The sequence below is a fragment of the Leucoraja erinacea genome, chromosome 1, assembly GCF_028641065.1.
Source record: "Leucoraja erinacea ecotype New England chromosome 1, Leri_hhj_1, whole genome shotgun sequence".
In the NCBI taxonomy this organism is placed as follows: Eukaryota; Metazoa; Chordata; class Chondrichthyes; order Rajiformes; family Rajidae; genus Leucoraja; species Leucoraja erinaceus.
This window is the reverse complement of record NC_073377.1, coordinates 135739218-135811306: the sequence shown is the minus strand read 5'-3', so window position 1 is coordinate 135811306 and position 72089 is coordinate 135739218. Positions and strand designations below refer to the sequence as shown.

The window sequence follows — 72089 nt, the reverse complement described above, 5'->3', positions numbered from 1 at the left end:
AACAGGTGAAGGCAAAAGTGAAAGGTGAGTGCAGAATCTGGTGTTACAGTGACCGAGAACATGCAGATAAAAACAAGGTTCAAAAATCATCACCAGATAAATTAGGAGATTGGAAAGTCATCCTTAACTTATGATAGGTCCGCCCAAGAGTCAGATAACAGAGAGGAAAAAGGTTCTCTGGTTCAAAGCCCAGAGGAGTGTTCGCTTCGGTTTGGAATTGCTTTTCGTGGTTTATGTTCATTTATGATTTTACAACCCTAGTTGACAGTTATTAAAATGAGGCCTGCGTTAAATAACTTGAATTGCAATAAGTTGCCTTGTGTGTGCAGATTCTGATGATGCAGATAGTCTCTTGGTCCATCACAGGTGGACGGCACGTGCCGCAGCTGTAGGGTGGCGCGGTGGCGTAGCGGTAGAGTTGCTGCCTCACAGCGCGAGACCCGGGTTCGATCCCGACTATGGGTGCTGTCCGTACGGAGTTTGCACGTTCTCCCTGTGACCCACGTGGGTTTTCTCCGAGATCTTCGGTTTCCTCCCACATTCCAAAGACCTTCAGGTTTTCAGGTTAATTGGCTTGGTATAAATGTAAATTGTCCCTAGTATGTGTCGGATAGTGTTAATGTGCAGAGATCACTGGTCGGCAAGGACTCGGTGGGCCGAAGGGCCTGTTTCCACACTATATCTCTAAACAAAACTGATAGTGATCTCCCCACCATCGAAGGTCCATCACGGGTAAAGACCTTCCCACCATCGAAGCAATCTACAGGAGGCGCTGCCTCAAAAAGGCAGCCAGCATCATCAGAGACCTACACTACCCTGGCCATGCTCTCATCTCGCTGCTACCATCGGGAAGAAGGTACAGGAGCCTGAAAACCGTGACCTCCAGGTTCAAAAACATCTTCCCAGCAGCTATCAGATTCTTGAACACTTCACAACACTAACCACACCAGAGATACTCCAAACTTTGCATGACTATGATTGCTCAGCGTGCTGGGTTAGTGGAATTAACATGGCATAGTTTACTTGCAATAACTTTTGATGATGTTTAGAGATACAGCAAACAGGCACTTTGGCCCACTGAGTCCACGCTGACCATCGATAACCTGTTCACACCATTTCTATGTTATTTCACTATTTCTATGTTGTCTCATCCACTCCCTGCACACATGGGGAAATTTACATAAGCCAATTAAACTATAAACCTGCACATCTTTGGAGTGTGGGAGGAAACCGGAGCACCCGGAGAATACCCCTGCAGTCACTGGGGGAACGTGCAAACTCCGTTCAGACAGCACCCCAGATCTGGATTGAACCTGTGTCTCTGCCGATGAAGCAGCAGCTCTTCCTGCTGCACCGCTGAAAAGATTTGTCTTGCATGCTATCCAGGCAAATCTTTACCACACACGAGTATAGTATTAGTGCAAAGAGAAAACAAACAGAGTGCAGAATATAGTCTTACGGCTTCTGAGAAAGTGCAAAACATAAGTGCAAGGGTGATGGGTGAGGAGACATGGTTGGTAGTTCACTGTTCTTTACAGTTTAACTTTTCCAAGTAAAGGTAGGATCGCTGTAATAAGCTGTGCTCAGAATGGAAAAAGGCCCTGGGGTAATCAGGATTTAATTACAGGTGTGATTAGAACATAAAAAGGCACATGAGATAGCTTTGGCACATTAGGTAAAGGAGAATCCAAAGAGATTCTATAAGTATATTGAGGGCAAAGAGTTACTAAAGAGAGAATTGGGCCACAAAGTTCAGAAATCCAGTGTGGAGCCACAGGAGATGTGCGAGGCATTAAATAAATAGTTCTCATCTGTAGTTGCCATGGAGAAAGAATGGATGCAAGGGATTACAGGCATCTTATTAATGATATCTCAAAGAGGCCCACATTACAGAAGAGGTGCCCAAAGTCTTAAAACACATGAACATACATAAATTACTGGGACCTGATCAAAGGTATCCTAACATAGGGCAGGAAGCTCAGGAAGAAATAACCAGACCTCTTGTGTCATCGATAGCCATGGGTGTTGCTGGAAGACTGGAGTGTGGCTAATGTTGTGCTTTTATTTGAGGCAGGCTGCATGGAAAACACTGAGAACTGAAAAGGACACAGACGGCTGGAGTAACTCAGTGGGTCAGGCAGCATCTCTGGAGAACATGGACACAGTGCTGGAGTAACTCAGCGGGTCAGGCAGCATCTCTGGAGAACATGGACACAGAGTGCCTTCATCCCACCAAGTCCATGCCAACCAGCGATCCCCATACATTAGCACTATCCTACACACTAGGAACAATATACTATTTTTACTGAAGCCAATTAACGTTCAAACCGGCATGTCACTGGAATGTGGGAGGAAACCTGGAGAAAACCCATGCGGTTACAATGAGAACGAACAAACTCTGTAGAGACAGCACTCATAGTCATGATCGAACCCGAATCTCCGGCACTGTGAGGCATCAACTACCACAGTGCCGCCGTGCTGCCATCAGGAGAACGTGGACAGGTGACCTTTCAGGTCAGGACCCCTCTTCAGATGAATTACAGACCAGTGAGCGATCCAGGGCGATCTAGCCAATTTCATTCAAAATTGACATTGAGGAGAGGAGAGGAGAGTGGGTGGTGGTGGGTGTTTTTTGGACTGGAGGCCTGAGACAAAGTGATGTCCTACAGGGAATAGTGGTGGGTCATTATTGACATTAATGAATTATATGTGAATTAGAGATGTTGGTAAATAATGTTAGTAAGTTTGCAGATGCATGAAAAATCAACACCAGTGGATTCAATATTTGAAGCAGCATTTGGTTTTAATTTCATTGATTCATTCAATAATGTGTGAAATGATTGATTTAATTTAAAGGCAGATGTGGCGGGATGGAGAGCGAGCTCACTTGGTTTACACACTCCGTGTGCACCTCAAGAGCTGTGCTCTCCCACCACATCGTCCGTGATCGTTGCATCAGCACCAATGTTTGCCTTCACCCGCTTGCCCACCAGGTTGAAGATGTGGCTGGGGTCCACACCATTGGGCACTGCCACCTTCACGGTCATCATGTCCAGTGTCAGCATCGTTCCTGCTGCAATGGGCACCTTGGCAACAACAGACTTGCCCAGCTGCAAGAGAACAAGGAGGTAACTCAGAGCTGACACGGTGCCTCTGACCCACCTTCACAGGTCACAGCAAGATCTGCAACAACCTATAGGGCCTGAGTTACAGGGAGAGGTGGGGTAGCCTCGAACTTTATTCTCGGAGCGCAGGGGGATGAGGAGCGATCTTATAGAGGTGTACAAAATCATGATTGGGGTAGAGTGCATGAACAGAGTCTTGTATTAGAAGGACACCGAGTGCTGAGTAACTCAGCGGGTCAGGCAGCATCTCTGGAGAACATGGACACAGAGTGCTGGAGTAATTCAGCGGCTCAGGCAGCATCCCTGGAGAACATGGATTGGTGAGATTCAGTTGGAATACGTTCCCCCCTCCCCCCCCATAGTTGGACAATCAAGACGAGAGGGCATAGGTTCAGGGCAAGTAGGGAAAGTTTTAATAGGAACCTGTGGGGCAACTTTCTCCACATCAAGGGTGGTGGGTGTATGGAACGAGCTGCCAGAGGAGGTATTTGAAGCAGGGGCTATAACAACATTTAAAAGGCAGTTGTTCTCCAGGTGCATGGATTGGATAATTTAGAGAGATATGGGCCAAAAGCAAGCAAATGGAACTAGCTTAGATGGAGCATCCCGGTCAGCACGGATGAATGGGCTGAAGGGCCAGTTTCCGTGCTGTATGATTATATGAATCTATAAATTCTTCCTCAGAGCAGATTAGACATTAGCCAGGTGTGAGGGCTGCACACAAGGACTTTAGGGATGTTGGACTGATGATGCAGCAACACTGCTATAGCTGGGAGGGGAAGGTTGCTGGAACAGTGAGAGCTGGAGGGGAGGGATGGGAAGGTTGCTGGAACACTGTGAGAGCTGGGAAAGGAGGGGGAGGTTGCCGTAACACTGCGAGAGGTGGTAGGGGAGGCTGGTTGCTGGGCGGTACGTACCTTGTTGTGACAGGCCACCTCGCAGGGCAGCATTTGTTTGAGGGGAGAGCCCAGGGCCCTCTCCACAGTGCGGATGCAGCGGACCAGCTCTCTCAGCTCGGCCGGCTCCAGAGACGCCTGGTGGTCACTGCCCTTCCAGCTCTTGTCCAGGGTCACGTGACGCTCCAGCACCTTGGCTCCGAGGGCCACTGCTGCAATGCTGATCGCTATTCCAGTCTCATGCCCTGAGTATCCAATGGGAATGTCCGGGAACTCCTTCTGATATTCCTGATGGGGGTCAAAGCATAGAGCATAGAACAGTACAGCACAGGAACCTTGATTAGCCTAAAACCTTGATTAGTACAGGTGTCAGAGATTATGGGGAGAAGGTAGGAGAATGGGATTAAGAGAGATAGATCAGTCAATGACGATGGGCCAAATGGCCTAATTCTGTTCCTATCACTGATGACCTTATGACAACCTCAGAACATGGCACCAAGTTACACTTACCTCGTCTGCCTGCACGTAATCCATATACCTCCAACGCCTGCATATTCATAAGCACCACTATGATATATGCCTCCACCACCAACCCCCGGCACTGCATTCCACTGTGTAAAACATTTGCCCTGCACGTCTCCTTTAAACTTTCCACTTCTGACCTGAAAGCTGTGCCATCTAGTCTGAAATTTGCATGCTGGAATAAAAGGTTCAGACTGTCTATCCTATCTAAATCACATTTGTCAGAGAACCCTCTCCCTGCCCCATAAACACACAACTTCAGGTTGCATCGTGGTGCTTTAAAAACAGAGGAGCTGAGGAATGAAGAGGAGGGCCTGGATGTCAGTGGAGACACTGAGATGACGTTTCCTGTGCAGCGGGACAACTGACCAGAGGACAGGGGTGAACCACGAGGTGGTGGTGTTCCAAGGTCACTGTCTGACTGGAGCTGGTGGACAGGAGGAAGAAGGGTAATTAGTTTGGGAAATTTCGGATGAATGAGGGACAAACATTGAAACATAGCAAATAGGTGCAGGAGCAGGCCATTCGGCCCTTCGAGCCGGCACCGCCATTCAAATTGATCATGGCTGATCATCCAAAATCAGTACTGCGTTCCTGCCTTCTCCCCAAGTGACAAAGTGAGTGGAGTTGTGCATTGTGGGATCAGTGTGTGGTGGCAGGAGGAAGGAGGAAGAGCGGCCGGAGGCAGGAGAGGAAGCCTAGCTTGTCTACGTTGCTCTAACGTGAGGTGCCGTGGGCATTGTACTGACGGTGAGGACTCGCAGGTGGACATCTTCAGGCTCCAAGGGGTAGGCACTGGTACACTGCAGCAAGCAGAAGTTGGGGTTGATGGGCTTCACCGTGTGGTACACTTTCCTCATTGTCTCCATGCTCTGCATGCCACTAGAAATTACCATCGGCCGCCCTGGGGACACAAAGACACCAAAGTCAGTGGGAACAGTAACAGCAGGAGGATAGAAGCTTCAGTGGGTTGTCACACACACACAGTGACAGTGGGTAGTCACACAGTGACAGTGGGTAGTCACACACACGCACACAATGAAAGTGGGTACAGCCACACACACACACACACACACACACAGTGACAGTGGGTACACACACACACAGTGACAGTGGGTACAGCCCCACACACACACACACACGCACACAATGAAAGTGGGTACAGCCACACACACACACACACACACACACACACAGTGGGTACAGACACACACACACACACACACACACACAGTGACAGTGGGTAGTCACACACACGCACACAATGAAAGTGGGTACAGACACACACACACACACACACACACACACACACACACACACACACAGTGACACACACACACACAGACACACACACACACACACACACACACAGTGACACACTGCACACAAACACACACAGTGGACACTGACACCCACACAGAGACAAAGTGGGTACAGACACACACACACACACACACACACATTGACAGTGGGTACAGACACACACAGTGACAGTGGGTACACACACACACAGTGACAGTGGGTACAGACACACACAGTGACAGTGGGTACACACACACACACACAGTGACAGTGGGTACACACACAGTGACAGTGGGTACACACACACACACACACACACAGTGACAGTGGGTATATACACACACACACACACACACACACACACACACACACACACACACACACACACACACACACACACACACACACACACACGTAAAACCCTGTCAGTGGGAACAGGGCAAAGATAGCATCAGCAGAACAGTCCCCCGGAGAAGGGCAGGGAATTTTGAAACCGCACTCACCTTTCTTGGCAGCCTTCTCCAGATACGGAAAGTTATTGGTGTCTCCAGAACCAACTTTGAAGAAAGGCACATTAAGTTCGTGGAGAAATTCTACCGCCATCTGAAAGACAAAAGAATATTACTGGCTTTGCCTGCGATCACCCAGAACTGCCCCGTCTCTGCATTCCAGGGCACCTTCCCTTCCCTCCTGCTCATTGCTTGCTTACTCCCACAGGCCCGGCCTCGACTAATTTCTGTCAGCACCTCGAAGAAGACAGTAATCGTTAACACTGAACTCTTCGGGACAAGGACAGAGCACTCTATCTCGAGGGCAGTCGTCCATTCAACATCTACCTGGTCACGTCTCGGAGTCAAGACCCTGCACCTTTGGTGTCTGCCCATTCCCACCCGGTCTAAGCTCATTCCCAAAAGAGACACTGGCCACTGTATCTCGGCAAAGCTCCGGAGCCTGTAGAAATCAGGCCCCTGAGCAACACCAATACCAGGCAGTGTAGCCACTCACCTGCGTGTGGATTTATACTTTCAGACTGCAGTCATCACGGTAACTGAAAGCACACTTGAGGGGCGGCACAGCCGCTACCACACAGCACCAGAAATCCGGGTTCGATCCTGACCTCAATTGATGTCTGTGTGCAGTTTGCACGTTCTCCCTGTGACCGCGTGTTTTCTCCGGGTGCTCCGGATTCCTCCCACACCCCAAAGGTTAATTGGCCCTCGGTAAATTACCCCTAGTGTGTAGGGAGTGGATGAGAAAGTGGCATAACATAGAACTAGTGGGTGATCGGTGTGGAATCAGTGGGCCAATGGGTCTGTTTCATGCTGTATCTCTGAACATACATAGTCTCTCGGACAGGGTTTCAATGTAGCGAAGCAGTGCAGGACCCAGCAGGTACTGAGTGAATTTGACTGCAGCATCCAGTCCTGGCTGCACAGACAGCACAACCATTAAAGGTGTCCTCTCCACAAACAGGGGGCTCTTCTTTGCAAGCAATTGCAGGAGGTATACAACAACCTAGGGTGGCATGAAACGTTCAAGTGGGCAGGAGCAAGAGAAATCCCAAAGCTTTAGGTACATTACCAGCAAGACTAGCCAGGGAAAGAGTGGGAGCCACTAGAGCCCAGGAAGGCAACGTGTGTAGCCAGGGGATGGGGACAAGGAAGGCAGCAAATGTCAGGAATGGCAGCAGAGATAAATAAGCCTGGTGATCGCAGGACTCGGAGTGCATCGTCAGTAATACGGCCGGAGGAACTAGAGGGGTAGGCTTAATCTACACTTGGAAAGGTGGGGATTAAATCAAAGATAGTCCGTGTGGAGGAAAGAACTCCACATGTTGGTTTAAATCGAAGGTAGACACACAATGGTGGCGTAACTCAGCAGGACAGGCAGCATCTCTGGAGTTCGGGTCGAGACCCTTCTTCAGATTGTGTGGGGTTGTATGTTGGCCTGCATTGCGAGAGGATTTGAGTTTAGGAGCAAGAAGGTCATACTTCAGTTGTAGGGCCTTGGTGAGACTGCACCAGGAGTATAGTGTGCAATTTCGGTCTCCTAATTTGAGGAAGGTCATTCTTGCTATTGAGGGAGTGCAGCATAGGTTCACCAGGTTAATTCCTGGCATGGCGGGATGGACATATGATGAAAGAATGGTTACTGGAATTTAGATGGATGAGGGGGGATCTTATAGAAACATATAAAATTCTTTAAAGATTGGACAGGCTGGATGCAGGAAAATTTGTCGCGATGTTGGGGGAGCCTAGAACCAGGGGTCACAATTTAAGAAGAATGGGTAGGCCATTTAGGACTGAGATGAGGAAAAACCTTTTCACCCAGAGAGTTGACTGACCTACCAAATAGTCAATTAATCACATATCACAGAATCAGGCCATTCGGCTCAACTATACCACTCCAACAAAGATGCCCACCATTTGTCCATGCTTGGCCCTCTGAACCTTTTGTATCCATGTACCTGTCCAAATCTGCGAAATTTTGATATTGTACCTACCCGAACTACTAATATACACCCACCAGTATTTGATTGATTGAAAGATACAGCGTGGAAAAAAGCCCTTTGGCCCACCATTAATTCCGACCATCTATGTTAACCCACTTTCTCATCCACTCCCTACACACTTGGGCCAATTAACCTATAAACTCGCCGTCCTTGGGATGTAGTAAGAAACCGGGCCACCCAGAGGAAATCCACGCAGGTCACAGGGGGAACTTATAAACTTTGTATAAACAGCACCTGAGGTCAGGATGGAACCAGGATCTCCGGCACTGTGAGGCAGCGGCTCTACCAGCTGCACCACTGTGCTGTCCTTCTATTTTGATGTTGGTTTTACAGCATCTGCACCTTTAATGTCGTCATAAATCAGTCACAAAGTGGTGAGCAGTAACCTACAAATAAACCCACCTCATCCATGCCAGATGCTGTGAAGAAGATGCCAACTTCCTCTGCAAACTTTGCCAGCTCACGGTACTGTTGGTGACTAAACTCCAGGAAGCGTTTGTGCTCTCCGTATGTGGCTCCCCACGAGTGCTGCGATGTGTACGGCTTCTGCAGAGCTGCCTTGTTGAACTTGTGCTCCAGCTCACTCTTCTGGAACTTGGCACAGTCGGCCCCGCATTCCTAGAGCCAACAGCAAGACTGATCAGACAACTAACCTCCCAGACCTGCATCATGTGGGATTACACAACATTCAGGACATTCCAAAGCCCCCCAGTACAACGACTGTCGTAACGGTGAAGCATAATTTCATCAGCCAGGTAGTAACACTGGCACAATTACCGACAACTGCCTGTTCTTCAAAATAGTCCCAGCGATTGATTGAAAGATACAGCATGGAACAGACCCTTCGGCCCAGCAAGTCCAGCCGACCATCAATCACCCGCTCACACTAGCTCCGTGTTATCCCATATTAACCAGATTTCTTACATCAGACACATCCATATACGACTTAATGTTCGCGGCCTCAGAGCAGGACAGAACCAATTGTGAAGGGAAATTCGATAAAATGCACACCTCCAACAGTGAGGCACACAATGTTTGACGAGGCCACAATTATTGCAGTGGCAGGAAGTCAGGATAATGGACCATACAGGCAGCACCTAAACTAAAACTAATTAAACATCTGTGGAAAGATAATACTTCAGATCCAGGTCTCTTAACGAGAACGGTTTTAGATTAATTTAGAGATATAGCATGGAACAGGCCCTTCGGTCCATCGTGTCCATGCCAACCTCTGACCATCTATTGACACTAGTTCTATGTTATCCCACTTTGTTCATCCACTCCCTACACACACATTTTTGGGTTGTGGGAGGAAACTTGTGCACCCGGAGAAAACCCACACTGTCACAGGGCAAATGTGCAAACTCCACAGACAGCACAGGGAAAGAAAAAAAAAACAGGGTAGTTTCAGGAGAGAATAATGGAGATGGATTGAACTAAGGGAGATGGATTGAACCCCAGCTGCCTCCACTTTTACTGTGCTGAAAATCAATTACCCTGCTGTGCTGGTGTGGACCCCGGGGTTGTTGAACAGCAACAATGGGTGGGCCATGTAGGTGGCTCAGTCACCAGGAAGGAATGTTAGTGTGTCTGTGTGAGGGGAGGGGTGAACGGACACACCCGCTAATACCTGCCTTTGCAGTAGTTCTGCTTGTGACCAAACTGGAATCAGTGATTGCAGCCGCAGGAGATGCAATGCCTGTCCCTGTACCCACCACCCGTGCAACTGCTATCCCCCCCCCCCATCCCTCTCTCTGCCTCCCCTCCCCCCGCTGCCCACCTTGGCCATGCGGATCATGCGCTTGGCGGTGTCCAGGTCGCCCTGGTGGTTCTGCCCGATCTCGGCGATGATGAAGCAGGGGTGCTGCCCGCCCACCGAGCGGCCCGGGCACAGCTCGAACTGCAGCGACATGGCGGCGGCGAGAGCGGGGATGAGGGAGATGGCGGGGCCGAGCGCTGAGGCAGCGGGGATGAGGGGGCTGGTGGAGGGAGCGGCGGCGGCGGAGAGAAGCAAAGATCTTAGAGCAGAGCAAGATAGGCCACTCCTGCGAAATACAATGGGCTGACGTGTAGTAGCTACGGAGGGGATCCTGGGCATTTTTCCCCGCCCATTTTAGTAACCGGAGCCTACCTGACCGCCCCGACCCGACCCGACTCGCAGTGTAATCTGTCAGTTCATACTTCTTGTCAAGAATAAAATTTGACTCTGGTAATTGTCTTTCTTAATGTTTTTTAAATCATTTATTTTTAAATGGCTCACAAACAGTGTTTGAGTTGATTTTGTAGTAACCGGAACCGACCCGACTCGCAGGGTAATTAACATTGCGGGGGAAGTTTTTGTGTGTGATATAGGGTTAGATTCATAATTCTGTTAGTTCATAATTCTGTTAATTCTTGTTAAAGAATAAAATGTTTATAAACACACATACATGAATGTGATATAAATGTATATAATCATATAACACACACAACTCTGCTCTAAGATCTTTGGCGAGAAGGAGGGAGGGAGCGGGGCCGAGCGCTGAGGGAACTGATAGAGGGGGAGGGAGCGGGGTCGCGCCTGCGCCGTCGCCCCGCCCTCCCTAGCAACCAAAGATCCTATAGCAACAGGGCCGCATCTACTTCCGCATCCGGTTCCGGCTGCTGTTGCTTGGAGACGGAGCAAAGATCATAGAGCGGAGCAAGATGCTCCACTCCGACGTAAACCAACCAAAGATCATATAGCACAGAGAGATATAGGTCATTTGGAAGAGTGGGTTGAAACATGACAGATGGGTTTAATGTTGATAAGTGTGAGATGATACATCTTGGCAGGACAAATCAAAATTGGACGTACATGGTAAATGATTGTGAATTGAGGAATGAAGTTGAACAGAGGGATCTAGGAATAACTGTGCACAGTTCCCTGAAAGTGGAATCTCATGTAGATAGGATGGTAAAGAAAGATTTTGGTGTGTTGGCCTTTATAAATTAGAGCATTGTGTATGGAAGTTGGGTTGTAATGTTAAATTGTACAAGGTATTGGTGAGGTCAATTGTGGAGTATGGTGTATAATTTTGGTAGGCATAATTATAGGAAAAAGGTCAACAAATTATAGAGAGTGCAGAGGAGATCAATTAGAATGTTGACTGCGTTTCAGCAACTAAGATACAGAGAAAGGTTGAACAAGTTAGGTCTTTATTATTTGGGAAAGATAGAAGGAATACCCTCCATAGAGGGTAGTGATGTTTTCTTAAGGAACTATTTACTGGCAGTATCTCGTTCCATTACAGAATTAAAAACCAAGGGGTGCTGGCACAGAGTCCCAATCTCGACTTTCCAATCCATTCTGTGAAAGCGGGGGACTGGGATCTTGTAAAATCGTGGAAGGAAGAAAAGTTGCAACCCCGTTGACCACGGAAACAGCTGTGCAGCCAAAAGAAAAAGGGTGGACACACGCAGTGCGAATAAAGGGACCGGTGGAACCTCCGGCTGAGGAGGAGTGGACAGTAAGACAAGGAAAGAAACCACTGACTCTGATCTTTGAGAAAGAGCGATTGAAATAAGAAATAAAATGCAGTGCTTGGCACTTGTGCTAATGATGGTAATCACTGTAAGTAAATGTGGACTGGATCAACTACCTATACTACAATCAACAACGCTTTATAAATTACACTTGAGATGCAGTTGAAGGATTAGCGGAACAACTGACAGCTACCATGGCCTGGCAAAATCGCATGGACTTGGACATGCTAATGACTGAGAAGGGAGGGGTGTGTGTAATGTTTGGGGAACAATGTTGCACCTTCATCCCCAACAACACTGCTCCGGATGGGTCAGTGTCAAGAGCCCTAGCAGGTCTCACCTCCCTGTCTATCGAACTGGCCTTCAGAACACAGTATGACCAGCGAGAGGAGGAGGATAAGGAGGCGAAGAGTCTGCTGCTAGCACTAGAGAAGGAAGAAATAGTATAAATCAAAAATTGCGTAGCAAAAGAAAATGGGTGGATTGTGAGGAAAGGGTTAATAGGGATAATAGATTTAGACTAGGACTAAAAAAATATAGCTGAGGAAGAAATAGTGAGCTGTCAGCACTAAAACCAGACTGCGCTAGGATAGATAGTAACAATAAAAGAACAGGCAGAGACTTTCAAGGTTGAGAAATTAACAGATAAAAACTTCAGCAGAAGCCTTTAAGGGAACTAGAGGAAAGGGGAAAATGCTCTGTATCACGCATGCGTAATGAGAAACATGAATATGAAGACAACACCCACTATGACAAGATGCCTCATTTAAATGCACATGCGATGGATGATGTGAGAGGTAACTTTGATGTCGAGAGGTGTTCCAAGACGTTCTTGTGGGAATGTAAACCTTAGTGCTCTGATTGGAAGGAGCCCGAAGGGGAGGAAAAGGGTGTGACAATTGTAAACTGAAATGAATAAAAGTGAAGAGCATCTCCATCCTCGTCGTGTCTCTAGGGGGCGATAGAGAGAGACACCCAATTCTGCAGAATTGAAACTTGGAAAATAAAGAACTTCGTTGTCTGACTTTGCCTCCTTTTTAGTCAATATTTCCTGACTGCTGACCTTTTCCAGCTGCAAATTCCAGCCAGTTCACAGAAAAGGAAACAAAGCAAAACAGAGAGTGTGAACACTGTCACGGACTCTGCCCATTACAAAAGCAAAGTACATTTTTCTCTTGAGGTTAAGTTTATTTTAGTTTAGGATAGAGATACAGGGCGGAAGCAGGTCTTTCAGCCCAGCAAGTCCGTGCCGTCCAGCGATTCCCGCACACTAACACTATCCTACACACGCTAGAGACAATTTACAATTAACCTACAAACCTGTACATCTTTGGAGTGTGGGAGGAAACTGGAGCTCCCGGGGAAAATGTACAATGTACAATGTACTGCCTGAGATCAGCACTGTGATGAATGTTTCGTTTATTTTATTGTCACGTAAACCGAGGTACAGTGAGAAGTTTTTGTTTGTTCCGTGCTTCAGTCAGCAAAAAGACAATCCATGATTAGAATCAGGCCGTCCACAGTGCACAGATACAAGATGTATAGTTTAGTTTAGTTTATTGTCACGGAAACAAGCGATATGTGAATAGGCAGGCACAGGTTACTGATTGTGGTTAATCAGCCATGATCACAATGAATGGCGGTGCTGGCTCGAAAGGCTGAATGGCCTCCTCCTGCACCTATTTTCTATATTTCTATGTAAATTAACTTGCAATGCGGCTTTCCGTACACTGCATGGTTCATTCTTTTTGCCACTGTTTCTCAGATCCCCGGTGAGTGCTTTTTGCTCCTTCACTGAAACTTTTTCCATTAAGAGCTGACTAATCTTCAACATTTCACTTCTGGCACTCAGGCCAAACCCACGAGTTACTCACGAGTCACTACGGTAAACTCGCGGGCTACTACGGTATTACAGCGAGTTTAAAAGTTTCAAATTTTTCCTTCAAGAGTAAATTGGACGTGGAAATCTTTCAACATGATGAAAACTTTTCACGAGTTAACAAGTTTCCCGAGTACCTGCCGTTAGCGTTACGAGTCGCTAAGTTACGTCCACGAGTTCCGACGTTCCCGCTACTTTAATTCTACGTGATTACCATGAGTTTGATTTGTTTTTAACTCGGGATCACTTGTGGATGGACTCGTACCGTGAGACAGGTAGTTTTAGTAAGTCATGAGGGCTATTTTAACACCTGTTAACACTCATGATTTAGTTCTAATGCTACTCTAGACTAGAAAGCAGGCACAACAAAGTCATTAAAAGGTTAGTTAACTTTAGAATTAACAATTTGTTTTCATTGTTTTCATTTTCTTGAAGCTAGTACATAGTTTTTTACAAAATAATGTACATTTTGAAATATATCTAATTCTTCTTGAATGCGGCCTTATTAGATGACAGCTAACTTAATGCGGCATTCCAACATGAAAAGGTTCCCCACCCCGGGGCGAGGGGTTTTTTGAAAGGCCACAGAGACATCAAAGGGTCGCCACTGACTGGCGGCTTTGTGCCCAGGTGGTGGTGGTGTGCAGAGTTATAGATGGGCATGGCTCTGTCACGCTATCTGTATGGTCCTGACTCCATTGACTCCAGTGTATTTAACACCAGCCTACAGACCACTGCAAAAACAAGTCAGAGCAGAGAGAAAACATACCAGGGTCTGGCCAGAGGGAGCAGCCTCACCATTGCAGGATTGCTTCCTGCACACTGACTGGGATGTGTTCAGGACAGCAGCATCCTATGATTACCTCATCAACATCGAGGAGTACGCAGGGATTGTAACCAGCTACATTGATAAGTGCACCGAGGATGTTACTGTCATTAAAACCTTCACTGCACATGGAAATGAAAAGCCATGGATGACAGCAGAGGTGCGCTCGCTGCTGAGGGCCCATGATGCAGCTTATGGAGCCGGAGACACAGCTGCTCTTCGATCCACCAGGACTGCACTGGAAAAAGGGATCAAGGCAGCGAAACATGCCTAAGCAGAAAAAAATCCAGGGACACCTCTGTGACACAGGAGACACCAGGAGGATGTGGAAGGGAATCCAAACACTGACGGGGTACAAGGCAAGGCAACAGGTAACTGACACTTGACTCCATTGACTGGTGGTGTACAGTGTTTTGGTGGCCCAGGGCTCGTCCACACTGGCTGCATGGCCTCCTGTGGTGGTCAGGCTGAGGGACGGGTCAGTCTCAGTTGTTGCTAACATGGAAACGTGGTGTATAATGTGTAATGGGATTTGATCAAGACCTTGTGCTGAGCTGATGATGTTATTCAATGTTCAGCTGTAAACTGAACTTTCCTCATATTATTTCTAAAGTCTCACACTGGGAAAAACCAGAAAGATGTGGTGAAATATGACCAGTTTTGATCACCTTTTCCAGCCAGTGGCAAAGCAGGAAGAAGTATTTCAAGACATCTCTCAGCTGGTGCAGGTAAGTCTGGTGTACACATCACTGCTCCAGTCATCCTGTGTGTATTCCCCTGCTACTCCTGTCAAAGGCTTCAGTCTAATATTGCTCAGTGTCAGTAGACACCCTTCCACAGCGTAAGAAGGAACAGCAGATTGATGCTGGTTTAAACCCAAGATAGACACAAAATGCTGCAGTAACTCAGCGAGTCAGGTAGCATCTCTGGAGAGAAGTTGGTGATGTTTCAGGTCGAGACCCTTCTTCAGATCTTCCAAAGAAGGGTCTCGACCTGAAACGTCGCCCGTTCCTTCTCCCGAGAGATGTTGCCTGACCCACTGCAACGTTTAGTGTCACCTGTTCACAGTAGGTGGAAATGACAGTAACATAGGCATACCGTGGTTTATGAGCCCGTCCCATCCTTGGTGAGGTGGGTGAGTAGTGGATGCTGTCTTGTCACCACTGCGTTGGAATGGTTGACATGGGCATCCAAGAGGTTGTGGGCATTATGAATGGATGGACTCTCCGGTCATGATGCTGCCTGCCTTTCACTCCCAGTCTGCATACAACGTTTGCATCTTTGTCTCCGGTCAAACAGGCAGTGGCAAGACCTACACCATGGAGGACCAGACGAGCTGACGTGTGAAACCAAGAGGATAATTCCATGCGCAGTCGATCAGATCTTCGTCACTGCGCGTAAACTTGGAGACCACGGGATGGGTGGTGAATATCTGCAGTGTGGCCGGCAGGCAGGCAGGCAGGCAGAAGTCTAGACACTAAACACTTCACAACTGTGGGAGACGTCCAGATCTCCCTCAACCCACTGTTCCTGTGTAAACAGATATCTCCATCTCTGTATCGACACCCTGGTGGCCCTGATCTTGGTATCTGGCTGAGTGCAAGCATGGCAGTGCACTCTCACTGCTGTCAGGCCTGCAGTGGCCTGGTGCAGCTGCCACATGATGTCTCTGTCTTCCCCTCTGCCTTAGACACAGCCGTTCCACTGGTAGCTCGTTCCAGGCACCACCGCCTGGCTCCACACACAAGCTGCACCTCACACAGAGCCCTGTGGCAGCCCCTTCTATTTGCTCTGGGTCGTGTTGCAGCCCCTAGCTCTGGCTGCTTCCCATGCGAGCTGCACCAGAGCTATTTCTCGTTGTCTGGTGATGAGTTAAATGTTTCTGGCCTTGTCTGGTTGCTCTGCCGTTTCCCAAAGCTCATTCTGCTTTGGTTTCAGTACAAGTTCACAGCCAGTTTTCTGGAGATCTACAATGAGACCATCCGTGACCTGTTGGTGACCAAATCACAGACTGCGGTCAAGTATGAGATCAAGCAACGGAGTAACAAGAGTGCACGTGACCAACCTGGACCAACCCGGAGTACATCAGTGTCGGCACAGTGGAGGAGGTATGTACCCACCCCCAGTAACGTTACTCCCTACCCTGCCCACAGGTCCGTGGGAACAAGCCCACACACTCTAAGTGTCACTGAGTGGATGTTGTTGCTTGCTCCTGGCAGCAGGTCACTACAAACCATTCATCTTTCCACTGTTCCTTATTCCCCTCCCCCTCACTGACTACAGTGTGGTACTGTCACCAGTTAGCCTGGCGGGGTGGTCGAGGGCAGTACTGGCTCCTGTTTCACCCACACCCGTGTCTGGTGCCCCCAACTTGCACAGTGGGATGACCCACTGGGGACGGACAGGACAGATGGGATGGTGCAGTAAGTGATTGGATCTCTGGCCTTTGTCCACCATCTGCCTGTCTGAAACTCCCCCCCCCCCCCCCCCCATGCTTGTATCCAGCCGCCATGCTTTATCGTGGGAGGCTTGCCTTAGCTACTGAGTGTGCACTTACCCGTGCTCGCGTTTACACGTGCATGTTTACCAGAGTGTGCATTTACCCATGTGTGTGTTTACACGTGTGTGCAGGCTGTACCGTGTTCACTGTGCTGGAGTGTGGAGTTACACACTGCTGGACTGCACTGCACACTGTGCCAGTGTGTGGGTGAGGTGTCTAACGGGACTCTGTGGGCAGGGGATGGTTGTGTCAACGGATCTGTGTGTGGGAGCAGGGCTGGGCAGGCTGCTCCATGCGGACTGCCGAGATGCTCACCATGTTCCTGGCCCTGTGAGGGGGGGGGGGGGGGGGGGGGCTGTGTGTGACGGACCCCTGTGAGGGGGAACCCTGTGTGTGACTGACCCCTCGCTCTCTTCCAGGAAGCGCATGTCCCATTCAAAGATGTGAGTAGTCCTCTCATCCTCTGCTGTAACTTATGCCCTGGGTCGCTGCCTCGTTTGTAACTGACACGTCTGTCCTGCAGGTTGATGTTTGTTGCTGGAGCAGGATTTTAATGAATCTCTATTCACTTTGCGGTTTGCGAAGCAGGTAAGCAGAGTGTGACAATGTGTGGGTGCAGGGGGCGGCAGTGAGCTGTACCAGGTACCCGACATATTAGCTGGGACATCCCGTTTGTTTGGCTAATTGTATGTTAGACAGCCCCCCCCCCCCCCCCATCCTCGTCCCCCGTCCCGTATTTGACTGCTACTACTCAGGTGGAGGGGACTGTTGGGTCGGATCGCCGCTTCCGGCACCGCCTCACCCGTCCCAACGTAGTGCAGCCCATGGAGTGCAGCAGCAGCATGTCGCCCGTGGCTCGGTCGGTCGGCAGCCTGTCCAGCTGTCTGACCTTCGGGCCTTCGCTTACCGCCAACACCACCACCCCTCCTTCTCATGGCCAATCATCGGTTCATGCGTTGGACGGGGCATCGGACTTTGCGCGCGACATCACGTGGTCCCCCCGGGCCCATCGTGGGCCGACCGCCAGCACTGACGCGGGCAACAGCTCTCCACTCTCTCCACTGGGGCTGAGATATCAGCCACTTTACTGCAGACTGAGCCTGCTGGTACACATCTGACCATCGTCGGGATTGACCTGGGTCTATGGTGCCGTAAGGCAACAACTTTACCGCTGCACCACTGTGTCGCTCTAACCTAGAATATAGATCATCTTTCAGAGTGCTTGTTAGTTGTTACTCCACATAAAATGTACTCACTCACACCCAAGTATATTTCCCCATTTGCAATAATCATTTTCAAACATACACATTTTATGTAGGAATTGAGCTGTTTTATGGCTCGTTCAAATATGAAATGTTTCTTTATCTGAACAGTTACAATTGCAGACACACACTTCATCTTCTCTTTGGGACCATAGTGTCTGACTACATCTCAGCACAGCCACATGTTCAATCACTGTTGCACAACTGTGGTTCTATCATTATGTTTCTGCTCTCAGCTGTTATTTTTGTTTTGCAGTCTCCTTTTTTTCAGAATCTCATGTGTAATATGTATCATTGCTGTATCATTTGTTTGTGTGTGTGGTCTGTGTCTATGTGTGTGGGATGCTGCTGCTGCTGCTGCTGCTGCAAGATTGTCACTGTACCTCACTCTACACTTGTACACATGACAATAAACTCAACTTGACCATTACACTACCAATGATTGTGGTTACAACTCGTCAGCATTATACAGAGCCCACACACAGAGACACCACATAGGTCCCACCCCCCACAATATTATGACAGCATTATACAGAGACCACACACACCACACAGGTCCCATGCCCCACAAACATTCCCCAAACATAAACCATCTGAAGAAGGGTTTCGGCACAAAACGTTGCCTATTTCCTTCGCTCTATAGATGCTGCCTCACCCACTGAGTTTCTCCAGCATTTTTGTCTACCTTCGATTTTCCAGCATCTGCCATTCCTTCTTAAACATAAACCATTTCACCTTGGGGGCGGGGAGCAATATGGAAAGTATTTGGCATGGTGTTAGAAACAAGGAACTGCAGATGCTGGTTTACAAAATAAGACACAAAGTGCTGGAGTAACTCAGCCGGTCAGGCAGCATCAGTGGAGAGAAATGGATGTTTTGTGTTAATTCTGAAATACAAAGGACATTTATTGTCCTTTGTCCTGGATATGGCCTGTCCATTCCCTCCACAGAGGCTGCCCGACCAACTGGGCTCCTTTGTGTTCGTAGAGCTGAGATATCAGGCTATTGTTACTATTTCTGTCAGAACCTGCTACATGATAAAATCCCAAAGACACCAACTGCAATCTCCAGCAGTTTGTGTTTGGCTCCAGAACGCAATCCTGTTTCACACAGACACAAAAGGTTATGTGGACACTATTCTGAAGGCATTAGCTGACTATAAAATCAACTGTGGGGTTTAAACGTTGATGAGTGGCTGATCTCTCTGGGAGCAGCAACGAGTGTTGGGTCACACGAGTGTTGGGTCACACTGATGCACGCACATGTCCTTTCCACAAGGCCGAGAGCGCCGTGGATCCCGTTTATAAATCCATTCTTCCCGTAAACGCACCGAGCCTGCGCAAAGTGTGGGCACACCATCTAAATGTGACATTTAGGGTATATATATATAGGTTTTATATATAGAAGTGACCTAGTCATAAACATAGATGGTTTGATAAGTTTGCTGATAACACCAACATTGGAGGAGTTGCAGACAGTGAGGAAGGCTGTCAGAAGATACAGTGGGATATAGGTCAGCTGTAGAAATAGCAGATGGAGTTTAACCAGAGCAAGTGTGAGGTGTTGCACTTTGGGAGATTGAATATAAGAAGAGAGCATAGAGTTAATGGCAAGAACCTTAACAGCATTAAAGTGCAGAGGGATCTTGGAGTCCAAGTTCATAGCTCACTGATGGTGGAAGCTCACCGATAAAGAAAGCAGTCACAAAAAGCTGGAGTAACTCAGCAGGACAGGCAGCATCTCTGGAGAACATGGATAGGTGACTTTTCACAGAGTGCTGGAGTAACTCAGCGGGTCAGGCAGCATCTGTGGAGACATTGATAGGTGACGTTTCGGGTTGGGACTTCTTCAGACTGAAAGTTGAGGAGGTGGGGGAATCAGGGCCGACAACAGATGACCAAGCAAGGGTAGAGCCCATAAGGGCACATTGGTGGCCTGGGAAGGTGAGATAATGACCAGGATACTGGGTGGTTTGCCTATGATTGTGATGTAACCGGGCACAGTTCCAACTTTTTTTTAAATTCACTGATGATACCAACGATGAGAACATACAGGGCAAGATTAGCAAGTTTGCTGATGATACAAAAGTGATCGGTTTTACAGATAGTGAAGATGGTTGTGAACGATTGCAGCAGGATCTGGATCGATTGGCCAGGTAGGCGGAGGAATGGTTGATGGAATTTAATACAAAGAAGTGTGAGGTGTTTCATTTTGGGACGTCGAACATGGGCAGGACCTACACAGTAAATGGTAGGCCTCTGGGCAGTGTTGTAGAGCAGAGGGATCTAGGAGAGCTGTAGAGATCTAGTAATGTTGTAGAACATAGGGATCATGCACCTGTACATGGTTCCTTGAAGGTGGAGTCACAGGTGGTCAAAAAGGCTTTTGGCACTTTGGCCTTCATCAGTCAGAGTATTGAGTATAGAAGTTGGGGGGTCATGTTGCAGTTGTATAAAGCATTGGTGAGACCGCATTTAGAATATTGTGCTCAGTTCTGCAGTTATAGGAAAGATATTGTCAAACTTGAAAGGGTTCAGAAAAGATTTATGAGGATGTTGCCAGGACTAGAGGGTGTGAGCTATAGGGAGAGGTTGAGTAGGTTGGGTCACTATTCCATGGAGCGCAGGAGGATGAGGAGAGATCTTATTGAGGCATACAAAATCATGAGAGGAATAGATCGGGTAGATGCACAGAGTCTTTTACCCAGAGTGGGGGAATCGAGGACCAGAGGACATTGGTTCAAGGTGGAGGGGAAAAGATTTAATAGGAATCCGAGGGGCAACTTTTTCACAGAGGGTGGTGGGTGTATGGAACAAGCTGCCAGAGAGAGAAGGTTTGAGGTTGGGACTATCCCATCGTTTAAGAAACAGTTGGATAGGTACATGGATAGGACAGGTTTGGAAGGTTACGAACCAAGCGCAGGCAAGTGGGACTAGTGTAGCTGGGACCTAGAAGATTGAGGAAATTTGGCATGTCAAGAAATACTCTCTTGAATGTCTACAGTAGAGAGCACTCTGACTGTTTGCATCACAGCCTGGTTCAGCAACACAAATGCTCAAGAACAGAGGAGATTACAGAGTGTGGTGGACACTGCCCGGTCCTGACCTCCCCACCATCAAAGGTCCATCACACGTACTGACGTCCCCATCATCGAAGGGATCAACAGGAGGCACTTCCTCAAAAAGGCAGCCAGCATCATCAGAGACCCACACCACCCTGGCCACGCTCTCATCTCGCTGCTACCATCAGGAAGAAGGTACAGGAGCCTGAAAACCGTGACGACCAGGTTCAAGAACAACTTCTTCCCAATCATCATCAGGCTATTGAACACTGCAAAATCCAACTAAATGGTGAATTATCTAGGTTGTACGAGGGACAACTATATTGGGTTTCTTATTTAATGAACATTTTAAAATGTGTTTATTATCTATGTTACTAAAAGTCTGTTCTTGACCGGTTTTGGCGATCTGTGCTGCGATTTCTGAGAGAACGCCGCCACCTACGGCCGTCATTTTGGCCACCTCGCTCAGAGCCACCCTCTGCCGCCTGTGTGCCGAGGATTTTTCCAGTCGGTGAAAAATGACAGAGATATTAATGATTTTACAAAATTCCCCCATTCTCTCTGCTGCCCCCGCTGGCGGCAGGAGGGGATGGACTATAAAACCATAAAGTCAGAGGTTCACGTTTCTCTGAGCTGTGAATAACACTGAACACACGTCTACACAACTGTGAGTAAGTACCCTTAATGTGGTTTGAAAATGAAAATATGGTTAAAGTAAAAAAGCACTGCCTGCAAATGGTTGTTTGGGGGGTTTGGGTTGAAATAAAAAGGCACTCTCTCTTCCCCCCTCTCCTCTCCCCCCCCATAAGGCCTCTCCTCTCCTCCCCCCCCCCTCTGTCTCCTCTCCCCCCCTCCTCTCCTCAAGATCTCCCCTCTCCTCTCCCCCCCTCTCCTCTCCCCCTCTCCTCTCCTCTCCACAGCTCTCCTCTCCCCTCTCTTTTCCTCCCCCTCTCGCAACCTCCCCCTCCTCCCCTCCATCGTCTCCCCCACCATCCCTCCCCTAAACCCCCCTCCCCTCCCACACCCCACCTACCATGGTTTTCTACCCCTTCCCTCCACCCCCCTCCTTCCCTCCCTGCTCCCCACCTCTCCCCCACCCCTCACCCTCACCCCCTCAGACACCCCCTCACTCCCCCCCCACTCTCCTCCTCCCTCTCCCCTCTCTCCCCTCTCTTCCCCCCCGAGGATGAGGGAGATCTCCCTCTCTCCCCCCTCTCCTCTCCCCCCCTCCCCTCTCCCCCCTCTCCTCTCACCCAATCCCCCCTCTCTCTTTCTCCCCCCTCTTTTTCTCCCCCTTCCCTCTCCCATCCCCCCCACCGTCCATGCCCCTAAACCCTCTCCCCTCCACACACCCCTACCCCCTTCCCTCCACACTCCCTGCTCCCCACCTCTCCCCCTCCCCCTCCCCCTCCCCTCTTCATCCCCCCCCCCAAAAATGCCCCCCACCCCCTCCCTCTCCCCCCTCACTCTCCCCTCTCTCTCTCTCTACTCCACCCCCCCACCTTTCCCCTCTCACCCCCACCCTCCCTCTTCTCCTCACCACCCCCCTCTCCCTCTTGCCCCTCTCTCTGTGTCTCTGCCCCTTCTCTCTCTGCCCTCACTCTTTACCCCCCCCCCTCTCTAGATGTGACTGCAAGTTGGGGGCTATGCGTCAGTAGATAGGGTGGTTATGGGGTAAAAGTAGCAAATTAATAATATTAATATAATATCAAGTTTAATATAGTTTGTGTGTGTGACGCTGTATGCCGCCCCCCCGCCCTCACAACCGCACGTTGGGGGAAATTTGCCCCTCTGTTCTTTTAAAGGGACTTCACCCAGTAATTTCATAACGTTTACTCAGAGATTTTACGATCAGATAAAGTTTTTGACCTGACGTCCACGGCCAACACCACAGCTCTGGTCAAGAGAGCCCAGCAGCGACTTCACCCTCTCCGAAGACTATGTAAAGCAGGCCTCCCCACCACACACCTACGGACTTTTTATAGGGGGACTGTCGAGAGCACACTGACATACGGCATCACTTCCTGGTTCGGGAGCTGCAAGGCGTACGAACGGCACCAACTGGACAGGATAGTGAAGACCGCAAGCAGGATTATTGGTGCTCCACTCCCCTTCCTGCTGGACATATACAAGAAGAGATGTATCAACAGAGCCATCTCCATCATCAAAGACCCTTACCACCCATCGCATGACATTTTCTCCATCCTCCCATCTGGGAAGAGGTACAGGAGCATTAGCTGCAAAACCAGCAGGATGCTCCTCAGCTTCTTCCCACAGGCTATAAGACTGTTAAACGGACTTTGCCCCCTGCCAAGTATCGCGCACAAACCCCCACACTGCAGCAGAGCCACTGTTGTGCCGCTGCCGGTCGGAACGGCTGTTGAATGTTTAGTAGAGTGTTAAATTTGTTCATGACATGTATTTTTTAATTTTAATTCCTATTTATTTTTTAATGCAAACTGAATGGACACTGGTTGAGCAACGTTTTTTTGTTTCCTCTGGGTATGCGAATACTCAGGAAATGACAATAAAGATTTACAATTACAAGTTTGAAGGTTCAGCCCTGGTTAAGCTGTTAACAAGATATTGTAGCAGAGTAAAGGAACTACTACCTGGATCAAGCTGTTACCACAGTTATCCAACAGGATGTGTGCCACAACTAGGTATCCTCTCTCCCACACACTAAACCCCGGCCCATATGCTCTTTCAGCTGGGTGCAAAATGCTCACTGCATTATTTGTAGGGCAGCAGTCAGACAGATTATCTGGCCATTTATTACTTGGCCCTCTGTGGAACATGTCTGCCTGCATTTGGCTGCAGTACAACAGTGACTACATTTCATAAGTGTTTCATTGGCTGTGAACAGCGGAGCATGGAGTCACCGCATTGTGGCCGGGGAGGGAATCAGCTCGCCTATGAGCGGCCTCCATCACCAGACAGCGGAACCAACTGCCATCTCAGCGCCTTCTGCCGTCCCGCTCACCTCTGGCCGCACTCTCCGTCTGAACAGTGAGGGGACCAGCTCAAGAGCAAAGATCATAGAGCGGTGCAGGTCAGCGGGTGATGGATAATATCACAATGGGCGGTGGAGCTTACTCCTGTATCAGCACGAACAAGGGATCAATTGAGGTTACTCGCACTGACATATGGAGTAAGCTCCATCGCCCGCTGTCCTGTTATCCATCGCCCGCTGACCCGCTCTTGAGCTGGATGATCCCTGGCCGACCCCCTCCTTCTCAACGCTCCTGCCCTCCCCACAACTTTACCCCTGGACCGACTACCCATACGCTCTGAAAGAAACTCCCCCCCCAGCAGCGCTGTCTTTTTACAGCGGCTTTCCACTTTAGAGCCGCAAGGTAATATCTTGCCCAAACTCAGTTGTATCTTTCTATCTCAATAAATATCACAAAATATGCCATTGTTTCAGCCACATTATGACAAAATATAGAACGTAGGTTATTTGTTATCAGTCACCCCCATCCCAGAAACAACAGTACTTAAAGAAAAACATTTGTTTTACTAATTTACGAGCATGTACCATAGGTTGATCCATATCCAACAAAGTGTTGTGATAATTGCATAAAAGGTATTATTGTCTAAGAAAGTAAGTGTGGAATGATAATCCATCTCAGTACTCATTTAGGCAAGTCCCAAGCTATAGATAGATACTTTTGCCCCCCTCCCCGCTGCCTTACCACCACACAAGAAGCACAACTTGAAGCGTTTGCATTTGGAGAATGTCGATACGGACCAGGAATGAAAATTAATAGCTATGAATCGATTAACAACGAGCTACAAGGTTAGATGGAAACACCTGTCAGAGGGCTAAGAAACAATCCTGAGTTGACAGCGTATTGTTTTAAGTGAGCATTTTGCAGCGACCTCACCTTATATTCTGGGAAAATATTCTTTCCACAGAAATCTCCTATTTCACTTTGAAATTATCAAATTATCAAATTCATTTATAACCGTTTGTAACATCAGTAACACCTTAATGTTCGTGCATTTAGTACTGGGTATGCTTGAAACAATTTAATGTAATGTACTGTATCTTTTTTAAAAAACTACATCAACCAGGTGTGAAAATTACACTGAACCGAACGATGATTGAAAATGCGTGGGAAACGACTAATACTGCTGCAAAATTTTTAAGTCGAAAGTTGTATATTATTTGAAAGTGGGAAATTGAAGATAGGGACAGAGATGCTACACAGAGATTGTAAACTCTTTGGTGAACTCGCACAGTGGGACAGGGCTTGAGGCAGCATCTATGGAGCGAAGGAAATAGCCGGGTCTGAAGAAGGGTTTCGGCAAGGCATTATTGACTTACTTTTGATGAAATTCAGCGAGCAAACGCGATAATTCCCAATATTTTGGATCTTTAAATCTCCACGGCAAATGTCTGCTAAGCACTTCCGCTGTTTTTCCACCTTCAGTTCCCTCTTGTAATTACCCTACTTTCTATCTTTTTTTTTGCCTGACAATTTAGGTCGCTGTGCTTCACAGTCACCCCGACTAGCACAGAAAATTTCAGCTACAAAATCGGCCGTTTTCCATGTTTTTAACGGGTGTGAAAGTGCGTGTTTCCCCATTCACTAACATGTACCGGAAGTGACATATGTCCTCCAGTTAAATTTTTCGGTCACGTGAGGGGGGATCTACGCTCATTTGACCTTTGGTGAAATCACCCTATAAGCTTCACAAGCTTAAGGTTAGGGTTTAGCGGGGCCTCGAGCAGGGCCGCATTTACTTATAAGGGGAGAGGACAAGGGAGGAGAGGAGAGGAGAGGGGAGGAGGTGGGACAAGAGGTGTTGAAAGGTGAGGAGAGTGGAGGAGAGGAGGGGAGAGGAGGGCGTGGGAGGGAGGCAATAGACAATAGGTGCAGGAATAGGACATTTTGCCCTTTGTGCCAGCACCGACCATTCAATGTGATCATGGTTGATCATCCACAATCAGTGTCCCGTTCCTGCCTTCTCCCCTTATCCCCTGACTCCGCTATCTTTAAGAGCCCTATCTAGTTCTCTCTTGAAAGTATCCAGAGAACCGGCCTCCACCACCCTCTGAGGCAGAGAATTCCACAGACTCACAACACTCTGTGAGAAAAAGTGTTTCCTCGTCTCCGTTCTAAATAGCTTACCCCTTATTCTTAAACTTTGGCCCCTGGTTCTGGACTCCCCCCAACATTGGGAACATGTTTCCTGCCTCTAGCGTGTCCAAACCCTTAATAATACGTTTCAATAAGACTTCCTCTCATCCCCACCCACACTGTTGCCGGGTAGGCTCTGCCAATAAATCATTTTTTAGAAAAGTTTATTTTACTAATTAGAGAGAACATTTATTTTTGTATTTAGAAAGAAAGAAAAGTTTGGAAATATAAAGAAAGATGTTTTATTTTATTAGAGAGAAAAAAGTTTATTTTGGAAATATAAAAAGTTAATTTTTCAAATAAAAATTAAAAAAAGTTTATTTCAGTAATTAGAGAGAATTTTTTTTATTTAATTATAAAAAAATATTTCAGTGATTAGAGAGAGTGCTGGGAGTTGTAGTTCTACAGCTCCTTCTCGCTCTCACTTTGTTTATCACAATGGTGGACTCCCAGCAGTCACCGCGCTCTCCCCTCCATGTTGAATTCAAACGTGAAGGCTGCCGGGAGTTGAAGTTCGATGTTCCCTCTCACACATGCGCAGTGATCACCTCCACCCCGACCCCCCCCGTTTCCCACACATGCGCACTGAAGCATTGGCGGCTGCGAAATGAAGGACCATACCGCTCACACATGCGCACACTTAACCGCCGGCACCCTCATTCCCCAGACGCCTGCGCAGTGTCTCCCCCTCACTGCCACTGTCGCCCTCACTCTGACTCCCTCTTAATGCCTCTCCCTATGCGCCCCACTCCCCCCTCCCCCTCACACCCCCCAGCCCCCTCTCTCCCCCCCTGTCCCCCCTCTCCCTCGGTCCCAGTCTCCCCATGCCCCCCTTCTCTCCCCCTTCTCTCCCCTCTCCCTCTCCCCGAGTGTGTACCACGAAAGACAGAGGCTGGAGCTGTGCGCCGCTCACGCCCTCAACAATCTTCTGCAGCGAAGCGTCTTCGGCAAAGACAGTCTGGATGAGCTGTGTTACAGGTCAGAAGGCAACGGGGTTATGTTAGGTAAGGGGGAGATACAGCGAGACCTGGGCGTCCTGTAGGTTCACGAGATTGATCCCTGGGATGGCGGGACTGTCATACGATGAAAGAATGGAGTGGCTGGGCTTGTATACTCTGGAAGTTTAGAAGGATGAGAGGTGATCGTATTGAAATATATAATATTCTTAAGGGATTGGACAGCTAAATGAAAGAAAAATTGTCCTGATGTTGGGGGAGTCCACAACCAGATGTCACAGTTTAAGAATAAGGGGTAGGCCATTTAGGTCCTACACCTTGGCAGGACAAATCAAAATAGGACGTACATGGTAAATGATAGGGAATTGAAGAATACAGTTGAACAGAGGGATCTGGGAATAACCGTGCATAGTTCCTTGGAAGGTGGAATCTCATATAGATAGGGTGGTAAACAAAGCTTTTGGTATGCTAGCCTTTATAAATCAGAGCATTGAGTATAGAAGCTGGGATGTAATGTTAAAATTGTACAAGGCATTGGTGAGACCAAATCTGGAGTATGGTGTACAATTTTGGTCGCCCAATTATAGGAAGGATGTCAACAAAATAGAGAGAGTACAGAGGAGATTTACTAGAATGTTGCCTGGGTTTCAACAACTAAGTTACAGAGGGTTGAATAAGTTAGGTCTTTATTCTCTGGAGCGCAGAAGGTTAAGGGGGGACTTGATAGAGGTCTTTAAAAATGATGATGAGAGCAATAGACAGAGTTGATGTGGACAAGCTTTTCCCTTTGAGAATAGGGAAGATTCAAACAAGAGGACATTACTTCAGAATTAAGGGACAGAAGTTTAGGGGTAATATGAGGGGGGACTTCTTTACTCAGAGAGTGGTAGCGGTGTGGAATGAGCTTCCAGTGGAAGTGGTGGAGGCAGGTTCATTGGTATCATTTAAAAATAAATTGGATAGGCATATGGATGAGAAGGGAATGGAGGGTTATGGTATGAGTGCAGGCAGGTGGGACTAAGGGGAAAAAAGTTGTTCGGCACGGACTTGTAGGGCCGAGGTGGCCTGTTTCCGTGCTGTAATTGTTATATGGTTATATGGTTATTTAGGACTGAGTTGAGGCAAAAAACGTTTTCACTCCAGAGAGTCGTAAATCTGTGTAACTCACTGCCACAGAAGGCAGTTGAGGCCAATTCACTGGATGTTTTCAGGAGAGTTATTTAGATCTAAGGGCTAAAGGAATCAAGGGAGATGGGGAGAAAGCAGGAACAGGGTACTGATTCTAAATGAACAGCCATGATCATATTGAATGGTGGTGCTGGCTCGAAGGGTCATGTTACTAAGCAACATGACCTTGAGTTCTGGCAACATCTTCGTAAATCTTCTCTGCACCCTTTCCAGCTTGACAACATCTTTCCAATAACACTGCCCAGAACTGAACACAATACTCCAAATGTGGCCTCACCAACATCTTGTAGAACTGTAACATGACCCCCCCAACTTCTGCACTTAATATGTGTAAGAAGTAACTGCAGATGCTGGTTTAAACCAAAGATAGACACAAAATGTTGGAGTAACTCAGCAGGACAGGCAGCATTTCCGGAGAGAAAGAATGGGTAACGTTTCAGGTCGAGACCGGTCTAAAGAAGAGTCTCGACCCGAAATGTGACCATCCCTTCTCTCCAGAGATGCTGCCTGTCCTGCTGAGTTACTCCAGCTTTTTGTGTCAATCTTCAACACTCAATACTCTGACTGATGAAGGCCCTTGTGCCAAAAGCAATGTGACCACCTTATCTACCCGCGACTCCAATTTAAGGTAACACTGTATCTGCGTTCCTAGATCCCTCTGGTCTACAACAGTCCCTGTCTATATGTGACACCACTTACCGGGGAATGATGTACAGGGTCAAAATGTTGTACACATACAGAGATTAGTGGGTATCTGGAATGAGCTGCCTATGAAAGTTATAAATTAACTAGACTAAGTGGGTCCCGTTGGGTCCCATGCTCATGTGGGAGGGCTGGTCCCCCAACGCAATATTCCACCTCTCCCACCAATTCCAATATTGGTGGAGGGAGGGGGGGGCTTTCTGGAGCGCTAGTATGGGTGTTGTGGGCCGAAGGGACTGGTTTCCAGAGGGCTAGCATGGACATTGTGGGCCAAATGGATTCTTGGGGGTGGCAGCTCAGTCACTCAAGCCTGATGTGCTGGCAGCTCACTCACGGCTGGTGGGCTGGCAGTTGACTCACGGCTATTCTTTGAAATTCCATTTCAAGCAGGGTGAAAGGCCACCAAATTCAAGTGCAGTTTCATACTACTTCAAGCAGGGTGCAACACCACCAAATTCAAGTGCAGTTTCTTACCACTTCAAGCAGGGTGCAAGTCCACCAAACTCAAGTGCAGTTTCCTACCACTTCAAGCAGAGGTGCAACACCACCAAATTCAAGTGCAGTTTCCTACCACTTCAAGCAGGGTGCAAGGCCACCAAACTCAAGTACAGTTTCATGCCACTTCAAGCAGGGTGCAAGGCCACCAAACTCAAGTGCAGTTTCATGCCACTTCAAGCAGGGTACAAGGCCACCAAACTCAAGTGTAGTTTCCTACCACTTCAAGCAGGGTGCAGGGCCATCAAACTCAAGTGCAGTTTCCTACCACTTCAAGCAGGGTGAAACTACCATAAAGCCATACAAAACACCACACACAAAACACCACATAAACACCACACTCACACTTCAGTAGACATTCAGTGTGTTCGGTTGATTCACAGCTCAGACAGAGTCGTAACCTCTCCCTCCCCCATCTTGCAGAGACTGAGCCACACCCACACTTTCGGGTTTTATAATCCCTACCCCCTCCCACTGGAAGGGGTGAGGCCTTCAAGACGTGATTGATAGGAGAGGGATTCTCAACATTTTTTAAACACTGATAGCACTTTTATTTTTCATTGATGGGAAGAATCCTCTGCATCTGATGAACGGAGGGAGACTGAGTAAGATGGCCAAAAATCACAGCCGTAAGTGGTAGCGTTTTATCTAAAATCAATCTACAATGCAAACAGGAAGTTGTTAAGTTTAGACTTTTAATAATTTGCCGTACTTTATTTCAAACCAACCACCACCACCAACCATTTGTTGTGCTTTATTTCAAACCAACTCACCACCACCAACCATTTGTTGTGCTTTATTTAAAACCAACTACCACCACCACCAACCATTTGTTATGCTTTATTTAAAACCAACTACCACCACCACCAACCATTTGCTGTGCTTTATTTCAAACCAACCACCACCAAGAACCTGTTTAAGAAGGAACTGCAGATGCCGGAAAATCGAAGGTACACAAAAATGCTGGAGAAACTCAGCGGGTGCAGCAGCATCTATGGAGCGAAGGAAATAGGCGACGTTTCGGGCCGAAACCCTTCTTCAGACTTCTTCTTCATTTTTTAAACCACCAACAACCATTTGCTGTGTTTAATTTCAAACCAACCACCACCACCAACCATTTGTTGTGCTTTATTTCAAACCAACCACCACCAACCATTTGTTGTGCTCAAACCAACCGCCACCAACCATTTGCTGTGCTTTATTTCAAACCAACCACATTTTCATTTTCAAACCACGTTAAGGGCACTCAAGATCGGTAAAACCACACTCACATGTGTTCAGTGTTATTCATAGCTCAGACTGAGAGATGTGACCCTCGCTTCCCCCATCTTGCAGAGACTGACTGAGGCACCCAACACTTCCAGGTTTTATAGTCACTCCAGAAGGGGCGTGGCCTTCAGGAGAAAGAATCTCAACATTTTTTAAATATTAATAACTCTTTTATTTTTCATTGATGGGAAAAAACCACAGCGGTTTTAGTAAGATGGCCAAAAATCACAGATTCAAGATTCAAGATTCAAGATTCAATTTATTTGTCATTTGGACCCCTTGAGGTCCAAACGAAATTACGTTTCTGCAGCCATACATTACAAACAAATAGACCCGAGACACAACATAATTTACACATACATCCATCACATTGCTGTGATGGAAGGCCAAAAAAACTTATCTCTCCCCTGTGCACTCCCCCGCTCCCCCCCCCCCCCCCCCCCCGATGTCAGAGTCAAAGTCAAAGCCCCCGGCTGGCGATGGCGATTGTCCCGCGACCTTTAAAGCCACGCCGGTGGTGCAAGGTCACACACCGGGTTCTTGATGTTGGAGCCCCCGGCGTGCGCTCGCAGAGTCCCGCGGCCATTCCAAGCCGCGCGGGGCGGTGCTGTAAGGCCCCGCTCCAGGAGCTCTTCAACCCCGCAACTCGGGCAGGAGAAGTCGCCGTTGCGGGAGCCCTGAAAAGCGGTCTCCCTCCAGGGACCCGCGGGCTCACGGTGCCGCCGTCCGCCAAACCCGCAGTTGCAGCCTCCGAATCTCCGGAGGTCGGGCCGCAGCAGCAGCAGCGCCCCATCACCGCTCCACCCGCTCCGGACTCGGCCAGCTCCGTGACGGTGAGGTGAGTCGTCGGCACCAGAGCCCCCGGTCTTCCTGTTGGAGGCCGCTCCTCGTCGCAGCCCCAACAACAACAGAGACCCGACAAAGAAAAGGTTGTGTCTCCCGTGCAGGGAGAGATTAAAAGTTACCCCCTCCCTCCCACCCCCCCACACACACACCCCAACAAAAAATAACAAAAACTACATAAAAACATAGACAAAAAATAATAAAATCGCGGACGGGCTGCAGAGGCCGCTGCTGACGAGAGTCGCGCCACCTACCGAATCAGCTGTAAGTGGCAGCGTTTTTTCTAAAATCAATATAGAGAACAACAGGAAGTGGTCTTTTAGTAATATAAATTAGAAACTGGCTGTTCAACCCAACTTGCATATACCGACCAAAACGTCCAGCCTACACTAATCCCACCAGCCCGTAGAATAACATTTCATAACCAACCACATTTTCATTTTCAACACCAACACCAACACCAAGTTACAGAGAAAGGTTGAATAAGTTAGGTCTTTATTCTCTGGAGTGCAGAAGGTTAAGGGGGGACTTGATAGAGGTCTTTAAAATGATGACAGGGATAGACAGAGTTGATGTGGACAAGCTTTTCCCTTTGAGAATAGGGAAGATTCAAACAAGAGGACATGACTTCAGAATTAAGGGACAGAAGTTTAGCGGTAACATGAGGGGGAACTTCTTCACTCTCTGTGTGGAATGAGCTTCCAGTGGAAGTGGTGGAGGCAGGTTCGTTGGTATCATTTAAAAATAAATTGGATAGGCATATGGATGAGAAGGGAATCGAGGGTTATGGCATGAGTGCAGGCAGGTGGGAATAAGGGAAAATAATTGCTCGGCATGGACTTGTAGGGCCGAGATGGCCTGTTTCCGTGCTGTAATTGTTATATGGTTATAAGTTCTTCAGACTTCTTCGGATTCCTCCCACACACGAAAGACGTGCGGGTTTGTAGCTGAATTGGCTTCGGTAAAATCGTAAATTGTCCCTAGTGTGTGTAGGATAGTACTAGTGTGCGGGGATCGCTGGTCGACGTGGACTCAGTGGGCCAAAGGGCTGTTTCCACACTGCATCTCCAAACTGAACAAGTGCGTGAACGGGCGATTGCTGGTCGGCTTGGACTCTGTGGGCTGAAGGGCTTGTTTCCACATTGTATCTAATGAACTTGAACTAAACTCTCCCCCCCCCCCCTCTACTCCCCCCCTCTCCTCTCCCCCCTGTCCCCCCTCCTCTTGCCCCCTTGTCCCCCCTCTATTCCCCTCTCCCCCCCTCCCCCTTCTCCCCTTCCCCTCCCCCACCCCGTCCCCCCCCTCTCTCCCCCCTCTCTCTCTCTCTCTCTCTCTCTTTCTCCCCTCTCCCCCTCCCCCCCCCCCCCCCCTCCCCCCCTCCCCCTTACCTCCCCCTCTCCCCCCCTTCTCCTCCCCCCCTCTCCCCCCTCCCCCCCCCCCCCCCTCCCCCCCCTCTCCCCCCCCCCCCCCCTCTCCCCCCTCCCCCCCCCCCTCTCTCTCCCCCACTCTCCCCCTCACCTCCCTCCCCCTCCCCCCTCCCCCCTTCCTCTCCCCCCCCTCCCCCCATCCCCCCATCCTCCCCCTCTCTCCCCCCTCCCCCCCCCCCCCTTCCCATCCCCCCCCCTCCCCTTACCTCCCCCTCTCCCCCCCCTCTCCCTCCCCCCCCCCCCCTCTCTCCCCCCCTCTCTCCCTCCCCCCTCCCCCCTCTCTCTCTCTCCTTGCCCTCTCTTCCCTTCTATCTCCCCTCTCTCTCCCCCACTCTCCACCTCTCTCTCTCCCCTTCCCCTTCTCTCTCCCTCTCTCTCCCCCATCGCTCTGCCCCTCTCTCCCCTCTCTCCCCCACCCCCCTTCCCATCCCCCGCCCCATAACCCCCATCCACCTCCCCCCATCCCCCTCCCCTCCCCCCCTCTCCCCCTCCCCCCATCCCCCTCTCCCCCCCTCCCCCCTCTCCCCTTCTCTCCCCCCTCTCTCTCTCATTCTCTCTCCCCACTAACAGACTGTCTCCCGACACCCTGTTCAACCCACACCGAAGTTTATTAGGGACGGGGAACTATGATGCAAATGTTTTAATGGCTGCCTTACTTACCGAAGGACTTTCTGCAGTGTGGTGGGATAAACGCAGGTAATCTCCCCCTCCCTCTCCTCTCTCCCCCTCCCTCTCCTTTAGGGTTATGGATATTTAATATTCAGGAGGAATAGACAGAAAGGAAAAGGAGGTGGGGTAATGTTGCTGGTTAGGGAGCAGATTAATGCAATAGAAAGGAAGGACATTAGCTTGGAGGATGTGGAATCGATATGGGCAGAGCTGCGAAACACTAAGGGGCAGTAAACGATAGTGGGAGTTGTGTACAGGCCACCTAACAATAGTAGTGGAGTTGGGGATGGCATCAAACAGGAAATTAGAAATGTGTGCAACAAAGGTAAAACAGTTATAATGGGTGACTTCAATCTACATATAGATTGGGTGAATCAAATTGGCCGGGGCGCTGAGGAAGAGGATTTCTTGGAATGTATGTGGGATAGTTTTCTAAACTAACATGTAGAGGAACCAATGAGAGAGCAGGCTATTCTAGACTGGGTATTGAGTAATGAGGAAGGGTTAGTTAACAGTCTTGTTGTCCGTGGCCCCTTGGGCAAGAGTGACCATAATATGGTTGAGTTCTTCATTAGGATGGAGTGTGACATAGTTAATTCAGAAACAAGGGGTCTGAACTTAAAGAAAGGCAACTTTGAGGGTATGAGACGTGAATTGGCCAAGATAGACTGGCAATTGATTCTTAAAGGATTGACGGTGGATATGCAATGGAAGGCATTTAAAGACTGCATGGATGAACTACAACAATTGTTCATCCCAGTTTGGCAAAGGAATAAATCAGGGAAGGTAGTGGATCCGTGGATAACAAGGGAAATCAGGGATAGTATCAAAACAAAAGATGAAGCTTATAAATTAGCCAGAAAAAGCACCCTACCAGAGGACTGGGAGAAATTCAGTCCAGCAATGGAGGACAAATGGCATAATTAGGAAAGGGAAAATAGATTATAAAACAAAACTGGCAGGGAACATAAAAACTGACTGCAAAAGTTTTTATAGATATGTGAAGAGAAAAAGATTAGTTAAAACAAATGTAAGTCCCTTGCAGTCAGAAACAGGTGAATTGATCATGGGGAACAAGGACATGGCAGACCAATTGAATAACTACTTTGGTTCTGTCTTCACTAAGGAAAACCTAAATAATATAACCATATAATCATATAACAATTACAGCACGGAAAACAGGCCATCTCGGCCCTTCAAGTCCGTGCCAAACACTTATTTTCCCCTAGTCCCATCCACCTGCACTCAGACCATAACCCTCTATTCCTTTCCCGTCCATATACCTATCCAATTTATTTTTAAATGATAAAATCGAACATGCCTCCACCACTTCCACTGGAAGCTCATGCCACACAGCTACCACTCTCTGAGTAAAGAAGTTCCCCCTCATGTTACCCCTAAACTTCTTTCCCTTAATTCTCAAGTCATGTCCTCTTGTTTGAATCTTCCCTACTCTCAATGGGAAAAGCTTATCCAAGTCAACTCTGTCAATCCCTCTCATCATTTTAAAGACCTCTATCAAGTCCCCCCTTAACCTTCTGCGCTCCAAAGAATAAAGACCTAACTTGTTCAACCTTTCTCTGTAATTTAGTTGCTGAAACCCAGGTAACATTCTAGTAAATCTCCTCTGTACACCTCCTCGGTACACCTTGCAAATAAGTACTCCTGTTTGAGTACGGATGGGGGTGACAGCCTGCCCGGGGGTAGCGACAGCGGACGGGCCTCCAGCACAGAGACCGACCCTGTTGCTCCGAAAGGTAGGGACAAAAAGAAGAGGGCAATAGTAATTGGGGACTCTATTGTTAGGGGGTCGGATAGGTGATTCTGTGGACGCAGTCGGGAGACCAGGATGGTGGTCTGCCTCCCTGGTGCCAAGGTCTCGGACGTGTCTCAACGCGTCCAAGATATCCTGAAATCAGAGGGAGAGGAGCCTGAGGTTGTGGTACATATAGGTACCAATGACATAGGTAAAAAAAGGGAAGAGGTCCTGAAGGGAGGATTTAGGGAGTTGGGAGGAGAGTTAAGGAAAAGGACCAAAAAGGTAACAATCTCAGGATTACTGCCTGTGCTACGCGATAGTGAGAGTAGGAATGGAGCGAGGTGGAGGATAAATGCGTGGCTGAAAGACTGGTGCAGAGGGCAGGGATTCAAGTTTCTGGATCATTGGGACTTCTTTTGGGGAAGGTGGGACCTGTAGAGAAAGGATGGGTTGCACTTGAACCTGAGGGGGACCAATATCCTGGCGGGGAAATTTGCAAAGGCTACTGGGGAGACTTTAAACTAGAATGGTTGGGGCGAGGGACTCAAATAGAGAAAGCTAGTAGACAGAATGGGAGGCAGGAAGCAGAAAAGGGAAGCACTCGGGCACAAGAGGAGAAAGAAGAAAAAGGAAATAAACAGAGAATAATAGGCGGGGGGTTTCTTAAATGTGCATATTTTAATGCTAGGAGCATTGTAAGAAAGGTGGATGAGCTTAGAGCCTGGATTGACACCTGGAAGTATCATGTTGTGGTGATTTGAGAAACATGGTTGCAGGAGGGCTGTGATTGGAAACTAAATATTCCAGGATTTTGTTGCTTCAGGTGTGATAGAATTGGAGGGGCAAGAGGTGGAGGTGTTGCATTGCCTGTCAGGGAAGATATTACAGCAGTGCTTTGGCAGGATAGATTGGAGGGCTCGTCTAGGGAGGCTATTTGGGTGGAACTGAGAAGTGGGAAAGGTGTAGCAACACTTATAGGGGTGTATTATAGACCGCCAAATGGGGATCGAGAATTGGAAGAGCAAATATGTAAGGAGATAGCAGATATTAGTAGTAAGCACAAGGTAGTGATTGTGGGAGATTTCAACTTTCCACATATAGACTGGGAAACACATTCTGTAAATGGGCTGGATGGTTTGGAGTTTGTAAAATGTGTGCAGGATAGTTTTTTGCAGCAATACATAGAGGTACCTACTAGAAGAGGAGCAGTGCTGGACCTCCTGTTAGGAAATGAGACGGGACAGGTGGCGGAGGTATGCGTTGGGGAGCACTTCGGGTCCAGTGATCACAATACCATTAGTTTCAATATAATTATGGAGAGGGTCAGAACTGGACCTTGGGTTGAGATTTTTGATTGGAGAAAGGCTAACTTTGATGAGATGCGAAATGATTTAAAAGGAGTGAACTGGGACATTTTGTTTTATGGGAAGGATGTAGAAGAGAAATGGAGGACATTAAAAGGGGAACTTTTAAGAGTACAGAATCTTTATAGAAACATAGAAACATAGAAATTAGGTGCAGGAGTAGGCCATTCGGCCCTTCGAGGCTGCACCGCCATTCAATATGATCATGGCTGATCATCCAACTCAGTATCCCGTACCTGCCTTCTCTCCATACCCTCTGATCCCCTTAGCCACAAGGGCCACATCTAACTCTCTCTTAAATATAGCCAATGAACTGGCCTCGACTACCCTTTGCGGCAGAGAGTTCCAGAGATTCACCACTCTCTGTGTGAAAAAAGTTCTTCTCATCTCCGTTTTAAAGGATTTCCCCCTTATCCTTAAGCTGTGACCCCTTGTCCTGGACTTCCCCAACATCGGGAGCAATCTTCCTGCATCTAGCCTGTCCAACCTCTTAAGAATTTTGTAAGTTTCTATAAGATCCCCTCTCAATCTCCTAAATTCTAGAGAGTATAAACCAAGTCTATCCAGTCTTTCTTCATAAGACAGTCCTGACATCCCAGGAATCAGTCTGGTGAATCTGGTGAATCAGTGTGGTCTCACCAAGACCCTGTACAACTGCAGTAGAACCTCCCTGCTCCTATACTCAAATCCTTTTGCTATGAAAGCTAACATACCATTCGCTTTCTTCACTGCCTGCTGCACCTGCATGCCTACTTTCAATGACTGGTGTACCATGACACCCAGGTCTCGCTGCATCTCCCCTTTTCCTAGTCGGCCACCATTTAGATAATAGTCTGCTTTCCTGTTTTTGCCACCAAAATGGATAACCTCACATTTGTCCACATTATACTGCATCTGCCAAATATTTGCCCACTCACCCAACCTATCCAAGTCACCTTGCAGTCTCCTAGCATCCTCCTCACAGCTAACACTGCCCCCCATCTTAGTGTCATCCGCAAACTTGGAGATATTGCCTTCAATTCCCTCATCCAGATCATTAATATATATTGTAAATAGCTGGGGTCCCAGCACTGAGCCTTGCGGTACCCCACTAGTCACTGCCTGCCATTGTGAAAAGGACCCGTTTACTCCTACTCCTATTCCTACTCTTTGCTTCCTGTTTGCCAGTCAGTTCTCTATCCACATCAATACTGAACCCCCAATTAAGTTTGTATACTAATCTCTTATGTGGGACCTTGTCGAAAGCCTTCTGGAAGTCCAGATACACCACATCCACTGGTTCTCCCCTATCCATGCTACTAGTTACATCCTCGAAAAATTCTATAAGATTCGTCAGACATGATTTACCTTTCGTAAATCCATGCTGACTTTGTCCAATGATTTCACCACTTTCCAAATGTGCCGCTATCCCATCTTTAATAACTGACTCTAGCAGTTTCCCACTACCGATGTTAGACTAACTGGTCTGTAATTCCCTGTTTTCTCTCTCTTTAAAAAGTGGGGTTACGTTTGCTACCCGCCAATCCTCAGGAACTACTCCAGAATCTAAAGAGTTTTGAAAGATTATTACTAATAACCATATAACCATATAACAATTACAGCACGGAAACAGGCCATCTCGACCATTCTAGTCCGTGCCGAACACATAATCTCCCCTAGTCCCATATACCTGCGCTCAGACCATAACCCTCCATTCCCTTCCCATCCATATAACTATCCAATTTATTTTTAAACGATAAAAACGAACCTGCCTCCACCACCTTCACTGGAAGCTCATTCCACACAGCTACCACTCTCTGAGTAAAGAAGTTCCCTCTCATGTTACCCCTAAACTTCAGTCCCTTAATTCTCAATTGGCCTCACCAATGCCTTGTGCAATTTTAACATTACATCCCAACTTCTATACTCAATGCTCTGATTTATAAAGGCCAGCACACCAAAAGCTTTCTTTACCACCCTATCTACATGAGATTCCACTTTCAAGGAACTGTGCAGTTATTCCCAGATCCCTCTGTTCACCTACATTCTTCAATTCCCTACCATTTACCATGTACGTCCTATTTTGATTTGTCCTGCCAAGATGTAGCACCTCACACTTATCAGCATTAAACTCCATCTGCCATCTTTCAGCCCACTCTTCCAACTGGCATAAATCTCTCTGTAGACTTTGAAACTCTACTTCATTACCCGCAACCCCACCTATCTTAGTATCATCTGCATACTTACTAATCCAATTTACCACACCATCATCCAGATCATTGATGTACATGACAAACAACAGTGGACCCAACACAGATCCCTGTGGCACCCCACTCGTCACTGGCCTCCAACCTGACAAACAACCATCCACCATTACTCTCTGGCATCTCCCATTCAGCCACTGTTGAATCCATCTTGCTACTTCACCATTAATACCCAACCATTAAACCTTCTTAACCAACCTTCCATGAGGAACCTTGTCAAAGGCCTTACTGAAGTCCATATACACAACATCCACTGCTTTACCCTCATCAATTTCCCGAGTAACATCTTCAAAAAATTCAAGAAGATTAGTCAAACATGACCTTCCAGGCACAAATCCATGTTGACTGTTCCTAATCAGACCCTGTTTATCCAAATGCTTATATATATTATCTCTAAGTATTCTTTCCATTAATTTGCCCACCACTGACGTCAAACTAACAGGTCTATAATTGCTAGGTTTACTCTTAGACCCCTTTTTAAACAATGGAACAACATGCGCAGTACGCCAATCCTCCGGCACAATTCCCGTTTCTAATGACATTTGAAATATTTCTGCCATAGCCCCTGCTATTTCTACACTAACTTCCCTCAATGTCCTAGGGAATATCCTGTCCGGACCTGGAGACTTATCCACTTTTATATTTCTCAAAAGTGTCTGTACTTCCTCTTCTTTGATCCTCATGGTTTCCATAGCTACTCTACTTGTTTCCCTTACCTCACATAATTCAATATCCTTCTCCTTGGTGAATACCGAAGAAAAGAAACTGTTCAATATCTCCCCCATCTCTTTTGGCTCTGCAGATAGTTGTCCACTCTGACTCTCTAATGGACCAATTTTATCCCTCGTTTTCCTTTTGCTATTAATATTGCGGTAGAAACGCTTCGGATTTACTTTTACCTTACTTGGCAAAGCAACCTCATATCTTCTTTTAGCTTTTCTAATTTCTTTCTTAAGATTCTTTTTACATTCTTTATACTCCTCAAGCACCTCATTTACTCCATTCTGCCTATAATTATTGTAGATCCTCTTTTTCCGAACCAAGTGTCCAATTTCCCTTGAAAACCATGGCTCTTTACAATTTTTACGATTTCCTTTCAACCGAAAAGGGACATAAAGATTCTGTACTCTTAAAATTTCACCTTTAAATGTACTCCATTTCTCTTCCACATCTTTCCCATAAAACAACCTGTCCCAATTTACTCCTTTTAAATCCTTTCGCATCTCCTCAAAGTTAGCCTTTCTCCAATCAAAAATCTCAACCCTAGGTCCAGTTTTGTCCCTCTCCATAATTATATTGAAACTAATGGTATTGTGATCACTGGACCCGAACTGTTCCCCAACGCATACCTCTGCCACCTGACCCATCTCATTTCCTAACAGGAGGTCCAGCACCGCCCCTTCTCTAGTAGGCACTTCTATGTATTGCTGCAAAAAACTATCCTGCACACATTTTACAAACTCCAACCCATCCAGCCCATTTACAGAATGTGTTTCCCAGTCTATGTGGGGAAAATTGAAATCTCCCACAATCACTACCTTGTGCCTACTACTAATATCTGCAATCTCCTTACATATTTGCTCTTCCAATTCTCGCTCCCCATTTGGCGGTCTATAATACACCCCTATAAGTGTTGCTACCCCTTTCCCATTTCTCAGTTCCACCCAAATAGCCTCCCTAGACGAGCCCTCTAATCTATCCTGCCAAAGCACTGCTGTAATATCTTCCCTGATGTACTACCTTCCCTGATTTATTCTTTTGCCAAACTGGGATGAACAATTTTTGTAGTTCATCCATGCAGTCTTTAAATGCCTTCCATTGCATATCCACCGTCAACCCTTTTAGAATTAATTGCCAGTCAATCTTGGCCAATTCACGTCTCATACCCTCAAAGTTACCTTTCTTTAAGTTCAGAACCATTGTTTCTGAATTAACAATGTCACTCTCCATCCTAATGAAGAACTCAAACATATTATGGCCACTCTTGCCCAAGGAGGCACGTACAACAAGATTGCTAACTAACCCTTCCTCATTACTCAATACCCAGTCTAAAATAGCCTGCTCTCTCGTTGGTTCCTCTACATGTTGATTTAGATAACTATCCCGCATACATTCCAAGAAATCCTCTTCCTCAGCACCCCTGCCAATTTGATTCACCCAATCTATATGTAGATTGAAGTCACCCATTATAACTGTTTTGCCTTTGTCGCACACAGTTCTAATTTCCTGTTTGATACCATCTCCAACTTCACTACTACTGTTAGGTGGCCTGTACACAACACCCACCAGCGTTTTCTGCCCCTTAGTGTTTCGCAACTCTACCCATACCGATTCCACATCCTCCAAACTAATGTCCTTCCTTTCCATTGCATTAATCTCCTCTAATCAGTAATGCTACCCCACCTCCTTTCTCTCTATCCCTCCTGAATATTGAATATCCCTGGATGTTCAACTCCCAGCCTTGGTCACCCTGGAGCCATGTCTCCGTGATCCCAACTATATCATAGTCATTAATAGCCATCTGCACATTCAACTCATCCACCTTATTGCGAATGCTCCTTGCATTGAGACACAAAGCCTTCAGGCTTGTTTTTACAACACTTTTACCCCTTATACAATTATGTTGAAAAGTGGCCCTTTTTGATTTTTGCCCTGGTTTTGTCTGCCTGCCACTTTTACTTTTCACCTCGCTACCTATTGCTTCTACCCTCATTTTGCACCCCTCGGTCTCTACGCTCACACATTTAAGAAACCCTTTCCCTTTAACTCCATCCTCCACTATCCCATTCGACACCCCACCCCCCTTATTCAGTTTAAAGCCACCCGTGTAGCAGTGGCAAACCTGCCTGCCAGAATGCTGGTCCCACACCTGTTAAGATGCAATCCATCCCTTTTGTACAGTTCCCCCTTACCCCAAAACAGATCCCAGTGATCTAAGAATCTAAATCCCTGCCCCGTGCACCAGTTCCTCAGCCACACGTTCAGGTCCCGTATCTCCCTGTTCCTGCTCTCGCCAGCACGGGGAAATGGAAGCAAACCGGAGATAACAACCCTGGAGGTCCTGCTTTTCAACATTTTTCCGAGCTCTCTAAAGTCACGCTGCAGAATATTCATCTCCTTCTTTCTGACATCGTTTGTGCCGACATGCACTACCACTTCCAGATGTTCACCTTCGCCCTTGAGGATTTTCTGCACTCTGTCCGTGACATCCTGGATCCTGGCACCGGGAAGGCAGCACACCATCCTTGCATCCCGTCTGTTGCCTCAGAAACCCCTGTCCGTACCTCTCACAATGGAGTCTCCCACTACAATGGCCTTGCCTGCCTTAGGCCTTTTTGGTTTTGGCTCAACAGCCCTATTCGCATCGCAAGCCAGTCCGCCGCTCCGCGTAATCACGTCTTATGTCCTGTTCGGTTGAAAGGAAACAGTAAAAATTGGAAAGAGCCCTGGTTTTCAAGGGCAATTGGACATTTGTTCGGAAAAAGAGGGAGATCTACAATAATTATAGGCAGCATGAAGTAAATTAGGTGCTTGAGGAGTATAAGGAATGTAAAAAGAATCTTAAGAAAGAAATTAGAAAAGCTAAAAGAAGATATGAGGTTGCTTTGGCAAGTAAGGTGAAAGTAAATCCAAAGGGTTTCTACAGCTATATAAATAGCAAAAGGATAATGAGGGATAAAATTGGTCCATTGGAGAGACAGAGTGGACAGCTATCTGCAGATCCAAAAGAGATGGGGGAGATATTGAACAATTTATTTTCTTCGGTATTCACCATGGAGAAGGATATTGAATTATGTGAGGTAAGGGAAACTAGTAGAGTAGCTATGGATACTATGAGTTTCAAAGTAAAAGAAGTATTGACACTTTTGAAATATATAAATGTGGATAAGTCTCCAGGTCCTGACAGGATATTCCCTAGGACATTGAGGGAAGTTAGTGTAGAAATAGCCGGGGCTATGACAGAAATATTTCAAATGTCATTAGAAACGGGAATAGTCCCCGAGGATTGGCGTACTGCGCATGTTGTTCCATTGTTTAAAAAGGGTTCTAAGAGTAAACCTAGCAATTATAGACCTGTTAGTTTGACTTCAGTGGTGGGCAAATTAATGGAAAAGATACTTAGAGATAATATATATAAGCATCTGGATAAACAGGGTCTAATTTGGAACAGTCAACATTGATTTGTGCCTGGAAGGTCATGTTTGACTAATCTTCTTGAATTTTTTGAAGAGGTTACTAGGGAAATTGACGGAGGTAAAGCAGTGGATGTTGTCTTTATGGACTTTAGTAAGGCCTTTGACAAGGTTTCTCATGGAAGGTTGGTTAAGAAGGTTCAACTGTTGGGTATAAATGCAGGAGTAGCAAGATGGATTCAACAGTGGCTGAATGGGAGACGCCAGAGGGTAATGGTGGATGGCTGTTTGTCGGGTTGGAGGCAGGTGACTAGTGGGGTGCCTCAGGGATCTGTGTTGGGTCCTTTGTTGTTTGTCATGTACATCAATGATCTGGATGAAGGTGTGATAAATTGGATTAGTAAGTATGCAGATGATACCAAGATAGGGGGTGTTGTGGATAATGAAGAGGATTTCCAAAGTCTACAGAGTGATTTAGGCTATTTGGAAGAATGTGCTGAAAGATGGCAGATGGAGTTTAATGCTGACAAATGTGAGGTGCTACCCCTTGGCAGACAAATCAAAATAGGACGTACATGGTAAATGGTAGGGAATTGAAGAATGCAGTTGAACAGAGGGATCTGGGAATAACCGTGCATAGTCCCTTGAAGGTGGAATCTCATATAACCATATAACCATATAACAATTACAGCACGGAAACAGGCCATTTCGGCCCTACAATTCCGTGCCGAACAACTTTTTTTCCCTTAGCCTTTATAAATCAGAGCATTGAGTATAGAAGCTGGGATGTAATGTTAAAATTGTACAAGGCATTGGTGAGACCAAATCTGGAGTATGGTGTACAATTTTGGTCGCCCAATTATAGGAAGGATGTCAACAAAATAGAGAGAGTACAGAGGAGATTTACTAGAATGTTGCCTGGGTTTCAACAACTAAGTTACAGAGAAAGGTTGAATAAGTTAGGTCTTTATTCTATGGAGCGCAGAAGGTTAAGGGGGGACTTGATAGAGATGTTTAAAATGATGAGAGGGATAGACAGAGTTGATGTGGACAAGCTTTTCCCTTTGAGAATAGGGAAGATTCAAACAAGAGGACATGACTTCAGAATGAAGGGACAGAAGTTTAGGGGTAACATGAGGGGGAACATCTTTACTCAGAGAGTGGTAGCGGTGTGGAATGAGCTTCCAGTGGAAGTGGTGAAGGCAGGTTCGTTGGTATTTAAAAATAAATTGGATAGGCATATGGATGAGAAGGGAATGGAGGGTTATGGTATGAGTACAGGCAGGTGGGACTAAGGGAAAATAATTGTTCGGCACGGACTTGTAGGGCCGAGATGGCCTGTTTCCGTGCTGTAATTGTTATATGGTTATATGTAGGCTCTGTAGTAAATCTGCCGGAAATAGCAGGGGACCGGGGGTCAAATGAGTGAAATCTAGGTTAGTCGGGAAGTGGTGTTAGGTAAATTGAATGGATTAAAGGCCGAGAAATCCCCAGGGCCAGATAGGCTGCATCCCTGAGTGCTTAAGGAAGTAGCCCCAGAAATAGTTGATGCATTAGTGATATTTTTCCAAACTCTTTAGATTCTGGAGTAGTTCCTGAGGATTGGAGGGTAGCTAATGTAACCCCACGTTTTAAAAAAGGGAGGGAGAGAGAAAATGGGGAATTTTCGGTAGTGGGGAAAATGCTAGAGTCAGTTATTAAAGATGGGATAGCAGCACATTTGGAAAGTGGTGAAATCATTGGACAAAGTCAGCATGGATTTATGGAAGGTAAATCATGCCTGACGAATCTGATAGAATTTTTCGAGGATGTAACTAATAGAGTGGATAAGGGAGAACCAGTGGATGTGTTATATCTGGACGTTCAGAAGGCATTCGACAAGGTCCTACATAAGAGATTAGTATGCAAACTTAAAGCACACAGTATTGGGGGTTCGGTATTGATGTGGATAGAGAACTGGCTGGCAGACAGGAAGCAAAGAGTAGGAGTAAATGGGTCCTTTTCAAAATGGCAGACAGTGACAAATGGGGTACTGCAAGGTTCAGTGCTGGGACCTCAGCTATTTACAATATATATTAATGATTTTGATTAGGGAATTGAATGCAACATCTCCAAGTTTGGGGATGAAACGAAGCTAGGGGGCAGTGTTAGCTGTGAGGAGAATGCTAGGAGGCTGCAAGGTGACTTGGATAGGCTGGGTGAGTGGGCAAATGCATGGCAGATGCAGTATAATGTGAGGTTATCCACTTTGGCAAAAACAGGAAAGTAGACTATTTGAATGGTGGCCGATTAGGAAAAGGGGAGATGCAATGAGACCTGGACGTCATGGTACACCAGTCATTTAAAGTAGGCATGCAGGTGCAGCAGGCAGTGAAGAAAGCGAATGGTATGTTAGCATTCATAGCAAAAGGATAGAAACATAGAAAATAGGTGCAGGAGTAGGCCATTCAGCCCTTCAAGCCTGCGCCGCCATTCAATATGATCATGGCTGATCATCCATCTCAGTATCCCATCCCTGCCTTCTCTCCATACCCCCTGATCCCTTTAGCCACAAGGGCCACATCTAACTCCCTCTTAAATATAGCCAATGAACTGGCCTCAATTACCTTCTGTGGCAAAGAGTTCCAGAGATTCACCACTCTCTGTGAAAAATGTTTTTCTCATCTCGGTCCTAAAGGATTTCCCCTTTATCCATAAACTGTGACCCCTTGTCCTGGACTTCCCCAACATCGGGAACAATCTTCCTGGGTGTCATGGTACACCAGTCATTGAAAGTAGGCACGTACAGCAGGCAGTGAAGAAAGCGAATGGTATGTTAGCATTCATAGCAAAAGGATTTGAGTATAGGAGTAGGGAGGTTCTACTGCAGTTGTACAGGGCCTTGGTGAGACCACACCTGGCGTATTGTGTACAGTTTTGGTCTCCTAATCTGAGGAAAGACATTCTTACCATAGAGGGAGTAGAGAGAAGGTTCACCAGACTGATTCCTGTGATGGCAGGACTTTCATATGAAGAAAGACTGGATAGACTCGGCTTGTACGCGCTAGAATTTAGAAGATTGAGGGGGGATCTTATAGAAACTTACAAAATTGTTAAGGGGTTGGACAGGCTAGATGCAGGAAGATTGTTCCAGATGTTGGGGAAGTCCAGAACAAGGGGTCACAGTTTAAGGATAAGGGGGAAGTCTTTTAGGACCGAGATGAGAAAAACATTTTTCACACAGTGGTGAATCTGTGGAATTCTCTGCCACAGAAGGTAGTTGAGGCCAGTTCATTTGCTATATTTAAGGGGGAGTTAGATGTGGCCCTTGTGGCTAAAGGGATCAGGAGGTATGGAGAGAAGGCAGGTACAGGATACTGAGTTGGATGATCAGCCATGATCACAATGAATGGCGATGCAGGCTCGAAGGGCTAAATGGCCTACTCCTGCACCTTTTTTCTATGTTTCCTCTCTCCCCCTCTCTCATTCCCTCTCCTTCTCCCCCCTCCCAATTCCCCCCCTACCCCTCTCTTCCACCTCTCCCCCCCCCTCTCTCCCCCCCTCCCCCCTCTCCCCCCCCCTCTCTCCCCCCCCTCTCTCCCCCCCTCTCTCCCTCCCCCTCTCCCCCTCTCCCCCACTTCCCCCTCTCTCTCCCCCCTCTCTCTCCCCCCTCTCTCTCCCCCTCTCTCTCTCCCCCTCTCTCTCTCCCTCCCTCTCTTCCCCCCTCCCCTCCCTCTCTCTCTCTCTCTCTCCCTCTCTCAAGTTAAATTCTCTCTTTTCTCTCTCTCTCCCTCTCCCCCTTTCCCCCTCTCCCTCTCCCCCTCTCTCCCTCCCCCAGATCGCTGGGCTCTCTATCGCTGTCGCAGATTAGAGGCTTCATCCTGAACATTCCCAGTGCAGTGACACTGGGCCCCATCTCCCTCCCTATCCACCGCCCACACTGGATAGCCATTCGGCCCATTGACGGTTCCTACTACAACCTTGACTCCAAACTACAAGCTCCTGCTGCTATCGGCAATGAGGGGCAGCTACGGTGAGGGAGAGGGAGGGAGTGGGGGAACGAGTGTGTGAGAATGCTTGAGAGAGAGGGAGGGGGGAGAGAGAGTGATTAAAAGTAATGGGGAAGGGAGTGGAGGCATGTGGTGGAGTGAGAAGGACGGGAGAGGAAGATATGGAGGGAGGGAGGGGGAGAGAGTGATGGAGGGTGACTGTGTGTCTGGTGCCCTTTCCAGGACGTTCCTGAGCGGACAACTCTCCCAGGCCTCCTGCGAGCTGCTGCTGGTGGTGGAGAGAAACGTCGAGGAAGATGGAAGCTGGCTCTCCCCCTCCTGAATCCCCACTCTCTCCCCATCTCTCTCCCCCAGCACCACACAGAGACGGAGAGAGAGAGAGAGAGAGAGAGAGGGAGGGAGCGGGGATGAAAACTGGCTCTCCCGGTCCTGAACTCCCCCCCCTCTCCCCCCTCCCTCTCCCCCTCCCTCTCCCCCTCTCTCCCCCTCCTCTCTCTTCCTCTCTCTCTCACTCCTCCCTTCTTACCCCCTCCCTCTCACCCTTCTCCTCTCCCAGCACCTCACAAATACAGGAAAAGAGAGAGGGGGTGGGATGGGAGAGAGGGGGTGAGAGGGGAGAGGGAGGGTGGGAGAGAGAGAAGGGGGAAGAGGGAGAGGCAGAGGGGTGGGATGGGGAGAGAGATAGAGAGGTAGAAGGAGAGGGAGGGGGTGAGAAGGGGAAAAGGAGATGGGGAAAGAGGGATGGGGGAGATAGAGAGAGGGAATGGGGCGAGCAGCAGGGATGAGACGGGGAGGGAGAGGGGAAAAAAGAGGATGTGGGGTGAGATGAGCAGAATTAGGCCATTCGGCCCATCGAGTCTACTTCGCCATTGAATCATGGCTGATCTATCTCTCCCTCCTAACCCCATTCTCCCGATAACCCCTGACACCCGCACTAATCAATAATCTATCTATCTCTGCCTTAAATATTGGCCTCCACAGCCGTCTGTGGCAAAGAGTTCCACAGATTCACCACCTTCTGACTAAAGAAATTCCAAATTATCTCCTTCCTAAAGGAACCGCTTTTAATACTGAGGCTATGACCTCTAGTCCTAGACTCTCCCACTACTGGAAACATCCTCCTCACATCCACTTTTTAAAATCAGTGGTAGACCTGTATATATAATTTCTTAACACTAATTCACTGTAAATATTTGATTAGTATTCTGTGGGGGCAGTTTTAAAACCTGCACGTTTTGAAAATGCAGATTTTTGCTGTTTTATAGAGTCTTGATATGAATAAATTCTTTCAACAAATGCAAGATTTTCAATTGTATAAATGTTTTTAAATATATTTTGAGTGTTTGCCCATGTTTCTAGCTAATCCAGGCAGCGTTGTGGTAAACCTCCTCTGCCCCCTCACCAACCTCTCTCTGCAGTTGATCCAGTCCGCATTTGGTCCATATCCCTCCATGCACTCTAATCCAGTCAACGTTTGGTCCATATCCCTCCATGCACCTATCTCCATGCACCTGTCTGACTGTTTCTTAAACGTTGGGATAGTTCCTGCCTCGATTACCTCCTCTGGCAGCTCATTCAATACACCCACCTGTGTGGAAAGGTTACCCCTCAGATTCTGATTAAATCTTTCCCCTCTCACCTTAAACCTATATCCTCTGTTCCTCGATTCTAAATGGATTGGACTGAAGTTTTAGTTTAGTTTACAGATACAGCGCGGAAACAGGCCCTTCGGTACATGCAGACCATCAATTGCCTGTTCAAAGATTCAATTTATTGTCATGTGCCAATTAAGTTACAGTGAAATACAAATTACCATATAGCCATACTAAAAAAAAGCAAGGAGACACACAACTACATAAAAGTTAGCATAAACATCCACCACAGCGGATTCCCCACATTCCTCACTGTGATGGAAGGTACCATCGAAGCTCCAACGTCGGGATGGTCGAAGCTCCTGCGGCTGGTGCTCCGCCAGCTCCACGATGTTAGGCCACAGTGCGGATGGAGACACGATACAGAAAAAAATTGCATCTCCGTGGAGGTAAGAGATTAAAAAAACTCCCCCAATCCCTCCCACCCCCCACATAAAACAAGCTAAAGAATGTTAAAACATACAGTTAACACATACTAAAGAACAACAGGGAGGCAGCCATTGCTGGCGCCACCCAGTGGTGAAAAGATTGTTCATTGGTGATTGTGCAATGTTATAATCATTGGTGATCGTGCAAACCTACCTGATGAACTGAATACTTTCTATGCCCGCTTTGAGCAGGACAACTGGGCGTTGACACTTGGCCTTACAGACTCCAGGGTGCCTCTCCCCAGGGTGACTGTAGCAGGGGTTACATCTGTCTTCCTGAGGGTAAACCCACGAAAAGCAACTGTCCCAGACGAAGTTCCTGGCTGTGGCCTTAACAGCTACGCGGACCAGCTAATGGGAGTATTCACGGACATCTTTAACTTCTCCCTACTCTGTTCTGAGGTACCTAAATGCTTCATGAAGACCACCATCATTCCAGTGCCGAAGAAAAGCAAGACCTCAAGTTTACACAATTACCGTCCAGTGGCCTTGACATTCACATGCCACATAAACTCTTAGCTCGTCAACTGAAAAAACAAGAAAAGGAAAATACTATTACTAAAATTAAATCAGAGAAAGGTGAACTACTAACATTACCCAAGGATATTAATAAAAGGTTTGCTCAATTTTATCAAAATCTATATACATCTAAAACTAAAATAGAAGATAGGAAAATTATAAATTTTCTAGATAACTAATCTTCCAAAACTTGACCTCTCAGAACAAGAGGAATTAGGAGCTCAGATCACAAGTGAAGAAATAAGAGAAACAATAAAATCATTGAAAAATGGTAAGACGCCTGGACCAGATGGCTTTAGTAATGAATTTTATAAAACATTTCATGAGATAACGGTCCCACGCTTATTTAAATTAAATACTAACGCTTTTAACGAAAATAAACTACCAGAAACATTAGCTGAATCAACTATTACGCTTATACCAAAATAAGATAAAGATTTAGAAGAACCGGGCTCATACAGAGCCATATCACTTTTAAATACAGATCAGAAAATCTTAGCAAGAAGATTGAGTAAATATATTAATAAATTGATAAATCCAGACCAAACGGGGTTTATACCTAAAAGACAATCATTTAATAATTTGAGACGCCTGTTTAATATAATGTACTCACATAAAACGGAAAAAGAAGATATATCGATTGTCTCTCTGGACGCAGAGAAAGCATTTGATCAGGTAGAGTGGCAGTATTTATACAAAGTACTCCAAAAATTTAATATCGGAGAGAATTTTATTGTATGGGTAAAATTATTATATGATAAACCGACGGCAAGAATATTAACTAATAATATGTTATCTCCAAAATTCAATTTATCGAGGGACAATAGGTAACGATGTGCATTATCACCCCTGCTATTTGCCCTTATGATAGAGCCTTTGGCCGAAAGGATAAGAATCCATCCGAATATTCAGGGGTATAATACTAAGGGCTCAAATAATAAAATCTCATTGTATGCAGATGATATACTTTTATATATTACAATTTCACAAACGAGTATTCCAACATTAAATTTAATAGAGGAATTCGGTTCTTTTTCAGGATACAGAATAAATTGGAATAAAAGTGAAATTATGTCATTAATGCCTCAAGAAGCGACTCATTTATTAAAATTCCCCTTTAAGATTGCAACAGAAAAATGTAAGTATTTGGGTATTCAAATTACTAGAAGATATAAATCATTATTTAACGCTAATTTTATGCCGTTATTAAATAAATTAACGCGTTGATTAAATTCTGGAGAACGCTCCCGTTGTCATTAATAGGCAGAATAAATGCTATAAAAATGAATTTTTTACCACAAATATTATACCAATTTCAATCTATACCGATATATATACCAAAACATTAAAAAAAACTAGATTCTAATATTACCAACTTTATTTGGGACTATAGATCACATAGAATTCAAAGAAAACACCTGTGTAAATCCAAAGATGCTGGGGGACTTTCACTTCCGAACTTTTTGTATTATTATTGGGCAGTGCATATTAAGAATATAATTTATTGGCTGGACAGCCCTTCCCAACCGACAGAATGGATAAGAATGAAGAAAGAGGATTGTTCTCCCTGTGATATAGGAGCGGTCCTCTTCTCCCCGATAAAACTGAATAACACAATATACAAGAATAACCCAATTATCCATAATACAATAAGAATTTGGAAACAAATAAAATTAACTTTAAAATTAAGAAACCTATCAGTGTTAATGCCAATAGTGAATAATCCTTCATTTAAACCATCTCTTATTGATAAAACATACAACCAATGGGAATTAAAAGGATAGGCGACATGTATGAAATGGGAAATCTGTTATCATTCCAACAATTAAAATTAAAATTTAAGTTGAATGACAACCAATACTTTAAGTATCTCCAGATCTGCGACTTTATGAAGAAATATATACAAGACATCAAACTATAATTTTAGACCCACTGGAAGAAGCAATGAGTATTAAGGCTGACAGAAATTAATAGCATCTTAAACAGAGAACTACCATCAACAGAGGCACTTAGAGAATATTGGGAACGAGAACTAATGATAAAAATCACGAAAGCAACATGGGAAAAGTATTTGATATCATCATATAATATATAAAAGTCAAATCAGTCCGCCTGCAGTACGGATCCCTTCCTGCCTTTCGATTCGTTCCCGCCGTGCGATGTCACAATGCCCGATGCTCGCGGACGTCCAATCGGAATGGATCCATTTGCATGTACGGCTTTCCGGCCGCGTTTCTTCCTTTGATGCTCCGCAACTCCGAAACCGGACGCAGAATCGCCGACGTCTTTTCCATTTTGGTAGAGATTTCGCTTTTCTTTCTAAGTATCCGTTCCTCATTACATTTCGTCGTGTTTGTGTACACTTTTTTGATCAAATCCTTCACCCCCCCCCCACCTCAATATTTCAAAAAGAAACTGGATTCTCAACCAAACAAGCAGCACCAGCCCATGGTGAATGTTCCATCGTGTGATGTCACAATGCCCAATGCTCACAGATGGCCAATCGGATTGGATTCATTTACATATGCCTTTGCAGGAGCCACAGCCCCGGTGAACGTTCCATCGTGTGATGTCACAATGCCCAATGTTCAAATACATTGTTGCCATATTGGGAGTACAGAGAATAGGCTGTGGGCCGAGGAGCTTTATTCAGCAGTTTCGTGACCCAAGTCACCAAACTACATGAAATTGTCACATATTGTGTAAAAATATTTATATAAATCACACCTGAAACTCTGGAACTCTCTGCCACAGAAGGTAGTTGAGGCCAGTTCATTGGCTATATTTAAGAGGGAGTTAGATGTGGCCCTTGTGGCTAAAGGGATCAGGGGGTATGGAGAGAAGGCAGGTACGGGATACTGAGCTGGATGATCAGCCGTGATCATATTGAATGGAGAATGGTGCAGGCTCGAAGGGCCGAATGGCCTACTACTGCACTTAATTTCTATGTTTCTATGTGTCCCTCTCCTCACCCCTCTCCCTCTGCCACCCATCTCTCTCTCCCCCACCCCCCTTCCCTCTCTACCACCACCCCCTTCCCTCTCTACCACCACCCCCTTCCCCCTACCCCTCTGTCCCTCTTCTACCACTCCCGCTACCCCTCTACCCCTCCCTCCCTCCCCACTCTTCCACTTCTCTCCCACTCTCTCCTCCCCCTCTCCTCACCCCTCTCCCATCCCTCTCTCCCCCACCCACCTTCCCTCTCTACCCCACCCCCTACCTTCCCCCCCCCCACACTTCCCCTATCCCTCTGTCTCTCTTCCATCATTCCCGCTAACCCTCTCCTCCTCCCTCCCCACTCTTTCCCCTCTTTCCCCCCACCCCTCCCCCTCCCCATCCCACCCTGCTCCCCTCCCTCCCCATCCCCCCTCCCCCCAAAGCTCTCTCCCCATCCCTCACCCCCTACCCTGCTCTCCTTTCACTCCCAAATCTATCCCGTTTCCTCCTCCTCCCTCCCCTCTTCTCACCCCCCCCCCGCAAACGCCGTTGGGGAAACAGACCATAGAGGGAGTACAGAGAAGGTTCACCAGACTGATTCCTGGGATGTCAGGACTTTCAAATGAAGAAAGACTGGATAGACTTGGCTTGTACTCGCTAGATTTTAGAAGATTGAGGGGGGATCTTATAGAAACTTACAAAATTCTTAAGGGGTTGGACAGGCTAGATGCAGGAAGATTGTTCCAGATGTTGGGTAAGTCCAGAACAGGGGGTCACAGTTTAAGGATAAGGGGGAAATCCTTTATGACCGAGATGAGAAAAACATTTTTCACACAGAGAGAGGTGAATCTCTGGAATTCTCTGCCACAGAAGGTAGTTGAGGCCAGTTCATTGGCTATATTTAAGAGGGAGTTAGATGTGGCCCTTGTGGCTAAAGGGATCAGGGGATATGGAGAGAAGGCAGGTACCGGATAGTGAGTTGGATGATCATCCCTGATCATATTGAATGGTGGTGCAGGCTCGAAGGGCCGAATGGCCTACTCCTGCACTTAATTTCTATGTTTCCCTCTCCTCATCCCTCTCCCTCTCCTCATCCCTCTCCCTCTCCTCACCCCTCTCCCTCTCCTCACCCCTCTCCCTCTCTCCCTCACCCCCTTCCCTCTCTACCCCACCCCCTTCCCTCTTTTCCACCCGCCCCCTTCTCCCTACCCCTCTCCTCCTCCCTCTCCCTCCCACTCTTTCCCGTCTCTCCCTCCACCCCCTCTCCCCCTCCTCCCCTCCCTCCCCATCCCCCCCTCCCCCACATCTCTCTCCCCATCCCCCTCTCTCACCCCCTTCCCCGCTCTCTTTTCCCTCCAAAATCTGTCATGTTTCCTCCTCCTCCTCTCCCCTCCCTCCCCTCTTCTCACCCACCTGTGAGTTTGGGGGGTGGTTAATTTGAGTGTGATGCCGCAGCCCCTACTCCCCCTCCCCTCACCCACCCCCCCGCAAACGCTGTTGGGGAAACAGACCCAACGGGTCTGCACTTGGTCCAGTATAATATATAAAACTCAAATCAGTCCGCCTGCAGTACGGATCCCTTCCTGCCTTTTGATTCGTTCCCGTCGTGTGATGTCACAATGATCCATTTACATATGCCTTTGCACCAGCCCCAGCCCCTGGTGACCGTGTCATCGTGTGATGTCACAATGCCCAAAGACATTATTGCCATAGAGGGATGGTGACCGTGTCATCGTGTGATGTCACAATGCCCAAAGACATTATTGCCATAGAGGGAGTACAGAGACGGTTCACCAGACTGACTCCTGGGATGGCAGGACTTTCATATGAAGAAAGACTGGATAAACTCGGCTTGTACTAGCTAGAATTTAGAAGATTGAGGGGTGATCTTATAGAATCTTATGTTTCTATGTTTCCCTCTCCTCACCCCTCTCCCTCTCCCACCCATCCCTCTCTCCCCCCACCCCCTTCACTCTCTACCCCACCCCCTTCCCTCTCCCCCCCGCCCCCCTTCCCCTATCCCTCTGTCCCTCTTCCATCACTCCCGCTACCCCTCTCCACCTCCCTCCCCACTCTTCCACTTCTCTCCCCCTTCCCCTCCACTCTCCCTCCCGACTCTTTCCCCTCTTTCTAATCTGAATGGAGCTGTGTATTGCATGCTCATCAATTGAAATTATCAACAATAGGATTTAAAGTTTTGGAGTTATGCTGCAAGCAAACAGGGCCTTCGGCTGAACTTGCTTATGGCAACCAAGTTGCCCCGTTTACCCATATCCTACCTACCTGCATTTGGTTCGTTCATTCATCTATCTATCTATCTATCTATCTATCTATCTATCTATCTATCTATCTATCTATCTATCTATCTATCTATCTATCTATCAATCAATCAAACTCAAATCCGTCCGCCTGCAGTACGGATCCCTTCCTGCCTTTTGATTCGTTGACGGCTTCCAACACACTTCAAAACAAAGTTGCAAGACACGAACACAACATTTCACTGCTGCAGCAGGCAGGGGAGGTGCAATTGAGGGAGGCAGGGGAGTGCTGGAAACTTACATTTGGCAACGGCTTCAATTCCATTGGAAGAGACGGGTGCATGGTGGAATATTGGGTTGGGGGAATCACACCATTGGGGGAGCAGACCCAACGGGTCTGCACTTGGTCTAGTATATACATAAATGTTCGATTAATGTAAGACACAACTTAATTCAATTCAAAATTCTGCATAGATTATATTATTCAAAAACTAGACTGAATAAATTTTATCCAAATATTTCTCCCATTTGTGACAAATGTCTATCTCAAAATGCCAATATACAGGTGCACAACCTTTTATCAGAAAGCCTTGGGACCAGACACTTTTCGTAATTCGGAATTTTTCGGCTTTCAGATTGGAAGATTTTTAGCGTAGATTTTAACGGCTGGCTCAGTGGTAGAGTGCTCGGCTCATATCTGCAAGGTCGTGAATTTGCGCCTCGATCCCGGCAGTTACTCGATCGCGAGTTTGAGTCTTCAATGTAGTTTTTTCTTGCAGAATAGGAGAGAATAACCCTCCATACCTTTCCCGTCCATATAACTATCCAATTTATTTTTAATGATAAAAACGAACATGCCTCCACCACCTTCACTGGAAGCTCATTCCACACCGCCACCACTTTCTGAGTAAAGAAGTTCCCCCTCATGTTAGCCCTAAATTTCTGTCCCTTAATTCTCAAGTCATGTCCTCTTGTTTGAATCTTCCCTACTCTCAGTGGGAAAAGCTTATCCACGTCAACTCTGTCTATCCCTCTCATCATTTTAAAGACCTCTATCAAGTCCCCCCCTTAACCTTCTGCGCTCCAAAGAATAAAGACCTAACTTGTTCAACCTTTCTCTGTAACTTAGTTGCTGAAACCTAGGCAACATTTTAGTAAATCTCTGTACTCTCTCTATTTTGTTGACATCCTTCCTATAATTAGGCGACCAAAATTGTACACCATACTCCAGAATTGGCCTCACCAATGCCTTGTACAATTTTAACATTACATCCCAACTTCTATACTCAATGCTCTGATTTATAAAGGCCAGCACACCAAAAGCTTTCTTTACCACCCTATCTACATGAGATTCCACCTTCAGGGAACTGTGCACAGTTATTCCCAGATCCCTCTGTTCAACTGCATTCTTCAATTCCCTACTATTTACCATGTGCGTCCTATTTTGATTTGTTCTGCCAAGATGTAGCACCTCACACTTATCAGCATTAAGCATGCATTATCAGCATTGTGTTTGGATTCCCGACGAGATCGATAAGAATGGTAGTCTGGTGAGCACTGAGGGCGAGGGTTTGAGACCCTAGAGGATTGAAGTCCCCGCCTGGGAGGTTCGAGGCCCATGGATGGTGGGAGTTGGGCTCACAAGGCTTAGTTGGTTTGAGGCCGCCCACCTTTGTTAGACAACAGCTATTACATTAATTTGGCCTGAGATTTGAGGGTTGGCAAACCCTGGGGTTTGAGGCTCCACTCAGACTGCTAGGCAGCGAGGACCCTGGGATCATGGCTGCCTCCTCATTACATCAAAACAATAACAAGGTTTCCAAGGAATAAAGGTAATGTTCACCTTGCTGTTCATTTTGTTTCTCAATTGATTTATCTTTATAAAGTTATAAAGAACTATTAAATAAAAGTGATAAATAACAAATGTACAGCTAGGATTAGGGTCAGTCGGGCTTGTCGGTAGGCCGATGGATGCTGTGGAGGATCGGTTGGGCCGCCGGTGGGTGGTGAGAGTTGGGCCGGGCCTTCACCGTGTTGGTGAGTGTCGGGCCGCTGGGTTGGTGAGCGTCTGGCTGGGCCTCTGGTGGGTGCGGCGAGGGGTCCTTCGGGCTGTCAGGTTGCCAGTGTTGCAGCAAGCTTTCTTTTTCTTTTCTTGTGCCTGTTATTTTTCTATTGTTAAATTCAAAACTAGAAGTTGTACACAAAATGTATTATGTTATATGTCACGGTGTATACGACTGTGTAATGCTTCTAATAAAAATATTTTTAAAAAAAGGTTTTTAAACATTGTGATAATTTTCTTTAGAGATACAGCATAGAAACCACTGGCCCATTGAGTCCACGCCAACCATCCTTCACACTGGTTCTATGTGATCCCACTTTCTCACCCACACCATACACACATGGGGCCATTTTTACAGAGACCCATTAAACTACGTGTAGATGGGATATGAAGGAAACCAGAGCACCCAGAGGAAACGCATGTGGTCACGGGGTGAACATGCAAACTCCACACTTACAACACCCGTGGTCAGCATGGAACCCGGGTCTCAGGCAGTGGCTCTGCTTGCTGAGCCTCTGTGCCGTGCTAAGGGGATACAGCACGGAAACAGGCCTTTCGGCCCACCGAGTCCACGCTGACCATCGATCACCTGTCCACACTAGTTCTAAGTTATCCGACTTACTCATCCACTCCCTACTCACTGGGGGCAATTTACAGAGACCAATTAAACAATTATTGACATTATAATATTATTGAGTGCAAATCAAAGTGATGTAAACCCGTTTGTAGTGTGCTGCAAGATTTGAGACGGTATTGCAACTAAGCCCCACTCTGAATCATTTAGAATTCTATAACTTCTACAGTACATACCTTTAGAAAGGAGATGAGAGGAATTTATTTAGCCATAGGGTGGTGAATCTCTGGAATTCATTGCCACAGACAGCTGAAGAGACCAAGTCAATTATATTTTAAAACAGAGATTGCCAGATTCTTGATTGGTGCAGGTGTCAGGGCTTATGAGGAGAAGGCAGGAGAATGGGGTTGAGATGGAAAGATAGATCAACCACAATTGAAGGGTGGAGTAAACCCGATGGGCCGAATGGCCTAATTCTGCTCCTATGACATACAAAGTAGTGATTTGTAAGCCCCAGAAGTTAACAATTAGTAGTTTGTGGATAGATAGAGAGAAAGAGCCCATAAAGATGTAGAAAAAAAGAGAAGACCAGAAAGGAAAAACAAAAAGAAAGAATAGAAAAAAAGGGGGGGGAAAAAAACAGAACAGAAAAGAAAAGGAATATATCTACATATCTTTCCACACCGCTCACCAGTTCTGAAACGGTTAATTTCCAGAGTTATGTTGCACCATATTATACTTGTAATAAATCGATTAAAGGAGACCATATCTTTAAGAATTGTTCTGATTTTCCTGCTAAAACGAATCTCATATCTTTGAGATGTAACATTTCAGATATGCTTGTGATCCACATTTTAAGCGTTGGGGTGGGTGCATTTTTCCAAAATTTAAGTATAAGTTTTTTTGCCGTTATCAAGCCTTAGTTAAGGAAACAATTTTGAAATGAAGTTAGCTCAGAGCAGGCTTCCATTGTTCCGAAAGTAATCAATTCTGCGTTCAGGTCCAATTTTATTTTAAATAGTTTTGTGAAGATTTCAAAGATTCCTTTCCAAAATTTATGAAGTTTTATGCAGGAGACAAAGGAGTGTGCTATAGTTGCTTCTTGAGATAGACATTTATCACAGATGGGGGAAACATTTGGAAAAAGTTTATTCGGTTTGGTTTTCGAGTAATCTAGTCTATGTAAAATTTTAAATTGGATTAGGATATGTCTTACATTAATCGAGCATTTATGCACATATAGCAAATATTTATCTCATCTGTCTTTAGAAATTTTTATAGATAGTTCTTGTTCCCACTCTCTTCTTATTACATCTGATGAAGGTATCTCTATATTTAGAATAATATTATACAAGTATGATATTAAATGATTTAATTCTGCTTTTTTGTTCATGCCTTCATCTAATAGATCTGACGTCAGAGTTTGGTATTCTTGTGTATGTTTTTTCAAGTAATCTCGAATTTGAAGGTATCTAAAATATTGATTACTTTTCAAATTGTATTTAAGTTGTAATTCTTGGAATGATAAAAGGTTTCCCATTTCATAAATAGCTCTAAACTTTTTAATTCCTATTCTTTCCCAGTGAGTTTTGTTGATAGTAGATGGTTTAAACAACAGATTATTAGCTATAGGAGAGAGAAGCGATTGGTTTCTTAATTTAAGAATTCTCCAAATTCGTATTGTGCTATGGATAATCTGATTTCTCTTGTATATTGTATTATTCAATTTTATTGGGGAGAGAAGGATCGCTCCTATGTTAATACAATACAATACAATACAATACAATTTATTTGTCGTTTGGACCCCGTTGAGGTCCAAACGAAATGTCGTTTCTGCAGTCATACATACAAAACGAAAAAGACCCAAGACACAACACAATTTACATAAACATCCTTCACAGCGCATCTTCTCCTCGCTGTGAAGGAAGGCAAAAAAAACATATCTCTCCCCTGCACTCCCCCTCCCCCCCCCCCCCCCCCATGTCAGAGTCAAAGACAGAGTCAAAGCCCCCAGCGGGCGATGTTAAATGTCCCGCAGCCATTAAAGCCACGCCGGGTGATGATAAAAGGAGAACAATCCTCTCTCTCCATTACTATCCATTCTGCCTGTTGTGTTGAATTGTCCAACCAGTGAATTACATTTTTGATATTCACTGCCCAATAGTAGTGCAAAAAATTGGGGAGTGTAAGTCCACCGAATTCTTTGGGGTTACATAAATGTCGTCTTTGGATTCTATGGGATTTATAGTCCCAAATAAAAAATTTTTGATGTGGGAGTCGAGTTTTTTGAAAAAAAATGTAGGTAGGTATATTAGTATTGATTGAAATAAGTACAACATTTGTGGGAGGAAAATGGCATTTATTCTGCCTATTAAAGACATTGGAAGTGTTTTCCAAAATTGGGTCAAAGCTTGTAAATTGGTAAGCAAGGGCAAATAATTTGCATTAAATAAACAGTTGTATTTTCTGGTAATTTAGATACCCAGATATTTAAATTTTCTGCGGCAATTCTAAAGGGGAATTTTAAAGCTGTCTGTTGATGTTTTGGATGTATATACGTTTTGATAAAATTGAGCAAATCTTTTATTAATATCTTTAGGTAACATTATCAATCCCCTTTATCTGATTTAATTTTTGGAATCATATGATCCTTTTCCAGTTTTTTCAGCTGTCGTGCCAAAAGTTTATGTGGTTTATCACCGTATTCGAAGTTTTCCTGTTTTGTGATTTGAAATAGTCTGATAACTCTTGCAGATAAAATTCTGTTCAGTTTAAATTTCAGTATTGTTATCTTATTGTGTTTATCTATAGTTGGCTCTTTCGCATTGTCTAAATCCAATTGTCTAATTTGTTCTTCTAGTTGCAATTGTTCAGTCTTATTTTTATTTTGAAAAGCTTGATCTGAAATTATCGATCCTCTAATAAATGCCTTAAACGATTCCCATAATAAAGAGGGTGATATGCCTGGGGTGTCATTAGTCTCAAAAAAAAATTCCATCAGTTGTTTTAGATATGTACAACATATGTTTAGATATGTTTTAAATTTGAGGATTGAACCTCCAAAACAATTTTTTATTGGGCATTCCTTCTAGTTTTAGAAAAAAAGTTAACGTGGAGTGATCAGAGATAATTCTATTATGGTATTTAGGATTAGTTGTAAATGGAATTAAATTCATGTCCACTATGAAGTAATCAATGCGTGAGTAGGTTTTATGTATCATTGAGTAAAAGGAATACTCTCTTCCAGCTGGGTTTGCAATGTATGGAGATACATCTATTATATTTGTGTTTTTTATGTATGTATTTAAGAGTTCACTGGATTTTGATTTTATATTTGGCCTCTTTTGTTGTGCTGATTTATCCAGATATTGATCCAGGACGCAATTGAAGTCTCCCCCAATTATCACATTTTGATAATTAAACGCAGAGATTATATTCAGGATTTTGTTAAAAAATTGAGGGTTATCAAAATTAGACGCATAAATATTTACCATAGTAAGTGAAGTAGAGTGTATCTCTCCCATAACTATAACATATCTCCCCCTCTTTGTCTACTATTGTATTCTTTGGTTTAAATTGTATGCCTTTACGAATTATAATTGCCGTGCCTCTAGATTTAGAGATATAGGAGGAGTGATATGTTTGACCGATCCAATTTGCCTTCAGCCTGGTCTGAGCTTGGGGTTTCAATGTGTTTCCTGTAAGAAAATTATATCGGCATTAAGTGATTTTAATTGGGCAAGAATCTTACACCTTTTGATTGGCTCAATAACACCCCTTATGTTCCAGCTGCAAAGTGATTCCTCCAATTTTATTTTGTGTATCATCTTACATTATAAATTACTTTGGTACCTTTATGTCATATGGTGCAACACAATACCTCAGGCTTCTAGGTGTTGGGTGAGTACTTGCAGCTACTAAGTTCTGTTGGTATATCCCTTTTAGAAGTAACCTTGGAGAATAAACCAGAAAAGTGTAAGGTGACATAAAAATTAAAATAGTGATATTACAGTATCTTAAAAAAAAGGATACTGCAACCCTGAAACCACCGATTGGTGGTAGATACATTCTTGTGGACGTCCGTCGATGTTGATTTGCATTAAGCTCCGCTCCCTTGAACGAATATTATAGGAAGGAAGAAGGGCCAGTTCGAGACCAGATGGTATATAGAAACATTAAACATGTGTATCTGCTTAAGTCTTCAAATAAACCTGTATTTACTATATACTGACAGTTATTGTATTTAACTTCGCGATCAGAACCCAGTGTCTTAAAATAAGAACCTGCTGGTTGGAAGGAAGTTACAATCTTGGCTGTTTGCCAGTTGTTTAAATCGCTTCCCTTCCAGCTGTTTTCATTCTTAGGTTATATTAAACATAGCGAGAATTTACATTCCCAAATCGGTCACACATGTTTTAGTTTATTAGTATGATATTACCATATATCAATATATTTAACACGCCGTCGATAATCTACAAATTCATTGGTAATTTAAGATAAGCCCCCTCCCCCGGAGGAATGAATTATTGTTCAGTTATACTAATTCATTTTAGATTGGTATAGCTAGGTTAGTTCAGTCATTTATGTGTTAGTATACGATTATGAAAATCTTTTTATTAGTAAGTTGTTACTTTCAACTCTCTTTAATTTAATTTTTCCATGTTCCACGACTCCCTTATGTTTTTGACTCTTTCATTCGAAGAAAAATTCGACCTTGGGTTAACATTCCAGAGTTGATAAAGTGTCTAGACTTCGCCACGTGTAGTATTCCGCCATCTTAACGAGATCATTTATAGTTTCATTTATTTAGGAAGTCATATATTCTCAGCTTCCCCTCTCCCAATATTTATGACAGAACCATCTCCTGATAGCGTGTTGTTTTACTTATCCGTTAATCTCTGCTAGTTCTTGTGCGTATTTGTATGCTTCTTCTGGATCAGTAAAGACACGTTCCGAATTCTTATAAGTAACCCTCATTTTTGCAGGGTACATTATGCCATATCTTAGGTTTGAGATTCCTTTCAGGATCTGTCTTGTCTTTGTAAACGGGTAAGGTCCCGTTTCTTACCCACTTCTGATGGGTAATCCCTGAAGAATCTAACAATTTCATCTTCAAACATCATATTTGTTGTGTGTGGAATTTTTTTCATAATGTCTTCCAGAACAGAAATGTCATGAAATTCAAGATTCAAGATTCAAGATAGATTTAATTGTCACATGTGCCTGATGGCACAGTGAAATGAATTACCATACAGCCATACAATAAAAATCAACAGGACACAACACACTATAGGGTTTAACATAAAACATCCCCACACAGCAGAATCAATGTTTCCCACTGTGTGGGAAGGCACCAAAGTTAGTCTCTTCCTCCACTGTTCCCCGTGGTCAGGGCCTCCCCGTGCCCTCCGCAGTTGCCGCTACGGGCGGCCCGATGTTCAGGACCGCACGCCGGGGTGTTAAAAGTCCGATGTCGGGGCTGCGGGACGTCCTCAGCGGCGTGGACACAGAGTCGGCCCCCTCCTACCGGAGTCGGCGGCTTCCAAAGTCCGCAGGCCGCGCCGGGTGGAGACTGCTGCTGTAGGCCCTCTACAAGGCGCCCCAGGACTCCACGATGGCGGTCAGCGCCGCCCGCGTTGGAACCTCTCCGCACCAGAGCTCCACGGCCCAACGCTCCGGAGCTCCAACGGCGACCCAGGTAGGCATCGCCCGCTCCGCGGTGACTCCAGCGCTGCGCCGCCGCTGTAGCAGGTCCGGTTCCCGGTCCCCGGCAGGAAAGGCCGCACCGATCCAGCTGGTAGGCCGCGAAGTGGGGGGCGAGGACGCGACTCGGAGAAATAGTCGCGTCCCCGCCAGGAAGAGACTGGGAAATGGTTTCCCCCTTACCCTGCCCCCCTGCCCCACATAGAGAAGTTAAAGTTTCCCCCAACACAACACTTTGGACTAACTAAAAATAATAAAAAAGACAGAAATAACAGACAGGCTGTAGGCAGAGGCTGCTGCCAGTGCAGCGCCCCTAGTGGCCATAGGAAATTTCACTATGATCTGTCTTGGAGGGGCTCCTGGCCTCGATTGCACTCTTTGAACCCAGTGTGCAACATCTATTTTCGGTTTATCAGGCAGCTTAAATACTTGTTTAAGTAAGTTGGCAGTGAACTCCCGGGAATCCACTCCGGTCTCCTTTCCCTCTCTCACTCCAACTATCCTTAAGTTCTGCCTTCTTGATCGGGCTTCCAAATCCAGGCATTTATCAGTCATTTTACTTCGGAGTCACGTGAGTCATTACGTCAGACGCATTGGTGCAGGCGGCCGGTTGGAGCAGCAGGAGCTCCCCAGCCCGGTAAGTTTAAACTCAAGGTTAGCTTGTTTTCTTACCTGTTTTATTCCCTGCAGGAACCTCTTGTTCCAGATGCTTCCTGCCGGAGGATTCGCGAGGCCCGACGAGGGAACCAGCTATGGACTGTGGGGAAACCTCGGTTCCTGCCGCGGGAGCAGATAGCTGGGATGTCGGGTGTCGCGAAGTCGGGTGCTGATGGGTGGTCAGTGGCTTCCAGGTGCTCAGGGTGCCGGGAGGGTTTCCCTCCGATACGCAGGTACACGCTCGGGTTCCCGGGAAGGGGACCTCCAGTAGGCCGGGTGCCGGGAGGGCTTTCCCTCCGATAATAAAGATTAATGCTGGGGTTCCCGGGGAAGGGGACCTCCAGTAGGCCGGGTGCCGGGAGGGCTTTTTCTCCAACATAAATATTAATTCTGGGGTTCCCGGGGATGGGACCTCCAGTAGACTGGGTGTCGGGAGGGTTTTTCCCTGATATAAATATTAATGCTGGGGTTCCTGTGGAGGGGACCTCCAGTAGACCGGGTGTCGGGAGGGTTTTTCCCCCGATATAATATAGATACTGGGGTTCCCGGGTAGGGGAATCCAGTAGTTATGCGGTTTTCAGACCGCAGCGGTCCCCAGGAAAGGGGTTAAATGGACCAGAACGGTCAGCCCTGGTGCCAGTAGGGGTTTTCCCTCTGGTAATATATATGGGTGCTGGGATTCCTGGGGGAGGGGAAATCCACCAGCTATGCGGTGCCCAGACCGCAGAGGTCCCCAAGATATTGGGTAAATCGACCCTAGTGGTCAGTCCTGGTGCCGGGAGGGTTCCCTTCCGGTAAAATGAATAATGTGGAGGTTGACCAGGATGGAGCCTTATTGAGAGGAGGCTCAAGATAGATACACCCTAACACCAGGAGTTGTGTCAGTGCGGGACTATGGGAAAGTCCGCGCCAACAGCAGGGTTGCTTAAAGGGGATGCTGAGTCTATGGCAGTGTTGGGCAGAAGGGAGAGCCCGTGCCAGCAGCGAATTGTAACAGGGCTGCATAATGGAGATGCCGAGTCTATGGCAGTGCCGGCCTATTGTTCTAGGCCGCGCCAGCAGCGCCAGCAGCGCCTTGTAATAGGGCTGCTTAAATGTATGGCAGCAGCACCTGTAGAAGGGCTGCATGATGTCTCCCTCATGGAGGAGGTGAGCTTACCGGGGCATTTTCTGACCCTGAAGGGTAGGCCTGTTGGAGAGGCCGCGCCTGCAGCGCCTTGTAGTAGGGCTGCTTAATGTCTCCCTTATGGAAGAGGAGAACATGCCGGGTCAGTGTAAATCTGATGCCGAGGGTATATTCAATTCAATTCTATTCAATTCAACTTTGTTGTCATTGCACAGATACAAGTATGGGTACAACGAAATGCAGTTTAGCGTCAGTCCGTAGTAATAGTGCAATATAGAAATAAAAATACAGAATAAGCAAACAATGTGGACGGAGAGACTGGAGAAATCTATCGGCGGGACTCCGAGTTCAGCAATGTGATAGTGTTGTTGTAGAAGCTGTTCCTCAACCTACTAGTACGAGACCTGAGGCTCCTGTACCGCCTCCCTGATGGGAGGAGGGCAAACAGTCCATGGTTAGGGTTGGAGGGGTCTTTGATGATCTTCCCGGCCCGTCTCAGACACCGTTTTCGGTGGAGGGCATCCATTGGCAGGGAGCGGGGCACCGATGATGTACTGAGCGGTTTTCACCGCCCGTTGTAGTGCCTTCCTGTCTGCTACGGTGCAACTGCTGTACCATACCTTGAAGCAGATGGTCAGGATGCTTTCAATGGTACAGCGGTAAAAGTTGGTCAGGATCTGGGGGGACAGGTGAGCTTTCTTGAGCCTCCTCAGGAAGTAAAGGTGCTGCTGCACCTTTTTGATCAGCTTGGAGGTGTTGAGGGACCAGGACAGATCCTCCGAGATGTGTACCCCGAGGAATTTGTAGTTGGAGACGCGCTCCACCTCAGTCCCGTTTATATGGATGGGGGTATGTCTGCCCCCTCTGTTCTTCCTGAAGTCAACAATAATTTCCTTTGTCTTCTTGGAGTTGAGGACGAGGTTATTGTTGGCACACCAGGTCGTCAGGTGCTGGACCTCCTCCCTGTACGCGGACCCGTCGTTGTCACTGATGAGTCATACCACCGTGGTGTCGTCGGCAAATTTAATGATGGCGTTGGAGCCATTCTTAGGGATGCAGTCATGGGTGAAGAGGGAGTAGAGGAGAGGGCTGAGCACACTGAGCTGAGTTCAGTGTTATAGTGGAGGAGGTGAGGTTGTTGACCCTAACAGACCCTATAGCGTGGAGCATACTTCAAGGGATGAAGGGCACATGTCAGAGGTACGATTCTTGGCAGCAAGGTTGCCATCCCAAAACAATGCAGTGAACACCGCTATCAGGGAACGTTAGAGCCACCCGCCGAATCTTCTATTCAGGCAAGACATATTCCACAGGCAAAACCTGAAGGATGAAGCATAAACTGTTTGGCCAACGACGAGTAAGGATTCATAGTTTAGGGAAAAACGCAGCCATGGCTTCATCGGCAGGAAGCGGTTCACTGAAGCTGGTAGCAGCATTAAAGCTGACCAGAGTTACTCTACAACTAAGTGACCACGAACAAGTTAGTAAGATTTCCAATTGGTTGTGCAATACACAAATGATTGAGACATTGCCATCTACTCAGAGGCATTTTAACCAGGTAGATTGGACATTACTAGTATTCCAAGAAGGTTGGAATTTGGCCAGAAGAGTGTTGAGCCAGGTCCAGTATTTTAGCCAGGTTTGCCTTCGAGACAGGCTCAGAGATATGGGGAATTGTCTTTCAAGGCAAGGTCAGAATTATGGCAAGAGTTGTCTTGGGACATGTGAGAATTATCGGAACCGGGCCAGAGTTGCCTTTCAGGGCAGACACGAAATGATGGCAGGCGGGGCCTGTTCATTATGAAAGAAGGGTGATCAAACTGATTTTATAGGGTTTTCCATGTACAATGATCATCAGAGATATTTGAAAGCATTGCTATGATGAGGCAATTTAAAAGTATGATAACAATAAATCATTCAAAGGACTACTCAGAGTTCAAAAACACTTGTGATGTATTGTCTGGATTACATTTTGATGCTGTATTTGGCTAAAATCCACAGTTTCAGTCTCAAGCTACTTGAGAAATTGTTCTCTCCTATCCAGTTAAATTAGGTTGTTATCAAATGGACAGTTGGCCTGTGACTCTGCCCTGGGCAACAGATTGGAGTCAATAGAAACCTGGAACAGCCTTGTTATAAAGCAGTTTCTATTCATTAGACTAACTGGCAATAGATGTGATGCAGCTGTGCAAGTGGGAGAACTGACAGCATGTTTAATGGCAAACTACAAGGGCCATGAAGGTCATTGATAATACAACTTTGCTATTACCAGCTGAAGCCACTAAAGTCACTATGATGGACAAACAGTATTTAGCATTGCTCCAGTAGTTGATCAATAAATATGTCATTATATTGCAAAATGATGCAATGGCTTAAGGTGGGAAAATGCGAATGTCAACTCTAGTTGGAGGTGCAGGAGAAGTGCATGAGTTATTAACTTCAGTATTGGTATCAACTATCTATAGACCCTAAGTGCATTTTATGGGTTAAAGAGTGATTGAGTGAATATGCATAGGTGCATGCTCAAATTCATGTTGATACACTATGATGTGACATATGATAAGCATGAGGGTGCAATCAGGTAAAAGATCCTGTACAAGGTACATAATCCCATTTGCCACTGGAGTATCATTAAGTACAGACCAATGACAACACAGAATGGGTGTTGGACCACACAGTATTTATGAAATTCTGATTCAATGCAACACCGAATATAGATATGTTGTTTTCATGCTAATTCAAAGGTTACAAATATGTGTGGCATAACAGTGGCGAAAGATATATTCTCGCTACAAGCATGAGGAATGGTCTTTTATGTCTTCCTCCATTTTGCTTTATGAGTCGGGTCTTGAAATAAAGTCATCGAGCCGCTTTAGGTTCCAGCTGTGGAATTGGCCTATGCAGTTTGATTCCCGATTTGTCGGGAATAATAATAATGCAACCTTATATGGTTATTTTAAACGTAACTTGCTGGTTCAGCCTGTGGCTTGGGATATCAGCCGTTGCATGATAAAATCAATATATGTGCTACAGATTCTCAATAGACTGCTTACTGATTGGGTTGTCACGCCTATTTTTGTATGTATTCACAGAGCTGGAATGGTACCAAAAAGCAGTACTTTGCTGCTTCAGGAGATGGGAAGCGTTTGTTTAATGCTCATGTTACATTAGAAATGGTACAGATTCTGAGCTGTTGCAGTTCATTTAAATGGTCTTTGACAATATTGAGTTATAGGGTCATTAACTGTGCCAAGGTGCTTTCCATCAGACTTACTGCAGCTAACGAGGTCCAAGTTGTTGGGTTCACCTCGGATATCGAGTTAGTAAAGGATATCTGTTATCTTTCCCAGGGCAAGTGCAATGCAGTATGGGAGATTGACATTGTGTAACACAATTTCACCAGGGGGTTCCAGCTACATTCTTAGCTTTGATCGGACCTCATTAGGTAGTTATCCTCCTGGTGCTGGTTAGCACAACAGGTTACTCCCTACAATATTGTGACAGGAGAGGATGATTATATCTGCAAATATATGCATAGTGTTTTATGCTATAATTAATTTAAGCATAGCAGTAGGGGTGTCAGGTCTTAAAATAGTTCAAGACATATCCAGGGACCTTTCGTTATGTGGGGACACACATATACAACAATACGTCAAGGCCACCAAGAGCCTTTGAGACTCTGAGCTAACTATGATTGTCAGGTACAAAAAACGTTATAAGAACGTATCTGCTCAGATCTTGCCAGGTGTTAAAACGGAGTTGAGTTATGCAGGAGTAGATACTGACCGGATCTCACTCCACCAGGGCTGCTATAACAGCAGCAGCAGCAAGGGTTGATTACGTTCCGATGGACCACATCCTAACGGCTGTAGCGTGGTCAAATGAACAAAATTTCAAACATGTTATAATAACCCGTTGCCAGACCAGGGGTATGTCTCAACTTTATTTTATGTTCTGTTATAGGTTCCATCCGGATGAGAGATGTGACTATTGTTATTACTTATTTAACAGCATCAGCATGTTTAAATCTATGTCATGACTGGATGCATTATGAATGTTTTCCCTCATTTGTCAATGGGGCAGTTGTGGTTGTGTAGACTTGTTTCTCATGGCATGAAATCACAGAGCTTTGAAATCTTCACGTAGTCACTCACGTGACTCCGAAGTAAAATAGTAAGATTAAACGAGAATTTACCAGTTTGAAGTTTGATCCGATTTCTGCACTTAAATCAGTCTCAACATCGTCAATCCGTTTCCTTAGAGTACCGATTTCCTCAATGATTTCTCAATTCCCGAGCTTCATATTTTTGCTCAGATTGGTATCCAGTGCAGAAATCTCCTCATGTAGCATCTCAGCAAAGTCTTTCATGACCGAAGTTCTTATAGATGTTCCTTCGTAGCCATTTCAGTAGCTAATCTTTGAGCTTCAGTTTCTTCTTCAGAACTTTCTTAAGTTGTTTGTAAAGTTTTACCCAGCTCTTTAACACATTGGCTTGTAAGAGGTCTTGTAGTAGGTCTTTGGGGAAGATTCCTCTTTTGCATTTAAAAGTACCGTTATTCCCCATTATTTAGCAGCTATTTCTGATGGCGTCACTTACGCGACGACAGGCATCTCCGGTAAGTATTTTGAGATCGGTCCCATCTTCCTACACGTCTTTTTTTTAGCGATTTAGTGCATTCGTCAGGGGAGCGCAGCTGAATGCTGCGCCTCTCACAGCTCCATGGTGCCACTGGCAGGCAGAGCCCTCCCTCACAGTACCAGAGACCCGGGTTCCATGCTAACCACGGGTGTGGTAAGTGTGGAGTTTGCATGTTCACCCCGTGACCGCATGCGTTTCCTCCGGGTGCTCCGGTTTCCTTCATATCCCATCTACAATTGTAGTTTAATGGGCCTCTGTAAAAATGGCCCCATGTGTGTATGATGTGGGTGAGAAAGTAGGATCACATAGAACTAGTGTGAAGAATGGTTGGCATGGACTCAATGGGCCTGTGGTTTCTATGCTATATCTCTAAAGAAAACTATCACAATGTTTAAAAACCTTTTGGACAGCTATATGGATAGCATTGGTTTAGAGGGCCATGGGTCAAACGCAGGCAGGTGGGACTAGTGTAGATGGGGCATGTTGGTCGGCATGAACGTGTAGGGCCAAAGTGCCTGCTTCCACACATTGGAAGGCATGGACAGGCAACATTTTGTGTTGAGGCCCTTCTTCAGACTCAATCCTAACTGAATGTGGGTTCCATATCCAGTATGAAAGGTTCCAACCTGAAATGTCGCCTGCCCATTCGCTTCACAGATAATTTAGTTTTGTTTTGTTCGGTATTTTAGTGTACACAGATTGGAAACAGGCTCTTCGGTCCACCTAGTCAACGCGGACCTGTGATCACCTGTACACTAGCACTATCCTACACACCATAGACAAATATTTTATGGAAACCAATTAACCTACAAACCTGCATGTCTTTGTAGGGTGGGAGAAAACCGGAGCACCTGGAGAAAACTCATGCGGTCATGGGAGAATGTACAAACTATGTACAGACAGCACCTGAAGTTAGGATGGAACTGGGGTCTCTAATGCTGTAAGTAAGCAACTCTACCACTGTGCCACCTTGATCTGCTGAGCTCCTCCAACACATTGAGTTTAGGCGTAAGACTGTACATCTTCCAGCATCAAGGAACCTATGTTATATTCCTCACCTCTGTCTTCTGCGAGGATCAGGACAAGCCGATAGTCCAGCCAATCCCCTTCCGGGTTGTTCATGGACATGGCTCTCTTGATTACGACCGGGGCCCTGTCTTTGTTGGTCACCTGGAGTGGAAGGGAAAAAGTATTTACTTCAGACGCTAGGTGTATTGAGAGGGAGGGGGGCACTGAGGATCTTCTTAAAGGGATTTAATAAGAGTTACCTGTTACCAGAAACCAAACAAGTGTTAGAAAATGTTCCGCTTCGACCTGCATCATCCGCTCTGATATGTCATTTTCACACTTTAACCTTGAATACTCTTTCACACCAGTTCAATGTTATCCCATTTTCTGTTATCAGGCAACTGAACCATTTCACCTATAACTAGAGAGTGGCCTTGAGCATGTACAGAGCATCTTTCAAACCATTAGATCCTTAGCACCATACACTACGGAAATCGGCCTTTCAACCCAACTTGCCCAAACTGGCCATGATGCCCCTTTTCTACGCCAGTCCTATCTGCCCATGTTTGACCCATATCCCTCAAAACCTTTTCTATCCATGTACCTGTTCAGTTGACTTCTAAATATTGTATAGTTCCTGCCACAACTACCTCCTCTGGCAGCTCGCTCCCAAAACCCAACACCCCTCAGATTCCTATTAAATCTTGCCCCTCTCACCTTAAACCCATGTCCTCTGGTTTTTGATGTCCCTCCCCTGCGGCGTCCGGGCGGTGAGTAGAAAAACAGAGCACGGGGTTTTGCATTACAGAGGCCCAGGAACCGTTGCAGGGGGAGGAGCGGCGTCCGGGCGGTGAGTAGATAAACAGAGCACGGGGCTTTGCGTTACAGAGGCCCAGGAGCGGTTGCAGGGGGAGGAACCCAACTCTGCAACGTTCCATTCACATTTCACATA

The 72089-nt window shown here is 46.2% G+C and overlaps 2 protein-coding genes and 1 long non-coding RNA gene across 3 annotated transcripts; 2 read left to right on the top strand and 1 right to left on the bottom strand.

Annotated features, from left to right (window-relative positions):
- Positions 1 to 2784: 2784 nt before the first annotated feature.
- On the bottom strand, positions 2785 to 10438 carry nansa (N-acetylneuraminic acid synthase a). Its single transcript, XM_055643851.1, has 6 exons — positions 10138 to 10438; positions 8760 to 8975; positions 6349 to 6448; positions 5293 to 5447; positions 4043 to 4309; positions 2785 to 3110 (listed from the first exon to the last, which is right to left on the bottom strand). Exons 1-6 carry the CDS (start codon positions 10267 to 10269, stop codon positions 2913 to 2915), a joined length of 1068 nt encoding a protein of 355 aa, XP_055499826.1. The 5' UTR covers positions 10270 to 10438; the 3' UTR covers positions 2785 to 2912.
- Positions 10439 to 10561: 123 nt separating this feature from the next.
- On the top strand, positions 10562 to 12885 carry LOC129702211 (uncharacterized). Its single transcript, XR_008724343.1, has 2 exons — positions 10562 to 11196; positions 11630 to 12885. It is a non-coding gene; the product is annotated as an uncharacterized LOC129702211 (long non-coding RNA).
- Positions 12886 to 27194: 14309 nt separating this feature from the next.
- Positions 27195 to 47974, top strand: LOC129702196 (josephin-2-like). The gene is given in 5 exon segments (XM_055643840.1): positions 27195 to 27382; positions 27384 to 27514; positions 33987 to 34112; positions 47402 to 47596; positions 47796 to 47974. Coding segments are annotated over 5 exon segments (672 nt in total). The 5' UTR covers positions 27195 to 27262; the 3' UTR covers positions 47896 to 47974.
- Positions 47975 to 72089: the final 24115 nt, after the last annotated feature.

What these genes read in the sequence shown, in the direction of transcription:
- nansa (XM_055643851.1), bottom strand. Translation starts at nt 10,269, where the DNA reads ATGTCGCTGCAGTTCGAGCTGTGCCCGGGCCGCTCGGTGGGCGGGCAG. An exon ending in GGAGAAGGCTGCCAAGAAAG is followed by an intron (nt 5,448 to 6,348) that starts GTGAGTGCGGTT and finishes TTGTGTCCCCAG; the next exon opens with GGCGGCCGATGGTAATTTCT. An exon ending in TCCACCTGCGAGTCCTCACC is followed by an intron (nt 4,310 to 5,292) that starts GTCAGTACAATG and finishes GACCCCCATCAG; the next exon opens with GAATATCAGAAGGAGTTCCC.